Here is a 59,864-nt window from a genome sequence, read left to right on the forward strand (position 1 = left end):
TTTGGGAGGCTCCTCAATAGAGGGTCTTTGCTTAAGTTCATCATTTATCTTAATGCCCTCATATTCTACTTGTCTTGATGAATGGTCAATAGGTTCCTCACCTGTCTCCTCGTCTTGAGCTGGATATGGTTCTGTCGTCTCCTCTTTTACAATCTCCTGGAAAGAGTCTTGAGTAATATGATCAATAGAGTCAATAAAATAACATGAATCATCCTGTTCACTAGAGAATTGCATAGCATCATAAATTTTAAAGATAATCTCCTCTTTACATTCTCTAAGCACCAATTCACAGTCTCCCACGTCGATCACAGCTCTAGCAGTGGCTAGGAATGGGTGCCCTAAAATTAAGGGTACTTCCACATCTTCATCCATGTCAAGCACGACAAAATCAACAGGGAATATAAATTTATCTACTTTTATGAGTACGTCTTCTATAATACCCCTAGAATACTCATCCTAGTAGGTTTAGGTTCCCCAAGACCAAGTTGTTTGAACATTTTATATGACATCAAATTAATGCTAGCGCCTAAATCAACTAGTGTTTTTTCAACATTCAGACTACCAATCAAGCAAGGGATAGTAAAACTTCTTGGATCTTTCAGTTTGGTTGGCAGCTTGTTTTGGAGTATGGCTGAGCACTCCTCGTTGAGTTCTACTGTAGATAAGTCCTCGAACTTCCTTTCATTTGTTAAAAGCTCCTTCAAAAATTTTGCGTAGGTAGGCATCTGCGAGATGGCTTCAACAAAAGGTAAGTTGATATGTAATTGCTTAAAAAGTTCAAGAAACTTACCGAATTATGCATCAATGCGATCTTTTTTTAATTTTACTGGATATGTAACTGGTGGTTTATATTCCTCCGGCTCTGGTTTGTCACTATTTTCGGGTTTTTCTTCCTTCCTTTCGCTTTCCACAGCTTCTTGTGCTAACTTCTTTTCAGATTCCGCTAACACTTTCCCACTCCTTAGTATAACTGCTTTGACATGCTCTCTTGATTTGGTGTTACTATGTAAATTTCTTAGTGGTCTTTCCGAGATCAGTTTGGATAGTTGGCTTATCTGAGTTTCGAGCCCTTGAATCGATGCTTGTTGATTCTTAAGTGTTGTCTCGGTGTTCTGAAAATGGGTTTCTAACACTGAAATAAACTTTGAGAGCATCTCTTCAAGGTTTGGCTTCTTTTCCTATTGGTAGGGTGGTTGTTGATAGCCCGGAGGATGCTGTGGTCTTTGATTTCCTTGACCGCCCCATGAGAAATTTGGGTGGTTCCTCCAACCTGCATTATAAGTGTTACTGTATGGATTGTTTTGAGGTTGATGATTATTACCCATGTAATTTAATTGCTCATTATCCATGTTGTGGCCATAAGGTTGGTATTCCGAATGGTTTGTTCCACCGCTACTTGCTTCGCACTGCATTACTGGGTGAACTTGTAAAGAATTAAGAAAACCATCAATCTTTTTATTTTAGAGTTCTACATGATTAGAGAGTATGGTGACTGAATCGACGTTATAAACGCCGACTGTTTTCGTTGGCTTTGTCCTCATGACTTGCCACTGATAGTTATTCAGTAATATCTCTTCTATAAACTCATAGGCATCTTCCGGTGTTTTATTGTTGATGGTTCCGCTAGCAACTGCGTCAACCATTTACCGAGTCGAAGGATTCAGACCATTGTGAAATGTTTGTACTTGGAGCCAAAGCGGCAACCCATGGTGAGTGCACCTTCTCAAAAGGTCCTTGTATCTCTCCCATGTGTCGTAGAGTGTTTCTAAATCCATCTGCACAAAAGAAGAGATATCATTACGTAATTTAGTCGTTTTAGCCGACAAAAAATATTTTAGTAAAAATTTTTCGGTCATTTGTTCCCAAGTAGTAATTGACCCTCATGGTAACGAGTTCAACCACTGTTTAGCTTTGTTCCTCAATGAAAAAGGGAATAACTGAAGACGAATGGCATCATCAGAAACGCCATTGATTTTAAAAGTGTCGTAAACTCTAAAAAATTCGCCAAGTGAGTGTTGGGATCCTCATCTTGCAAACCATCAAACTAAATAAACTTCTGTATCATCTGAATTGTGTTAGGTTTCAGTTCGAAATTATTCGCAGCAATAGTAGGTCTAACTATACTTGACTTAGTTCCTATTAAAGAAGGTTTAGCATAGTCATACATAATACGTGGAGTAGGATTTTGATTAGCCGCAATTGCAGGAGGTAGCTGATTGCCTTGGTTTTCAGCCATCTCTTCTATTGGGGGTTGAGTATCGTCTTCTTTCTCATTCTCCGTGTATCTTAAGCTTCACCTTATTTCTCTTTGGTTTATACGAACTGTGCGATCGATTTCTTCGTCAAACAGTAATGGTCCCGACGGGTTTCTTCTAGTTATAAACTATGAAAACCTGCCAAGAGAAGAAAAAATAAAGTTAATAAATAATAATAAAATTAAATTAAATTGCAAGAAAGATAAATGGCTAAATTAATAAAAAATTGAGTGTTCCTAATATTTTAGTTTTCCAGGCAACGACGCCAAAAATTTGATCGCGAGGTTTCGTGATAGGTTTTAAATATTTATAATTACTCGTTCTTGGACTAACTATTATCGCGATGTAGGCAAGTGTACCTATCGAACAGTAGTATAGTTTTAGCAGGACAGGATTGTCGAACCCAAAGGAACTAAAAGTACTAGTAATGACTGTCTTTTTATTATCTAGCCTAAGAATAAAGAAGTTTTGTTTTAATTAATTATTTATCTAAACTAAGAACTCACAGATAAAAGAATTGGGGAATTACTTTTGGGAAAATTGATTGAATGAAGACAATACCTAAGGAAAAATCCACCTAGACTTTACTTGCTATTCTGGCTCCGAATCAGACGATTTATTCATTCAACTTGTTTCATAGAGATCCCTAAGTTATGTTATTATCCCTATTCAAGACTAATAACGTCTAATCCCTAGATTGAATAACCGAGACTTTTTCTCTAATTAACACTCTAGGGTTGCATTAACTCGATCTATGGATCCCCTTATTAGGTTTCACCCTAATTCGGCAAAATCTTGTCACCCTATTTCTAGGCGCGCAATCAACTCCGCTTAATTATGACAAAAGTACTCTTAGACAGGGTCTATTCCTCCTTTGAAGAGCATGCCTTAAATTAGTATCCTGGGACATCAAAACAAGAATTAAGAACATATAATTAAGAACAAGTTAAATATTTATCATACGATTCAAAAAATAATAACAAGATCCGTCTTAGGTTTCATTCCCCTTAGGTATTTAGGGGTTTTAGTTCATAACTAAATAAGAAAATATCTCAGAATAATAAAGAATACAAAACATAAATAAAACCCAAAACTCCTGAAGGGGAATTAAGGAGAGATCTTCAGTCTTGATGATGAATTCGGTCTCCGAGATGGATCAATCGGCTTTCTTGGAGTAATTTCTTACCCCATCTTCTCTGTCATTTTTCTTCCTCCTCTAGGGTGTATTTATAGGCTTTGGAATGCCTAGAAGCCCTCAAAATTAGCCTTTTCTGAATTAGACTGAACTTGGGCTCGGCAGGGACACGTCCATGTGCGATTACTTCAGGCCGTGTTCGAGCCTGTTAGAATGGCACGAGCGTATGCTATACCGATGTGAATCGTGCTTCAATTCTTCCAGATTGACACGGTCGTGTGGTCTGCCCATGTGAAGAGGTCCAGGCCGTGATGATTTCTTACTGTGTCCCATTTTCTCTGTTTTTGGCCCGTTTCTCATTTCTTTCACTCTCCTATGCTCTCCTAAGTATAAAACATGAAATTAAAGCATTAGGAGTATCGAATTCACCAATTCTAAGGAGAAATCATCCATAAAATGCATTAAACATTGGGTCAAAATATGTATAATTTACGGTTTATCATAGCTTCGATCTATTCCGCTGGAACTTCAAGAAGATAAGAATTGTGGCTTCGAGCCGCTCCAATGCCATTTCATGGAGAAGAGATTTGTAACTTCGATTTACTCCGCTGGAACTTCAAGGAGATACGCATTGTGGCTTCGAGCCGCTCCAATGTCATTTTAGGGAGAAAAGATATGTAGCTTTGATCTACTCCGTTGGAACTTCAAGGAAATACGAATTGTGGCTTCGAGCCGCTCTAGTGCCATTTCAGGGAGAAAAGATTTGTAGCTTCGATCTACTCCACTGGAACTTCAATGAGATACGAATTGTAGCTTCGAGCCGCTCCAATGCCATTTCAGGGAGAAGAAATTTGTATCTTCGATCTACTCCGCTGAAACTTAAAGGAGATACGAATTGTGGCTTCGAGCCGTTCTAGTGCCATTTCAGAGAGAAAAGATTTGTAACTTCGATCTACTCTATTAGAACTTCAAAGAGATACGAATTGTGGCTTTGAGCCGCTCTAATGGCATTTTAGAGAGAAGAGATTTGTAGCTTTGATCTACTCCGCTAGAGCTTTATGGAGATAAGAATTGTGGTTTCAACCTGCTCTACTACTGCTCAGGGAGACAAGATCTATAATCTTCAGCCTACTCCACTATTGTTTAGTGAGATAGGATAGTGGCTTAAATCTGCTCCACTACTGCTTAGGAGACCAGATCTGTAATCTTCAGCCTACTCCACTACTGCTTAGGGAGATAGGATGGTGGCTTAAATCTACTCCACTACTGCTTAGGGAGATAAGATATGTGAATTTACCGATGTTGTTGCACCGTCCTCTAGGGATATGATCTGTAGCATCGATTTCCTATGTTTATACCAAATAATTAGGATGTCATGATCAGAATGAGTCAAATGCTCCTAACTATGTGTCATGCAGGATATATGAATGCAGAAATGAGAATGATCCTTTTTTAAATGCTTAAGGTATCATCACTCCTTGTTCATCAGGGTATTATTATTGACGAATTACGCAGTCATCTTGTTCGGCTGGTATTCTTGACGAAAAACCCTAAGAAACAATTACATTATGTTCAGCAAGCTTGCCACGCTGTAATTTCAGAATCCCTTCCACTGTACCTTCTCCGACATGAAGTTTGTACCTCCTAGAGATGATCATGGGCTGGGTTCGGGCCGGACTCAACTAAAAATTTAAGCTTATTCATTGGGCTCGGGCCAGGCCAGGACAAAAATATGGGCTTAAAATTTTGCCCAAGCCCAACCCAAATAAAAATACTAAAACTCGAGCCAGGCCCTACCGATCAGTATTTATTTTTATATTATTTTATATAATTTTTAAATATATATAATACATCAAAATACTAAAAAAATCAAAATAAATATTTTTAACAAATTGAAAATAAATTTTAAAAAATATGCAGACTTAAATAACACTAAGATAGATGCAACTTAACAAGCAAATACCTCTAAAATAATAATAAAATTAACAAATACCTTTAAAATAATGAAAAAATTAATAATAAAATAAGTTTTATACAATATCCAAATAATAACAACAAAATAGGAGCAACTAATAGTAATATGGTAGCAAAATAGAGAGAAAACAACAAGAAAATAACATTCAAAAACAAAAGAAAAAACAAAATTTTTTTGTCATTTAATGGATTCGGGCCAGGCCAGGCCAGGCCAGGCCTGGGCCAAAAATACCTTACCAGAAGCTCGACCCATTTTTTAAACGGGCCTCTTTTTTAGTCCAAGCCTATTTTTCGTGCCTATATTTTTGCCCAAATCCTCCCACATTTTGGGCGGGCCTTCGAGCCGGGCCGGGTAGCCTGACCCATGAGCAAGTCTAGTACCTCCCACTGTAATTTCAGGGGAATAACATTTGGTTTCTTCAATCCATCCTGTCGCAACTCAAAGGTATATGATTTGAATCATCTTCAACCAATTTGATTTGTTACACCATTCCCTAGGTACAATGACCAGATGTATATGCCCGATATTTGCATGAATACAGAGTATCATTTTTCTTTTCCCAAGAATGATCCCATTTTACACTTAGGTTGACATTGCTCATTATTTGTCGAGGTTGTATCACTGATGCAATATCTTTTCTTTTTATTCAACTAATATCTTTGACAGAAAGCCTGAATAAATAATCACGATTTGGGCTATTCTTTCTCAAACATTTCCATCCCTGAGGTTTGGTGAGTTCTAAACAATAGTCTTGTTTCAGATTCTTGTATTATTTAGAAGCTTCCAAAGTAATATGCAAAACTCCTTTTATGAAAGTGTTATTAGTCCACTAATCATTATTTCAATGCAAAATGCTTGAAAAATATCATAACAATAGACCAGAAGGAAATTAATTAAAAGCATAGCTCGAAGCAAGTAAGTTAATCAATGATCGCAAATGTAAGGAAATTTATTGAGACATATCTTGAAAAGAATAAGGTAATCAAAGATAGCAAATTCAAAATGGGTAAAATAGAAAGCTGGGTGCCTTAGATATCGCAGCTTGAGCTTCTCTATACCCACTTTTTGAGGATCATTTTGAGCTTAATCTGTGTTTAGGGGATCCGGAGTACTTTGTCAATGCCCCAAGATGTAGCATACTTCTTCATTGTTAATTCAGGCATAGCAAAACTACTGTATGCCCCACTTTGATCCAAATTTGAACAGCCCTTTTTCGGGTTTTCAACTCAAATCTCCTTTGATCTCAAAGCGCTATTTGCGGGTTTTCGCCTTGGCCTCTCCTTTTTCATTTCCTTTTTTTTTTGGCGTCCTTTACAGGTTTTCACCTTGGCCTCTCCCCTTTTAGGTAGAATACTCATTGACTAGATTTGAATTCACTGGATTGGGCAAATCTTTACCACCCATCTTAACGTTCCTCCAGAATAGGCCTTCTTTACTACCTAAGGTCCTTCCCAGTTTGGCATCCACTTTCCTCTGAAGACTTTTTGTATATGAAGAATCCTTTTCAAAACTAAGCCCTTCTCATGAAATTCTCTAGGGCAAGCCTTCTAGCCATAAACTTTTGTCATTCGTTTTTGATACATTTGACCATGATGGGTACTTTTAAACTCTTTCATTTAATCAGGTTCACTTGATCATATTGAAATTGGACCCACTCTGCTTCATCCAATTCTTTACTCAATTGAAGCTTGGAGAGAAGGAATCTTGACTTTAATGGGCAAAACCGTTTCCAATCCATAAACTAGTAAGAAAGGTGTTACCCTCCAAAGGTCTTGGCCGACGTTCAATAAGCATTAAAAGTAAATGGTGACTTCTTATGCCAACATTTACCAGTCGCAGTTATCTTCCACGATTTTTTTTTTGCTGCATTTGCTTCACTGTGATATGGCATCTGATCTTTGAATAGACTGCACTTTTGACATTGTGAGGTTGTGTATTGTTAGACATGATCCTTTTTTGGCATTCTTTGTCGGCACTTGATCTCTTTCCCTCTTTTTTTTTTTATTTTTTTTATTTTTTTTAATTTGATAACTGTCAACCTTGTAACATCGGCACATGAAGCTACCTTCACACTATTAGTAAAGTAATCAACGGCCACAAGGATGAATCGATGTTGGCCAGAAGCTTTTGACGAGATCAGCCCCATAACATTCATGCCCCACACGTAAAAAAATTTGTGAAGAAATGGAGGAGTGACAAAAGTCTTATCTTCCTCAATCCGGCATTTATGGCATAACTGATGCAATCCCCTTCCATGGTGGACCAGCAGTACCTGAACCTAATGATTAACCTGGCCATTATCATGTAGCTTAAGCATATCTTGATGCGATTATGCGAAAACATCTTTGAATTGGGAATAACTCAATGATGTCTCGCTTTATCTTTGTGGTGAGCTAGGCTTTGATCTTCACTTCTTTCCTAGGCTCGCAATGCCATTGATCTTTTTTAGAGTAGGATCTGTTTTTCATCTTGTTCTACCATCCTTGACAAATCAGGAGATAGACTACAATCTCTATCATCTTCAAGGTCCTGAGATCCCTCTAGACATATATCTTGCTCAAAAGGAGACTCGAAGTTAGTGATAGCATCACTTACATCATTGATATCTGGGGACCTGTTATAGGTACGAAGGCAGATTCCAAAGAATAAATGATTCTAAGGATGATTATTTGTATGGTATGATCATGAATGAAAAATATTCAAAAGAATGTCCAAAAAATAAAAAAATCTAAGAATAATTGTTTGTACGGTATGAAACGGAAAGAATAAAAGAATATTTACTCAAAATGATAACAAACATGCATTTTATTGAAATAAAGATTTTGGATATAAGCCTATTTCACAAAAGGATTCTTGTTGCTTCTAGGCTTAAAGCAACAAGCGTGTTTTGAATGTTACTCTAGATTAGCTCTAAAAATATAGGGGTTTCTTTCACAGTCTCATGGTTCAAAACACTCCCAAGTATGTAAAGGCAGATGCTCGAAAAATTCTATTCTCGGGTTCTCTCTTCTGATACGTCGTTAATGTTCAGATTTCCCAATATCAAGTCTTGCATTAGAGTCCTGAGCTCGATGTACCCTTAGATCTCATGCCTCTATCCATCACGGAACTCATAATGTTTACCCCTTTAATAGAAAGGTTGGGTAACGAATTTTCTGCACTAGAGGGATCATCGAATTTCATGATACCCAATTTGATAAGTCTTTTGATTAACTTTTTAAAAGTGGTACAGTTCTCGATGGAATACCCCATGATTCCCGCATGGTATTCACATTAGCCGCTTGCATCGTACCATTTAGGGTATGGAGGCTATATTAGTTCTACGTAAAAAGGGGATACAACATGTATGTCAAACAAAATTTGGTACAATTCCCTATATGTGATTGGGATGGGTGCGAACTGGGGTTTTTCTGAGTTTGATCTTGGATCAAGTTCTTGCCTTGGGGAGACCTGATGGCTGGTAGTTACCGTCCTTGTCTGGCTTACTGTAATCAGCTCCAAATAACCCTTGTTATACCTACTCATACTATTCGCTTCTTTTTCCTTCTTTTTCGGGGCCTTTAAAGTCCACTCTCTCCTTTCCTTTGTTTCTGTTAGAACAACAGGTTGGCTCGATCATCCTTCGAGTTAAAACCTGAACCCATCGAGAAGTTTAACAGTGCTGAGGTATCAGTCTGATATTGGGGTCCGATAATGACGGGTACCTTTTGCGGATGTGTGTCTGGTTGGGTCAGGACACTTATTGGAATAAAACTTGGGGAATAGTTGAGGTCTTCTTTATCATACCCACTGGGCCACTCATTTTCTCAAATTCTCCTGCTAGTACCAGGGTTAACTGGTCCATCATATTTCTTTAGAATTCTAGCATTTGTTCCCGCATATATTGTTGAATCTTAGCCAATTGCTCTTGCATCTGTAGTTGCATTTGCTCTATTCTTTCCAATCTTTGGTCCATATCCTTTGTCGGTTCTGAAATAATTTTACCTAATTAGGGTCCTTTTGGGAAAATCTAATACATATAATAAAATGCAATGCAAATACATGATATGCATGCAAAAAGAAAGAGAGGCGTTGATTCTGAATTCAATTCCATTAGAACAACTTTTCTAGAAAACAAATTTCTTTACATAAAATGGATTACATATGCGGCCTTGCCCTCATATTCCTAACGAAGACACCGATCTTTTTCTTCATATCCGGATGTTATGGTCAAATTCTTGCAAATTTTCTGAATGATATCTCTATTATCTCCTTTCTGCTCGATCCAGACCGCGCCCATTGCTCACTTATCCACACGATGTTCGTCAGCTTCTTTAAGACATGATGGCTCTCAAATAATCTATGTTGGCTTGAATCCTCAGGCAATAAAGCAAAGTCATGTATTCCTTCATGGACTATCAGCCTTCTCTTGTTGTTTACTCGGACCATATTCGAACGGCCGTATTATATTCCACTTTATCAATAAATTCATTCTCCATGACAAGCTTTTCTATTTAGCAATCGAATGTGACTCAACACCTCCTTTCTATGATGAAAATACAATGCAATCCAAAAAAAAAAAACATGTTAGCACAGGAGAAATAAACAAAATAGAGTACCTATCCGGGTGAATACTAGAGGTTCAAAGTGGCTTTACCTAGGGTGGGCTCTTAAGGCTTGCTATATGGGGTTTGGTTCTAAAGAAAAGGTACCTGAACTAGCAGATTTCTCGATCCTCACCTGTTATAGACTCATATGGACTGAGTTCGGTTTAAGGGAATATATTTCCCTACGGCCCTGCAGAGACAAAAATCTCACAAAGACATAGGTACGGATGTATCCCAGAAGCAGTCTACTAGCCCATGCGGAGCTGAAAGCCTCACGAAGGCATAGTTTCCCACTCTCACCTAAAAGGGTAAGATCGACCAATCATGCAATGCCATATGCAGAAATATGCCTAAACTCAAACCAACACAATAATTATAAACCATAATGATGAGGATCATAACAAAGACGGGTGAAATACAAAAAAAGATCTCTAAGAGGAAAATGCAATGCAATCATAAAAGAAACACATCAGTAAAAAAACATAAATGATAAACAGAGCACCTGTTCGGGTGAACCCTAGGGTTTGGAGTGGTTCTACTTAGTGTTGGCTCTTAGGGCTCATTATATGTGGCTCGGTTTTAGAGTAAGGGTACCTGAACCAGCAGATTCCTCGATTCTCACCCATTATAGGCTCATATGGATTAAGTTTGGTTCAGTGGTATACATTTCCTTATGGCTACACGGAGATGAAAATCTCATGAAGACATAGGTACGGATGTATCCCGAAAGCGATCCACTATCCTACACGGAGGTGAAGACCTCACGAAGGAATAGTTTCTTACTCCCACTTAAAAGGGTAGATCAAAAGATCATGCAATGTGATATGCAAAACTATTTAAAGACTCGAACCAACGAAGCAAGTATTATAACATAAACAACAAAGATAACGATGAAATGCAATGAAAGGATCGTATTTTAAATCGGATTTTCAATTTCGATGAAAAGACATAAATTAATCAATTTACGACTTGACTCTCTTATTGTTCCCCAGTAGAGTCTCCAAGCTGTCAAAACCATTTTTTTTGAAAACGAGGTCGACTATGATTTTGAAAATGAAAACGAACATAGGAGTCGCAACCAATCTTTTTTGTTTAGGTGTGATCAAATCACCTAAAAATTTGGTCATTTTAATAAAAAATTTCAATTTACTAAAACAACGATTTTGGTCTACGAAATTTGAGAAAATGAGTTCGGGAGTCGGTTACGTACGAGGAAGGATTAGCACCTTCGTAACGCCCAAAATTGGTACCTAATTGATTAATTAATGTCTTAATGTCAAATTTAAAAAAAAACTCGAAAAGAATTAAAAATACGATCCTCTCTTTTTTAATGTTGATTTTTTACGAAGAATTTGTTTGCGTAAATCGAAACGGATGTTAAAGACCTTCTTGTCTCGAAGTAATAAAATGCCACATCCAGTAAGTTAGGACACAATATTTTAAAACCTCGAGAATAATCTTGTCTTTTGATTTTCAAAATTCATGCGTTTTAATTTCAAAAGGTTATTCGGTCATTTGGATCAAACAAAGAAAATCGAAACCCTGCACGTTAGGGCACGATCTCTAGAATCTCCAAACACGGAATATTGCCTTTATTTTATTAAAAACCTCCTTTTTTGTGTATTTGAGTAAGAATTAATGTAATCTCTAAAATGATATACGTTTAATTGATTCGAGTATAGTATCAAATATGACTGAAACATAAAAATATTCTCATGTTTTACGAACGATGATGTGACATTTATTCACGATAAACTAATAATGCATGAAAATATAATGATAATAGAAAATTATGACAACAATATGCATGAAATAAAATAATAATAATAATAATAATAATAATAATAATAATAAAGTAGATAAATAGTGGAGTAATAATAACAATAATAAAAGGTAAAATAAAATAAAAAGTAGAAAGGCTAAAATGTTAAAATGATGTATAATAATTAAATAAATAAAGGAATACTAATGAAATAATGGGGTTAATTCAAAGGAAAGAAAAACGAAAGATAATGCATGATCATAAAAGAAGCATCACAATAGAATGCCTAAAATAAAAAAGAACAAAACTAATAAATGAACAAGTATATGCTAAAATAAAATAAAATAAGAACAAAATAATAAAAGACAATGATAAATAAAACGTACCCATAATAAATAATTAAATAATTAAATAAACGAATACTCGGTAGAAAACAAAAATGATAAAGGATCGATTCGAAAAGCACGAAATTTCATAGGGACTTATTAGGAAATTGTTCCTTTCGCCCTCTAAACGCACTGTTTCTAGAACCACCGAACAGTTGAAGGACCAGAGTGAAAAAAAGATAAAAGTACATGGGCAGATTTAAAAAGAAAGAAATAATAAAGTAAGGACTGTATTAAAAAACTCTTAAAAAGTGGAAGGACTTGAAGCTCAAAAAACCCAAAACTTGGAGACGCGCGGATCCTGAGAAAGCGGGTCAAGTTGGCCCGTTTTGCGTCAAAACAACACCGTTTAGTGCCCGGAGTTAACGCACAAAATGGTGCCGTTTTACAAGCTATATAAATTTTATTTTTTTTGACAAAAATTCATTCTGTTTTCGGTATTTTTTTTAAATTTAGAAGTTCTCTCGGTCTCTCTCTCTCTCTCTCTCTCTCTCTCTCTCTCTCTCTCTCTCTAGACGAAGCCCCAAAGTCCGGCCGAGGACCATCGGTCGTCCACCGTGCCGTTGACCACCACGCACGGTGGCCGGAGTTCAAAAGGTAAATTTTCTCTTTTTTTTTATATATATCGATATATATATATATAATAGTTTTTTTAAAAAAAGCAAATATAAAAATATAAGTATATGCATATGTATATGCAGTTTCGAAAGAAAAAAAAAATAAAAGGATGATAACCTTGAATCAATCTCCTCTGTTTTTATTTTCCAAAATTCCCCCCCCCATAACTGATTTTTCGAGGCTTTTATAGCCCAATATATTACAATAATTTACTATTTCTTTGTCTTATTTCTCTGCTCTGTTGTCTCTGTTGCGTGTCCTCTTTTCTTGCTTGTTTGCGAGTGTGGCAGAGGAGTTGGTGGGCAGCAACGGAAGGTGCGAAGGTTGTTGATACAGCGCACATGGGCAGCGGCACATAGGGACCTAGGGTTTTTTTGCCTAGTTGATAGTGTTTAGGTTTTGGGCCTTTTGGTCCCCATAGGTTTGGGCGTAGTTGGGTTGTCCGGGATTGGGTTTGCAAGTTGTAAAAGGACTGTTAATAATTGTTTATTGGGCTCGGGCAAATTTGGGCATTTACACATATTATGTCATTTTTTTGTAGTTTTGTTTTTCATTGTGACATTGAAGGTTAAAATAATAAGAAAATATGAAAATTGTTATCTTGGATTTTTAATTTTTCTATTTTATATATTTTCAATTAAAATTAACTAATATTTTTTTAACATTTTAGATGAAAGGGTAAAAACAAAAAAAAAACAAAACTATAAAAAATAGTTAAGATGCAAAATAATAATTCAAACATTAAGATGAAAAATAAGAATTCTAGATCACATAAAATCATGATAAAAAAAGTGTCAAACAATTATATCTCAAATTAAGCGGATACCCAAACATTTAAAAAAAGAAGAAGAAGAAAGAAATGAAACATAAAGGGTATTTTAAAAAAAACAAACCTAGTATAAATAATATATATTCAAATAACTATTATCATAATTAACTATTACAAATTATAATCCAACTGATAACAAAAATATTTAGACAAGACCTATACATAAGAAAATTTAAAAATATAATAAAATCTGAACCAAAAACTAATATATTATTTACAAAGAATAGGGTTGAACTTAAACATTAAAATTATATATGAACTTTGATTTAATATGTAATTTGATACATGAACATTGATTTTGTGCAATAATACACTTTAAACTTTAATTTTGTTCAAATATATGTATAAAACTTTAATTTTAATTCAATTTTACACATTTAAATAAATGAATACATCAATTTATTTTTATATTAGATAAATATAATTATTAGTATATATAATATGTAAATGTAAAATAGAATTATTTCGATAATGTGTTAATTTTTACAAAAATTAAATCAAATTAAAATGTTGTATATATCATTACATATTATACCATTATTTATATATAAATTTAAGATTTACCCTACTTAAAAACTCAAAATTTTCAAAACCTCAACAATTTGTGCGTGAAAGATATAGATATGTTTGTCGTAAAATTTCTAGCTTAAAATAGTGGACAAATTTTATCCTCGATTTCACTGCAAGTATAACATTAATTATACCTGTCTAAGCTTTTATATTTGTGGTCACTCTTGATAAGAAAATGTTGAATGCGGGGTTAAATGTTGCATAGGGTTCTTAAAATTCTAATTGTTTGACGAAATTTTTGACAAAATCACACGACTCATATCATTTACTGTCACTATTTTGTCGGTAATAACTAGAAAATAAAAATTTCGAATTAATTCAATTATAATCGGATTTGTTTCATCTAATCAAGAGCGAAGCTAGAACAAAATTTTAGGGACAAATAAAATTTTAATTTTTTATAGTTTATATCTTTATAATTTGTAAAAAATTAAATCAAATTTTTATAATTTTAAGGGGGCTAAAGTGTAATTTTACCTTTATTAATTTAAAATTTTTAAAAAAATTTAAGTGCCAAAAGAACAATTTTACATTTTAGAGGAGGCCGGGGCCCATGCCAGCCCCCCTGGCATCGCCCCTGCATCTAATGATAGTCAAAAGAAGAAAGAAGGAATTGGGACAATGACCTATCTAGAGGGCTGGTAAGGTTTTTAAAATGAAAAATTATCTATTTAAATTTTTATTAAAAATTTAAAATTTTAAATTAATAAAATAAAATAATATTTTAATTTCTTAAAAATAATAGAAATTTGATTTAATTTTATAAAAATTATAATGATAAAATTATTAAAAATTAAAATTTTAATTTCGGCCGTAAGTGCTTTTTTTTTTTAAGGAGCAAAGGACATTTTCGGATTCCATTGGCTTTCATTAGGACAATTTTAGTATTTGTATATTTACTTATTTAGGGTTTATTTGTTTAAGACTTTTGAAGTAACATTCTTTTCTTCGAATTGACACTCAAAAGCTAAATTTTACTTAGATTTAACCATAGACAAAAATATTATATTGGAACACTTTATTTGATTAGATCATATAGAGATTCAAACATGATAAATTCTTACTTAGATTTTTTAAGGAAAGTTTAATCATGATATTTTAGAGGAATGACTCCATAATTAAATAATATTGTAATTAATAAATAGAGAGTTAGAACTTAATTACAAATTATTTAAGCCTTAATTATACATGTCAAATTAATTCCTCTGCTAGCTTGATATAACTCAAAATAGATTGCATGTAGGACCAATACTTTGAAATGAATGAAAATGATAATTAAAATAAATAGGTTAATGCATTACTATCTACAGTGAATGTATTTTCTCGCTAAGTACTAAAGATAACTTAAAGATTAATTAATTTATGCAAATTATTATTTAATTAATTGAAATTAAATAATTGAAATTTGAAGTAAAAATTAAATTAATTAATCATCGCAATTTTATTGAATATGACATGTAATGGGCCAAAATTGCCCAGCCTAAATACAAACCCAAAACCCAAAATGAAACTAACCCAATTATATGAGACAGGCCCAATACCCATGGCCCAAAATCTAAATCTAATCGGCTAACCTAGGGAAACTTAGGTCACCCACGCCACAATCCCCACGTCGGCACTCCACGCACGATCCCCGTGTGCCCCGCTCCATGCTCGCGCCCGTGCTCCACGCCCCTCGTTCTCCACAACTTCATGGCCTGCGAGTTGGACAAGGAAACAGCAGAAACTGCTTGTATATTGGCTATAAAGCCTTCGATTTTTAATTGTAAAGGGACGGGGTTTTTTTTCAGAGAAATAGAACACAGATTGAAGAAATCATTCTCGCAAATATACAAAAATCAATAAAAGCAGTAGAATACATTTCAAAGGTTTATCACTGTTTTTTTTCCCCATTTTTATTTTTTCATTCAAATTCGCATTATAAATACGAAATATAAGAGTAAGTGGGAGAAGCTCACCGGAGTTGCATCGCGCTCGCACCACTGGAGGGCCCTGCTTCGTTGGTCGCAAGCGATTTTCGAAGAAGTTGAAGGCTTGGCATAAGCCTTTCGACGAGGAGCAGAGGGGAGAGCAAAAGGGGGTTCTCAAAATTTAGGGTTGTTTTTTAAACAAAGGGTAAAATGGTTTAAAAAATGGGTTAAGTAATTGGAATAAAACAGCACCGTTTGGTGTTGGACCCACACAATTTGGCTTAAAGTGAGGGATTTGCTCATTGAGTCCTCCCCTTTTGCGCTGAGTTGTAATTAAAACTTGTTTAGATTTTCCTTGTTTTTTTAAATTGTCCCTGGAACTTGCACGCCATTTCAATTTAGCCCGCGCCTGGGCACAACATTTTGGGATTTGGACCATTTGCGCTTTCGGTCCCCGCGCACTTGCGCGCATTGCTCTTTGGCCCTTATCTCACTTTCCATCTTTTTTTATTTATTAATTGTCTCTTTAGGTTTGCTCTTATTTCAATTAAGTTTTAGTTCATATCTTATTTTATTTTATTTTATATATATTATTTTAATATATACTATTTTGAATTATTTTATTGATTTTGCACTGTTCCAGTTTGCCATTTTATACTTTTTATTTTTGTTTTCTCTCCTAATTGTTTTATTTCACAATTTATTTATTTTAAAGTCTTCTTTTATATTCTTACGTGTTCTAACGATATTTTAATGCTATTGTACATACATTTACATTTTTTAAATTCTAAATATATATCATTGTTCATACTGTTTTATGTAAATATTGTTCTTTTAAATGTATTTATATGTATATATATCTTCTTTCAATTTATTTATGTATATATTATTGACATTAAGTTTTTTTCATGTATATTATGTATTTAGATAGATATATATTATTTTGTATATCATTTTCTTTTTTACATACATTATTCATTTAGAAATTTCATTTATACATTTCTTTTATATATATTATTATCTTTATTTTCTTGTTCTATTTTAAACTTTCATGTAGATTACTTGTTCCAAGTTTTATGTATATTGTTTGCATAATGATAATCCTAAATTGCATTTCCTTTGTATCAGTCATTTCTTTATTTGCTTTAGAAAACTTGTTATATATTATTTGTGTTAATTTACTTGATATGTCTTTAAGTTCGCTTTTAATTCATTAGATGTTAATATTGGTATATGTATAATATATGATATGTTGCCGTTGTACGCTACCAAATTCGTTCCTTTCAAAATTCCATATTATGACTATTCATTTGTATAATATTTTATCCATGTATATAGACTTTGTTTTTCATATATTATCGCATTGTGGCTCAAATTTCAGCATTTTAATCGATATTGGTCGTCTCATTTTTATTCCAAATAAACCAAATAAAAAGCATTTCGAGTCAGTCTTATAATATATCAATTTTAAAAAAACTTCTAAAACAAAGGCAATGTTTGGCTTTTGGAAATTTGGGAAATCGTGCCCTAACGTACTGGTTTTCGATTTTCTGCTTGCCCAAAATAGTCAAATATTCCTTTAAAATTTTATTCATGTTTTCTAAATTTTAAAATAAGGTAATGTTCTATGTTTGGAAATTTGAGAAATCGTGCCCTAACATGCTAGGTTTCGTTTTTTCGTTGGGCCAAATAATTGAATACCCTTTTCGTTGCGTTTTGGAAGTCATGAGGTGATCTCAGTTTTTAGAGGCTTAAAATATCGTGTCCTAACGTGCTAGATGTGATTTTTTTTTTTGGAACGAGTGAATCTTAAAATCCAATTCGAGTTGATCACACATTTTTAGAGGAATCGTATTTTGGCAATTTTTCTTTAAGTTTTCAACGATAGGACATTAAATAATCAATTGGTACCAATTTTGGGCATTACGAGGGTGCTAACCCTTCCTTGTGCGTAACCGACTCCCGAATCATTTCTCTCAATTTTCGTAGACCTAAAATTATTGTTTTAATAAATTAAATGTTTTATTAAAATGATCAATCTCAAGGTGATCCGATTACACTTCAAAAAGATCAGTGGCGACTCTATAATTCGTTTTTAAAGTCGATTTCCATTTTTTTCAAACTTTTAAAAATGGTTTCGACAGCTTGGCGACTCCACTAGGGACCAATAAGAGACTCAAGCCGTAAAATTGATTATTTTTTGTCCTTTTGTCGAAAATTAAAAGTTTAGTTTTTAAATACACGATCCTCATTGCATTTCATTGGTGTTATGGTTTCCATCATTTTATTCATGTTTTTGAGTTTTTATGTCCCCTCACATTGCATATTGCATGACCGTTGTGGTCACACCTCTTAAGTGGGAGTAAAAAGCTATGTCCTCGTGAGGTTTTCACCTCCGCATGGTCATAGGGAAATGTATTCCTCTAAACTAAACTCGATCCATATGAGCCTATAATGGGTGAGATTAAGGAATCTGCTGGTTCAGGTACCCTGTCTTTAGAACTAAATCGCATATAGCGAGTCTTAAGAGCCTACCCTAGGTAGAGCCACTCCAAAACCTAGTCATTACCCAAATAGGTGTTCTATTTGCTATTTATTTCTTCTGTACTAACGTATTTTGTTTGTTTTGTTTATGACTGTATTGTATTGTATTACATCATTATAGAAAGGAGATGTTGATTCATATTTGATTGCTAAATAGAACAGTTTGTCATAAGAAAATGAATTTCTTGATAAAGTGGATTATAATACGGTTGTCTGAATATGGTCCACGTAAACACAACGGAAGAAGGTTGATAGTTCGCGGAGGAAACAAGACTTTACTTGAGGATTCAAGTCGATAGAGATTATTCGAAAGACGTCACGTCTCAACTTTCTTAAAGGATCTAACAAACATTGCGAGGATAAGTGAGTATTAAGTCGCGGCCTGAATCAAGCAAAAGGAGCTAGTGGGAGCATCTATTGGAAGCTTGCGAGATTTAACTTTTACAAAGAAAAGAAATCGGTGTCTTCGCTTGGAACATGAGGGCAATGCCGCATATGTAAATCTGTTTTATGTAAAGGGATTTGTTTTCTAGAAAAGTTGTTCTAATAAAATTGAATTCAGAATCAACACCATTCTTTCTTTTGCATTCATTCTATGCATTTGCGTAGGATTGCATCATTTGCATTAGATTTTCACAAAAAGACCCTAATTAATTGAAATCATTTCAGTTAATCTGGAAACCAATAAAAACTTACCAACCAAGCATCGTTACGGTACCTGTGCTAAGACAAAAGATATGGACCAAAGATTGGAAAGACTTAAACAACTTCAAAGAGAGATGCATGACCAGATACAAATGCAAATGCAAGAGCAACTGATGAGGATACGGCAAGATATGAGAGACCAAGTGCAAGAGTCTCAAAGGAATATGATGAACCAATTGTCCCAATTGCTGACTAAGGGGCTAGAAAAAAGGGAAATTTCCATGATCAATGTTGGGGTGGACAATGAGGAGCCTCTCTATCCTCTGGGTTTCACTTCGTCAAATGCACAAGCATGTTCGTAAGGTGTACCAATTATCAAAACTCAGCAATATCAAGCCAGTACCTCAGCAGCAGTGAATTATTTGATAGGCTCAGGCTCCAATCCGTGGGGCAATCCAACTACTCCTATAGTTCCTGATTTGAACGAAATGGAAAAAGTAAAGATGAAACTGCCAAAACAACTCGAGGATCGGTATAGGTGGTTAGAGGAAAAATTCAAGGCGATGAAATATACTGATGATTATCGTGGAATTGACGCCAGGGATTTGAGCTTGGTTCTAGACTTAATACTTCCCTACAAGTTCAAAATGTCTAAATTTGAAAAATATAATGGGACTATCTGTCCCGAAGCTCACATCACTATGTTTTGCAGACGAATGATTGGGTATGTCAATAATGACCAATTATTGATTCACTATTTCCAATAAAGTCTGGTTGGGGCAGCATCCAAATGGTACAACCAATTGAGCCATACCCAGATCAATTCATGGAAAGATCTAGCACAAGCTTTCATGAAACAGTATAGTCATGTGACAGACATGGCACCAGATAGAATTACCCTACAGAATATGGAAAAGAAGCAGAGTAAGAGCTTCAGGCAATATGCCCAAAGATGGAGAGAGGTAGCAACACAAGTCCAATTGCCTCTCTTGGAAAATGAGACCACAATGCTTTTCACCAATACTCTAAAAGCCCCGTTCATTGACCCTATGTTGGGAAGCACTACTCTGAGCTTTTTAGATATAGTAATGTCCGGTAAGATGACTGAAAATGCGGTAAGAAGTGAGAGGATGATGTGGCAGAAAGCATTAAAAAGTCAACTCCGAGAGACAAAAAGAATGAAGTGAATATCGTGAGCATGCCTTCCAAATTGGTCAGCATAGACCAGTCGAGGGCTGTAACCACTAGCTATCGAGGCTCTTCAAGGAAGGAATTTAACTCGAGGCCAAATACAGAAAAGCTCCGGTTTACACCTATCCCGATGTCATAAAAGGAGCTGTATCAGAACCTTTTTTATGTGCATGTGGTGTCTCCGTTCTACTCAGAACCCATGCAACCTCTATTCCCAAAATGGTATAATGAGAATGCTCAATATGAGTACCATGCGGGAATAGCGGGGCACTCAATCGAAAACTGCACTACGTTTAAAAAGTTGGTTGAAAGGTTAATTGAAATGAGAATTGTGAAGTTTGACAATTCCTCAGAACCTAATCGCTCTGATAATAAAGTAAATGTGACATTTGAAGGTGGGGGCAAAAGGGTTGTGATGCCTTGAACAAGTCAAAAGTGGAAGGAATATCGGGGATTCTGAATGACATATCTGAAGAGAAAATCGGGGAATAAAAGTTTCTAAACCTTTATGTACTTGGGGGGTTTTGAATAATAGAACTGTGGAAAAGATCCCTGTCTTTTTAGAGCTAATCTAGAGTAATATTCAAAACGCGCTTGTTGCTTTAAGCCTAGGGGCAATAAGAATCCTTTTGTGACATAGGCTTGTGTCCAGAATTTTTATTTCAATAAAATGCATCTTTTTGAGCAAATACTCTTTCATTCTTTCCATTTCATAGTATACATTCTTTTATTCTTTGGACTGTCTTTTAAATATTATTTTATTCTTTATGATTATATCATACAAATAATCAGCCTTAGAATTATTTATTCTTTGGAAATATGTCTTTGTACTTACAATAGGTTCCTAGATATCAATGACATGAGCAACGCTGTAACTGACTCTCTTTTAGGGTGAGATATGTGTTTAAGCGGATTTCAAGACTTTGAAGATGATAGAGATTGTAGCCTATGGCCTGATTTTTTCAAGGATGACAGAACAAGATAAAACACAGATCCTACTCTACAAAGGGTCAGTGGACATTGTGAGCAGGAGGCAAAGATCGGAGCCTGAGTCACCGCAAAGACAAAGCGAATCGTCATTTAATTATTCTAAGTATTAAAAGATGTTTTTGCATGACCATATCAAGATATACCTGGAGATGCAAAAAAATTTCTATACGGATGTTAGAAGGACATATGTTAATGGTTTCACAGTAGCCACACTAATCATGAGGTTTGGGTACTATTGAGACAAGATTCATGTACCTTATTCATTTCTTCACAGACTTCTTCTATGTGGGGCACGGATGTTATCAGGACCATTCTAGTCTAATATACATTGATTTATCTTGGTAGTCGTTGATGACTTTATGAAAAGGGTGAGGGTCGTTTCATATGCCAATATTACGATGTCAGTAGTCGTCAAATTTTAAAAAAGGTGCCGACAAGTAATGTGAGAAAAGATCGTGTCTAATACAGCTGCACAATGTCAAAAGTTTGCAGTTTGTTCAAAGATCAGATGCCATATCCTAATACAGCAAAGGCAGCCAAAAAGAAAGAAACAAAAAGTGAAAGAAAAAATAAAAACAAAAACAACAAAAAGAGATTGTGGAATGTGATCGAGACTTGTAAAGATTGTCATGAAGAAGTTACCATTTACCCTCTATATTTTTCAAACGTCGGCTAAGACCTTAATCAGGGCAATGCCTTTCTTATTACTTTGTGGAATGGAAGCGTTTTGTCCATTATTTCTTTTCTCTGAATCAGAACTAAAGTTGGATGAGGTTGAATGGATCCAATCCCGATATAATCAGTCAAGTTTGAAGGATATTCGTCACGGTTAGATGATGTATGCTTACGACAAAAGGGGGTTCATCCTAGAGAATTGGGGACTTGGCATTGAAGAAGATCCTTTCTATACAAAATAACTTTAGAGGAAAGTGGATGCCAAATTAGGAAGGACCTTATGTAGTAAAGAAGGCCTGTTCTAGAGGAGCATTGATATTGTCTGAGATGGATGGCAAGGACCTGCCTAATTTGGTGAACTCGGATTTAGTTACAGTTAACTGTTTAAAAAAAAACACCAAAGAAAAGAAAAAGAAACAGGAGAGGCCAAGGCGAAAACCCACAAAGGGCTCTTTGAGACCAAAGGGGATTTGAGTTGAAAACCGTAAAAGGGCAGCTTAAATTTGGATCAAAGTGGGGCATACAATAGTCTTGCTATGTCTGAATTAACAATGAAGAAGTATGCTACGTCTTGGGGCATCGACGAAATACTCCGAATTCCCTAAACACAAATTGAACTCAAAATGGTCCTCAAGAAGTCAGTACAAAGAAGCTCAGGCTGCGATATCTAGGACATCTAGTTTTCTATTTTGCCAATTTTAAATTTGCTATCTTTGATACATCTTAATAAATTTCCTTCTATTTACGTTTGTTATCTTTTGAGCTATGCTCCCAGTTATTTTCTCTCTTATCTATTGTTATGATCTTTTTCAAGCATTTTGCATTGAAATAATGATTAATGGACTAATAATACCTTCACAAAAGATGTTCTGCGTATTACTCTGGAAGTTTCTAAATGGTGCAGGAACATGAAACTGAACTTTTGTTTAGAACTTGCCCAACTTAAGGGTTGGAAATATTTGAGTCCAAATTGAGATTATCTCTTCGGATTTTCAGTCAAAGATATTGGTTGAATAGGAAGAATATGGCATCAATAATAGAAATAAGCGATGTCAACCTAGACATAAGGATATTCCTCATTCATGCAAATATCAAGTGTACACATCTGGTCATGACACCCAAGGGGTGGTGTAATGGACCGAATTGATGAAAGATTCAGGTCCTATACTCCTGAGTTGTAGAATAGGGTTTGAAGATGATACAAACCTTAGGTCCCAAAAGTACAGTAAAATGGACCCTAAAGTTGCAATAGGGCAAACCAACTGAGCAGAATGGGGGTTTCTACGGGTCTTCTATTGGAAAATACTGGCTGAGCAAGAAAGCAGCATAATACGACAGTGATAAAACTCTGATGAATAACGAGTGATGATATTTTAAGCTTTTAAAAAAGGAATCATTCTCATGACATTTTTACATTCATATCATTCATAGCGTATTTGATTAAGGGCATCTGATTCATTTTGATCATAGCATCTTAATCATTTGGCATAAACATAGGCATAAGAAACCAAGTCTACAGGGCATGTTCCCCAAAGGATAGTGTAGTGACATCGGTGAATTCACAAGTCTTATTTTCTTGAGGTAGCAAAGAAGCAGATTGAAAATTACAAATCTTATCTCCATGTATCGGCTATGGAGCAGATCAGAAATGGCGGGTCTTATCTCCATGTATCAGCTATAGAGCAGATTTTAGTCACCAGCCTTATCTCTGTGAGGTAGCAAGAGAGCAGGTTAAAGATCTAGGTCTTATCTTCCTAAGGTAGCAAGGAAGCAGGCTGAAAATTACAGATCTTATTTCCATGTATCGGCTATAGAGCAGATTTTAGCCACCGGCCTTATCTCTCTGAGGTAGCAAGAGAGCAGGTTGAAGATACGAGCCTTAACCCCCTAAGCAGTAGGGTAACGGGCTGAAATTTACAGACCTTATCTCTATGTATCGGCTATGGAGTAGATTTTAGCCACCGACCTTATCTCTCTGAGGTAGCAAGAGAGTAGGTTGAAGATATGAGCCTTAACCCCCTAAGCAGTAAGGTAACAGGCTATAAAATACAGATCTCCCTTAAACAGTAGCGGAGCAGATCAAAGACAGTGAGCCTTAACCCCCTAAGTAGTAGGGTAACAGGCTGAAAATGTAACAGCTCGATTTTGGGCCTAGTTGGAATAGTGGTTTCGGGACTACTATTCCGAGGCCAGAGAAAATTATTTTAGTATTATTTTATGTGTTATAATATGATTTTATAAGTGCATGTTAATTTTGGTATATTAATTTTAGCGATTTCTAGTCCAATTTCGAAAAAGGACTAAATCGCGTAAAAAGTAAAAGTTGTGTTTTAATACCTAAAGGTGTTAAATTGCCTTGTATCTTAAATTGGGGGTTTTTAAAGTGAAATTAGGCCATTGAAAGTGTGATGGCCGGCCATGAGAGACAAAATAGTTGAAAAGTCAAAATTAGACAAAATAGTTTTATTATTAACAAATAAAAAAGAAGAAGAAAAAGCTATCATTTTTCTATTCCCCTTCACCGAAATATGCAGCAAAGAAAGGGTTTTGAAGCTGGAAAATTTCAGCAACATATTTCCCTTGCTTGTAAGTGATTTTAATGTCTTTGCTTGATGATTTTTGTATTTTTGGAACCTCTAAAGCATAAGCTTTCATATGAGGGGACTTTTGTGCAAGATGATAAAGAGTCTAGGGTTTTGCCATGAATGTATATGTGTTGTTTTCTGTGTTTTTATGGAAGATTATAAGTCCTAGTTGTTTAATAAACAACTTTTGTGAAAGAAATTGCATGAAAATACCTTAAAAAGGGCTAAATTGCTAAGTTGTAAAATGAGTTGTAAATGTGTAAAATAGTTGAAATTATGAGTTGCTATAGTTATGAAAATGGTTCATCTAGACTCAAGGAGTAAAGAAATGTGATAAAAATTAATTTACGAGCATTGGGGAAAAAATGCAAATATGCAAAAGTTTAGGGGTCAAAATGAAAATTTGTAAAAATATGATTTTTAGACCCATATGAATATTGTGACTGATTGGTAGGCTAAATGTGATGTTATAGATGATGAAAATTGAGATTTGGACCTAGAACGGAAAGAAATCGATTTATGGACGAGTATGTCTTTTCACCTTTGTGGTATCGAGATAAGTTCATGTGTAAATAATGTAGCATAATTGTTATTTTTAAGTTATTGATGTTAAATATATGATATGCTGATTTTTATCATGAAATATATGCTTTGTGGTTATTTTCGAATAAAATGCAAGTTATGTGTATTATCTGTTAAATATAAAGTGCTACCGAGTATTGGTTTCGGTATTTTACGGAAGATGGCAAGGATAGGTGTTCGAGGAAAATCCCGTTTGAACCTTAGGAATAGATTAGGATACAAGTGACATGTCACTAGGATGGTTGAGCATCTGAACTCGCTGAGTTGAGTACGAGTTCACTTATGATGCGAATGTTCGAACTCGTTGAGTTGAGTCCGAGTTCGTGAGATGTAACTAGGCATCCGAGCTCGTTGAGTTGAGTCCGAGTTCACTTATGGATGCGAACGCCCGAGCTCGTTGAGTTGAGTCTGAGTTCACTTATGGGCAGGTTACATGGTAGCTTGGCTACATATGTGGCACTTATGTGCAAACTTTCCATGTATCCGAATTATATTCTGATGTGTTCAACGGGTAAAATTCTACTCAAATAGAGGAATACTCGAGATGAAAGGGACGTATTGGTAAATGTTGTGAAATTGATACTTTGAACAGGTATGTACTTAACCCTCGGGTTGAAAACTCGACATAACAACAGTATGGTAAGATGGTAAATGAAAATGTGATATGAATGTCTCGGTGATGATTATACAAACGATGTTGTATTAATTTTGTGAACAATGATCATGAATGAGTAATTTAGCCTTGACAGATTTGAGTTACTGCAGTAGTGTAACTTTGAAAATACACTAAAAATAGTAGAAAATGAATTAGAGGTAGAATAAAATATTGGATTAAAGCTCAATGAGTCTATTTTCACATGAAAGAAATAGGGGAAGAAAAAGAATTCCATATTGTGTGATATTTGAATTCTTGTGAAACAGTGTCTGAATGAATTTGAGATCCCCTGTTCTAACTTTAGAAATTCACCAAAAATTGTAAAAAAATTATTAAGAGTTATACATTAATGCATCGATTCCTTATTGAGTCTATTTTTATGGGAAATAAACGGCATGGTTGTTGGAATTTTTTACAGGGAGAAATTTGGTTTGTAGTGCGCAGGGGTCCGAGTGGTCATACCCTGAAATAGGGAAGATTTTAACTAATAAACTGTACTATTTGGATTAACCAAAAATTCTGGAAATTTTATGGAAGAAATGAAAATAAGTCTAGTTTTAGGGAAAATTAACGGAACTTAATTCGGAGTTTCGTAGCTCCAGATATAAATAATTTAGTGACTGTTGCTTAGGAAGACAGCTTGTAGTGAACTTGAGAATATGTTGTAAACATTGATAAAACAAGTTAATGAGTTGCTTATTGTTTTCATATGAACTTACTAAGCGGCTTACCCCCTTCTTTCCCATGTTTTTAGAGTTTCCAGGTTAACTCGGGTTGGAGGTCGTCGAGATATTATCACCCTATCGAGTTAACGTTATCGAGTAAGTAAACTCAAGTGATTCGAGTCTATGGCATGTATAGGGTTTTAATGTGAGTATGTAATATTATGATTTAGCCAAAGGCATTGGCTTGTTATTAAGGTAGTATTAGTTATGTAAATTGGCCTATGTCGCTAATATCGTTATGGGCCCATATGATTATTCTTATGCATTTATGTTATTATTTCTTGTGATGTGGCTTACAACATGTATGCCTAGAGATTGAATTGAGATTCATTGATGAGCTAGTAACTAATGCAGGATTAAGTGATTGATAAATAGTTAATAATGCTTCATGAATGGTTTGTGATGTAATGATAGTTATGTCTAGTATGTGGTAATGATATGGGCAAATTCTATAATATTTATTGCATAAGAAAATAACTTGAGCATAACATGTTTGTAGATGTTTAAGAGCTCATTTATGTCACGTTGTATGTTATTGGATAAGTATGTATCTATGCATATGGTGTGAGAGTGATAAAAGGCTTAATAATTAGCTTATTTCTGGCCACACGGCCTGAGCACATGGGCGTGTGAAGCCTTAACGCAAGAGATTTTTTTAAGTTTTTCATGAGTTCTCGATTGCGTCCCGAACCACTCCAGATGTATGTTTTGGGCCTCGTAAGCCCGTATATGGGACAAATTTTATGTGAAAAGAAAAGTTTTTAACTATTTGAGATTTCATGGCCCTGTTTAGTATGAAAGTGTTAGTAAAAGTCAGGTAGCACCTCGAACCCCGTCCCGGCGTCGGATGTGGGCGAGGGGTGTTACAGAAAAATACAGATCTCCCCTAAACAGTAGTGGAGCAGATCGAAGACAGCAAGCCTTAACCCCCTAAGAAGTAGGGTAATAGGCTAAAAATTACGAATCTTATCTCCCTAAGTAGTAGTGGAGCAGATCGAAGACGAGTTCCTATACCCCTAGAGATGCAGTGGGTTAAAGCAAAGCTACTTGAAGAAGAGTGGCCAAAAGAAATCAAGACTCGATAGGTCCAGGAAAAATTGGCCCTTTTAAAGTCTTTACTTCGTTCTCGTTACACTATAACGAGCAAAGAGGGGCAGCTGTAATGGGTCAAAATTGCCCGGCCCAAATACAAACCCAAAACCCAAAATCAAACTAATCCAATTACATGAGACAGGCCCAATACCCATATCCCAAAATCTAAATCTAATCGGCTAACCTAGGGAAACTTAGGTCACCCACACCACAACCCCCATGTCAGCACTCCACGCACGATCCCCGTGTGCCCCGCTCCATGTTTGCGCCCGTGCTCCACGCCCCTTGTTCTCCACAACTTCATGGCCTGCGAGCTGGACAAGGAAAAAACAGAAATCGCTTGTATATTGGCTATAAAGCCTTCGATTTTTAATTGTAAAGGGATGGGGTTTTTTTTGTAATACCCCTACCCGTATTCATTGCCGGAATAGGGTACGAGGCATTACCAGAGTTTACGAATTAAATTTTTTTTTTATATTCAATATAGCCCCTTTATAAATATCTAACATTCCCTGCAATATTAAATCGAGACCAATCCACATCAACCAAATCAATTCAACATATTTTCAAGATAGATTCATGCATATTTATAAGATAACGTCATCACATATTTAAAACCAGGTTTGTTAACCATACTAATGGCTAACTTTACATTCATTTCACGTCAACATTTACTTTGTTAGGTTATACATGCCATTGATTTCCAAAATAAAGTTTCTTTATATACCGAAATCCTGAGGTTGACAGTGTGATGTGTCTCTGACCAAATCCGACCTCCGAGCTCTTAACACTACAAAACAGGGAAAAAGGAAACGGGGTAAGCACTTCGTGCTTAGTAAGCTCATGTAACAAGAATTATACTTACCTAATATTTTCAATACAATACAATAAACATCCATATATCCATTCAATGCATTATTACCCTAATATGCACAAACTCAACATTCAAGTTAGTACAATAATTTCCATGTACCAATAATATATACCATGATTGATGAGCTCGTCAATACCATGATTTCTATTTCCTTGTTATTTTTCCATATTTATCCCGTTGAATTTTTCGAAATTTCGATGGATTTTCTGAGGTACACATTTATTGTACAATTCCGGGTCCGTCAATTCATATTCATGTGCGCACATATCCATTTCAGAGAGCACACTCCCGTGAACCTCAACCTTGCAGCGGGATTTCCAGTCCAGGCTAAATCCCCTACAATATAAACTCATAGAGTATTGTCGGGATTACTAGTCCAGGCTAAATCCCCTGCAACGACAATTACTCCAATGAGCTTGGATCTGAAATACCAGTCCAGGCTAAATTCAGACCCTAATTCGGATTACCCGTCTGGGCTAAATCCATTTTACACATATTCTTCGGGAGGGCTATATCAGGATAGGATCACCTGTCCGGGCTAGATCCTTTTTACCATCAATTCCTTTCCAGAGATCCATCGAATTTTTCTTTAATTCAACTGGGATTTCTTCCCATTTTATCAAATATATCAATGTTTCATCAATTTTTATATAATGAACATTCAAATCATATTCATATCAAAAACATGCTTTTCAAGCATTTAAGAATATAATTCAAGTTACATGAACTTACCTTGATACTTGTTTGTAAACAATAAAAATCTACTAATCCCGAACTTTTTCCTTTCCTTGATCTAGCTTCGTATTTGAATCTTCTGGTTCTAAATAAATAAATTTAATTATCAATTTAATACATTTCATGTTCATATGCAACATTCTCTATAATTCAACTATTATTTATAGTTCATTCAAAGCTGTCTACTTGAGTCATAGTCACTAAATTATTTATAAATTTAGCTACAGAACTCCAAATTAAGATCCATTAATTTTCCCTGAATCTAGACTCATATATTTTTACCATAAAATTTTCAGAATTTTGGTTTAGCCAATCAAGATCAGTTTATTCTTCAAAGTCACCCCTGCTCGTTGTTCAACAGTTCGACCCTTCTTCACTAAAATAAATTATCTCTTTATACAGAATTCAAATGATGTTATCGTTTGTTTCTATTAAAATAGACTCATTAATAATTCTATACATATAAATTTAAGTCCCTAATTATTTTTATTCAATTTTTATAATTTTTCAAAGTCAGAACAGGGAACCCGAATTCATTCTGACCTTGTCTCACAAAATTCATTATATCTAAAAATTTACAAATCCATTGCTTACAATATTTCTTCTATGAGAAACTAGGCTCAATAAGCTTTAATTCCATATTTTGTTAATCTTCTAATTCGATTCCTACAATTTTTGGTGATTTTTCAAAATTAGTCTACTGCTGCTGTCCAAACTGTTTTAGTGTAAGCTGTTTATTACCATTTTTCCCCTAAGCTTTTAATAAATGATAATTTCGTCCCTACTCAATTAGCCTCTCAATTGAGCTGATTTTTCTCAATTAACATTTTATTCTATCACCTTAAACTATTTTACAACCTTTAGGAATCAGAATTTCAGCAATAGACTTTAATTCAAAACATTTTCACAATTAGGTCCTAAAAATCAATTTCCATTGAAATTGCCTAATAAAATCATCTCATAAACAAATTAAAGCTTTAATTTCATTCTATTTCATCATAAACTTACAGAAATCAATCATGGTGACTTCCAATTTCATCCATGAAATCAAAAACTAATAAATTTAATAGTAGGACCTAGTTGTAAAAGTCTTAGAAACACAAAAATTACAAGAAAAAGGCAAGGATTAACTCACTTGGTGAAAAAATTATGAAATACCAGCTTATAGAACCCTCCTATGGCATTTTTAGCTGCTGGAATTGAAGAGAAATGAAGAGAAATCTAGATATTTCCTATTTAGTCCTAACTTATTTGCAATATTCCAATTTTACCCTTAATTTATCAATTTTTCTGCTGATTTCATACCCTTTCCGTCCAGCCCAAATAACTTTTGGGTCTAATTTCCTTTTAAATCCTTTCTCATTAGACTTTTAAGCTATTTAATCATTCTAGCAACTTTTACACCTATTACAATTTAGTCCTTTTCATTTAATTGACTACCCAAACATTAAAATTTCCTAACCAAATTTTAATACCACATTAATAACATTTCATAAATATTTATGAAATTATTTTTGACTCGGTTTTACGAGATAGAGGTCTCGATACCTTGTTTTTACCCAATTTCTTCAATAATTTCTTTTTCTATCTAATCACTAAATCGATAAAATTTTCCTATCAATATTTTCATACGATTTTCCTATCATATCAATTTTCAAGCAAAAATATTAAAATAAATTTCTTTTTAAATCGGATCTATGGTTACGAAACTATTGTTCCGATAACCTTGAATTTAGGCCATTACATTTTTTTTTCAAAGAAATAGAACACAGATTGAAGAAATCATTCTCGCAAATATACAAAAATCAATAAAAGCAGTAGAATACATTTCAAAGGTTTATCACTGTTTTTTTCCCCATTTTTATTTTTTCATTCAAATTCGCATTATAAATACGAAATATAAGAGTAAGTGGGAGAAGCTCATCGGAGTTGCGTCGCGCTCGCAACATTGGAGGGCCCTGCTTCATTGGTCGCAAGCGATTTTCGGAGAAGTTGAAGGCTTGGCATTAGCCTTTCGACGAGGAACAGAGGGGAGAGCAAAATGGGGTTCTCAAAATTTAGAGTTGTTTTTTAAACAAAGGGTAAAATGGTTTAAAAAATGGGTTAAGTAATTGGAATAAAACAACACCGTTTGGTGTTGGACCCACACAATTTGGCTTAAAGTGGGAGATTTGCGCATTGAGTCCTCCCCTTTTGCGCTGACTTGTAATTAAAATTTGTTTATATTTTCCTTGTTTTTTAAATTATCCCTGAAACTTGCGCGCCATTTCAATTTAGCCCGCGCCTGGGCACAACATTTTGGGATTTGGACCATTTCCGCTTTTGGTCCCCGCGCACTTGCGTGCATTGTGCTTTGGCCCTTATCTCACTTTCCATCTTTTTTATTTATTAATTGTCTCTTTAGGTTTGCTCTTATTTCAATTAAGTTTTAGTTCATATCTTATTTTATTTTATTTTATATATATTATTTTAATATATATTATTTTGAATTATTTTATTGATTTTGCACTGTTCCAGTTTGCCATTTTATACTTTTTTTTGTTTTCTCTCCTAATTATTTTATTTCACAATTTATTTATTTTAAAGTCTTCTTCTATATTCTTCTTTTTCTAACGATATTTTAATGCTATTGTACATACATTTACATTTTTTTAAATTCTAAATATATATCATTGATTCATACTGTTTTATGTAAATATTGTTCTTTTAAATGTATTTAGATGTATATATATCTTCTTTCAATTTATTTATGTATATATTATTGACATTAAGTTTTTTTTCATGTATATTATGTATTTAGATAGATATATATTATTTTGTATATCATTTGCTTTTTTACTTACATTATTCATTTAGAAATTTCATTTATACATTTCTTTTATATATATTATTATCTTTATTTTCTTGGTCTATTTTAAACTTTCATATAGATTACTTGTTCCAAGTTTTATGTATATTGTTTGCATATTGATAATCCTAAATTACATTTCCTTTGCATCATTCATTTGTTTATTTGTTTTAGAAAACTTGTTATATATTATTTGTGTTAATTTACTTGATATATCTTTAAGTTCGCTTTTAATTCATTAGATGTTAATATTGGTATATGTATAATATATGATATGTTGCCGTTGTATGCTTCAAATTTGTTCCTTTCAAAATTCCATATTATGACTATTCATTTGTATAATATTTTATTCATGTATATAGACTTCGTTTTTCTTATATTATCGTAGTGTCGTTCAAATTTCAGCATTTTAATCAATATTGGTCGTCTCATTTTTATTCCAAATAAAACAAATAAAAAGCATTTTGAGTCGGTCTTATAATCTATCAATTTTAAAAAAACTTCTAAAACAAAGGCAATGTTTGGCATTTGGAAATTTGAGAAATCGTGCCCTAACGTGCTGAGTTTCAATTTTTTGCTTGCCCAAAATAGTCAAACATTCCTTTAAAATTTCATTCATGTTTTCTAAATTTTAAAATAAGGTAATGTTCTATGTTTGGAAATTCGAGAAATCGTGCCCTAACGTGCTGGGTTTCGTTTTTTCATTGGACCAAATAATTGAATACCCTTTTCGTTGCGTTTTGGAAGTCATGAGGTGATCTCAGTTTTTGGAGACTTAAAATATCGTGTCCTAACGTGCTAGATGTGATATTTTATTTCTTTGGAACGAGTGAATCTTAAAATCCAATTCGAGTTGATCACACATTTTTAAAGGAATCGTATTTTGGCAATTTTTCTTTAAGTTTTCAACGATAGGACATTAAATAAGCAATTGGTACCAATTTTGGGCGTTACGAGGGTGCTAACCCTTTCTTGTGCGTAACCGACTCCCGAATCATTTCTCTCAATTTTCGTAGACCTAAAATTATTGTTTTAATAAATCAAATATTTTATTAAAATGATCAATCTCAAGATGATCCGATTACATTTCAAAAAGATCGGTGGCGACTCCATAATTCGTTTTTAAAGTCGATCCCCATTTTTTTCAAACTTTTAAAAATGGTTTCGACAAGACAATTAAATATATTTTCTCATATATTCTAATACGATAGAGTTGACATGACTTTTAATAAATTGAAATTAGGTTGAGAAAATAATTTAACTGGAAAAAATAATTAAATTAATATTTTAGAAAATAAAAAAACGGTTATTATGTTAATTAAAAGTTTAGATAACACATATAATTATACTTAATATTAGAGATAGGCCCAATAAAGCCATTTTGCAACATGATGGGTGATAACCCTAGATCCCAAGCAGGAGTGTTGTCACTCCCTATTCTTAGATACGAGAATTATTGTATTTTTTATTAAAATGTTGTTATTTAATTATCTATTTTAAGTAAAATTTTTCTATCTTTTTCTTATAAATAAAAATGATGGGTTGAGACAATTTTGAGTGTTGTTACTTTGTTAGAAAATAGTGTCAGTTTATTTAAAAAATAAATTTTATTTTCTTGAGAGTTCAAGTTTTGGTTTTCTATAAAGAGAAGTTTGAGCTCGCACTCCATAGTCTAAGTAAGTCGAGATTTAATGATAACAGAGAAAATAATTTGATAAAAAGTCAAGAAACAACCTAGATCACCTCACTCAAAGTACAAATACTAATCCAATTTAAGATTTATTATTTTAAATATAATGAGATTCCAAAAAATAATAATTTTCATTAACATTTCACACTATTTTCTAAATTAATTTTTCCAAATAACTATTACATGCGGTTGTGCTCTTACTCAAGGAACAAAATGCCTACCACTATGCTCTTATTAATAAGGAAAATGAAAAGGAAAGGATTAATTTAATCGTCGGATGATTGAAGCTCACAAATGCAAATGGTCCAAGGGAATGATGATCGCCGGGAGTTATGCAAAGAGATAAACAGATGGGCAAGAGCAATACCGGTCTGCAGACTATACATAACTACATTTTATTTTTATGTTTAAGAGCATAAAAAATCCTCAAATTTTTTAAGAAAAAAGTAATTAAATTCTTCTCTTTTTTTTTCACTCAATTGAGTATTTGAATATTCAAAATACATTAAAAATACCCTCAAACTTCTTCAAAAAGCCATTAAGCCATTCTTTTCCTTTTCACTTAAAATTTCAAAATGTATAAAAAGACCCTCAAAATTTTTCAAAAGGCAATTAAGCCATTGTTCTTATTAAAAATTAGAAAAAAATTATAAAAATAATAAATTTTAGAAAAATTATTAAATTTTGATAAAATATAAAAAAATTAAAATTTATTAAAATTAGAATTTTTTATAAAATTGTAAAAAAATAAAAAATTGTAAAATTTTATAAAAATTATAAAAAATTAATGGCCCTTAGTTTTTTCAATCAAAGTCATCACGTGTTGTAATCTGACATGAAATGTGATTTAAAAATGATAAAAAATAAAAATCAATAAAAGTTACATAAAAGTTATAAAATATTTCTTTTGGTACTATAATCTTTATAATTTTTTTACGAAATTTATATTTCTTTACATTTTGTATAATTTTCTTACAATTTATAAAATTTTAAATTTTTTATATTTCTATATATTATATAATTTTTACTATTTTATAAAATTTAATACTTTTTACTATTTTTAATAAATTTTAACATTTTAATTTTTATTAAAATTCAATAATATTTATAGCTTTTATTTATTTTAATTTTTATAATTTTTTCTAATTTTTAATAAAAGTAGGGGCTTAATTGCTTTTTTTGAAAAAGTTTGAGGGTCTTTTTGATACAATTTGAAAGTTCAAATATCCAATTGAGTGCAAAAAAAGTAGGAGCTTAATTGCTTTTTTTGAAAAGGTCTGAAAACATTTTTAAGCATCTTGAAAATTTAGTTACCCAAATGAGTGTAAAAAAAAAAAGGAGCTTAATTGTTTTTTTTTTTATTTTAGGGTTTTTTGAACCCTTAGGACTTATTTTTATTAATCGGGTAAAAACCCATTACTTTACTTCAACATTACACTATTACTTAAGTTGGCTTATGTATTTAAATGAATTAAATTGTAAATATTCGATAATTTATTCAATTTAAAAATTAAGGCATTTGAAAATGTGGGTAAAAAGATTTATTCAATATTTTTAATTTTGAAATTGAATAAATTGTTTATCTTAAAAAATTGAAGTAATTTAATCTAGTCAATTTTTAAGTGAGCAATTAAAGACAGTTAATCACGACATTAATATTTTTCATCAATTGTATATTATTTTTATCGATATAATAGTAAATTTAACCTCGATATTTACATATTTTATCAATTTATTTTAATTCTAAAAAATAAATTTAATATCAATATTTACACAAATATTTTAAGTTAAATTTATTAAACTGAAATCAAATTAACAAAATGTGTAAACTTAACTAAACTTATTATTATATACTAATAAAAAGATGATTTAATTAATTTTAAAAATTAATTTATTGAATATTAAAATGAAGAGATACGGGAGAGATTATTTTAGGTGTGAACTTATGCAATCAAACATTTTGGGAAAAATGTTTTCCTAATTTACCAGTGTTTGTTTGACTAAAAAGGTTTTAATGTTTTCCTGATTTTCCAGTGTTTGTTTGACTGAAAAGGTTTTACAAATGGAAGACACGGGTAAAATGGCTTTGGATTTTTTTTGTAAGACATTTTCCCAAAAATCTTCCTCCAATCTCACTAATTCATCCGTTCTTCATTTCCTTCTCCTTCTTCATGCAGGTAACTTTTTTATGCTTTGTATTTCATGTTTTTGTCGTCTCTGTCACTCAAATCTTCTTCTTCCTTTTTTTTTTTTTGTTGAAGAATCTGTTTAGATTTTTCGCATCTGTTTGTTCTGTTTGGATTTTGCATCTTTCAACTGCTTCTTTCTTTAATTTCTCCAATTGGAAGAACGAGAAAGATTACCCACTGTCATTCGCTTGACTGGGGTGAAACTTTCCCCCATTTTGTACATTAGTTCTAATGGGGGAACTGGGAGTGAGGTAGCAATTCTAATGGGAAACTTTCCCCCAATTTGCGAGTTCTATTTTAGTGAGATTGTTAACTTTTCTGATTTCATGCATTGGTTCCTCTATCTACTTAACATTGGTAATGAAGTTGTAAAATTCAATGGTAGTTTCAAACCTAGAAGATTCTGTTGATTATTCATGTGAGGCATGGACATAAGAACAACACATTTTAGTTTCTTTGCATGATGGATTTGCTTGCATGTGCTATAGTTCAATGAGCATGGCATAAGAACCAGCTTATTCTATGATTTATAACATTTAAAATGCTCAAGTTTTGGGTGTAAGCCTTTTGACTGTGTTTATGGTGATAACCAATCGAATTAGCTTTATGTCATCAAATTCTGTCATTTGCTATGTATGAGGTGCATGTGTTAGTTATTTGCAACTTTTGGGGCTGAAACATTTTGCATTATGAATATATTAAAGTTGCACAAAGTGGGTTAAAATTTACATACCGAGGCTTTTCATATAAAACAAGTTGCAAATGATTTGATAAAAATATTTACATACAGCTAAATGCACACCTTATCATTACTAGAAGCAGAAATTTAAATATTACCATATTGTAATGTCAAATGTTAAAAGATCCATAAACAGCTCACCATATGTTTACGGAAGTTATTTTTATGTTAAGATGATTTGTTGTAATTCAAGAACTCTGCCACTGGTATTTGCTCAAGTAATTCCCTTAATTCCCCAAACCCTCAGCTTATTCCTTTGTATTTAATCTCCCATATGTGTTTCCCAGGCTGCTACTAGAATTTTAGCTCGCCAACTTGTACGACTGCTTCAACAGATAACTAATTTGTAGGGGAGTCCTGCCCAAATTAGAGGTGTCGCAACTCATACACAGGTTGAGTTTCTAAAATAAATCATTGGTTTTTGGGGTGGTTAAAGTTTGTACGCTAGTATCTCATATTTCATTTTATGTGCTCACAGGCATTATATGCCAACACCTCGATTTCTACTAGAATGAAAGGAGCAACTAAGGCAATGGTTGCAATGAACAAGGTAGGTACTTAAAACCTTGCTTTGGTAAATGTTTTTCAATTTTTTTTTATCAACCGTGAAGTCGTTTTGAAACAAAAAATCGTGTGTAGACTAAAACATAATGGATATGACGATTCTCTCTTCATACAGTCTTTAACCTTGACAACATACCTAGAAAGTGATGCAGTGTAGACTAGCACATAAGAAGTCTTGCGAACATGACGTTGACTGCTAACAATTAATTAAGATCAATTCACTTTGTCCTCAGTGCAAGGATGCTTACATTTTTGGTTCATATAGAAATCTTTACAAGAAAAAATTAGAGCTTGGATCAGCTTGTGCGAGTGTGTTTTATGTTCTAGTAATGTTTGTTTGGATGTATTTTTTACAGATAGAGATGATGTCGGAAGCTATTGATGAAACTTTAGATAAAGATGAGGCCGAAGAGGAAATGGAGGAGCTCACCAACCAGGTGAGATATTTTATTTACTGATATATATTTGTTTTAATTTCTTCTTTTGTTTCATTGCCATTGTTCCCATTAAGTTTTTCCCCTACTACTCTAATTTATAAGCTTTTAACTGATCAGGTGCTTGATGAGATTGGTGTGGATATTGCTTCTCAGGTTGGATTCTTGAAATTGACCTTATAAAGAAATTTTTGTAACATGCTTCGTTTTTCTAATTACAAGAATGTGTCGATAAAGGCTTAACCTTATCCCATTCTTTTAACAGTTATCTTTGGCTCCAAAGGGTCGGATTGCATCAAAGAATGCTGCTCTCCTAGTTAATGTCAAGTATGTATGACTTTTTGTGAGCAAAAGTTTCATAATTCAAAAATTTTTGTTATGCACTATAATATCCTCTAGATAGGTCTGCGTCTGTTAATTGAACTTAAAAAACTTGAGCATTCTTTTCTTTGATCATTCACAAAGTACCCTACAAACAAACCATGTGATGTTTGGTAGAGTACGAGACTCTTTAGTTCAAATGATTAGGGTCTGATCCCTGACAGCTTCATATCACTGTATATTCCACTCCCACTAACCCCCAGCCTACACCCCCAATGCTTTCTTTCCATACCTAGGAGATTATTATTGAACTAAGGGTATTACCTGAAATTGATGTTTCTAAAAATTGTAATTCAAATTTTATGGTCAAATTAGATAGAAGGTACTGTACTATGCATTTTTGTCTGATTTAGTCCTTTTGTTATAATTTGATCATTTCTAGTCCTTCTAGTATGGCATTATCTGAGACTGATGTTTTTAAAATTGTTTTATGAAAATCCAATTAGCATGAAAGATCGACTATTTAAATTTTTAGGTCAAAATATATAGGTCTTATACTGTGCATTTTTGGTGACTTTAGTTCTACGATAATTTGGTCACTTATTTTTTAAAAAACCTATGATATTATCTTTGGCATTTTTGGTACAATTTGATGAATAATTATACATTTTCTCCATTTGATAGTTTTTTCTTTTAATGTGTGAAAAAATTGTGTATACAAAATATTATGTCTCATCATCACAAGAAAAAAATAAGTCATCAAATTATCTGCTCAAGATTGAAAATACATATTTTGGAAAGTAAAGGAACTAGAAATGATCATTATAGTGGAGAGACAGAATTTGACCAAAATTTTATGTTTTACTTTGTTTTTCGAAAGTGTTGTGTATGGTGAGAGTATATTACTCCACCTTCACACAAATCCTCTAGAAACATTTTCACGTTGGGCACACACCAGAGTTTTGACAAATCTTGTTGGTAATTTGGTGCAGGTCCGAGCCTACCACTGATGTTGATGATCTTAAGAAAAGATTGGCATCTCTACGACGACTTTGATGACAAAAAGAAAGGAAATGTGTAAATGATATGAAGTACAAAACAAATTCTATATATTTATATATTATATTCATGAAGGACTTAGCTGAAATTATATATATGTTAGATAATGACTCGAAACTTCCTTAGATTGATGATTTATCTGCTATTTTTATAGTAGTTGTTTTACTTTAAATTTTGCTCCATTTTTGTGCCTATAGATAGCTCAATTTCTATTTGCTTTTCTTTTTCTTTTCTCAATTGGATGCATTTTTATTTGAGTCAATTTGGATTTATATAAAGTTAATATGTAATTTTTGAGTTTGACTTCAATAATTAAATTGGTATTTGAACTATTTTAATTTTATATTTAGAGTGCTTTTCCCAAATATTCATTGTAATGGTTTAACATCAAATTGAATATTGAAATTGAATTAAGATATTAAATTGGGACAAAAATGGTACCAAATTAAACATCAATGTAGACTTAGGTATCAAATTAAACATATAAATATTGATATATATATTTTTACTTTTTGATATTGGTTAGTCATTTAAATTTTTTAGTTTTAAGTACAATTAGGATTACAATTGTAATAATAAATAATATATATTTAAATAACTATTATCATAATTAATCATTACAAAAGATGATCATAATTTAAATATATATAACATAAATTTATTAATATATATAATAAATTCAATTAAATAATAAAAATATAATAAATTTTAAATGTATATTTGTTTAATTTAAAATAACTTTTATGAAATATTTTCAGGAAATCAATTAAACAACTAAAAATATTTTTTACAGATTTATCTAAACCTCCCAAAAAATAAATTATTTTCAAAAAAAATAAATTATTTTTCAAAAAATATTTTATTGGCAAATGAATTAAGCATATTTTTGAGAAGCAACTCTTCCCACGAACACATCCGTAAACTAGTTTAAAAAAAAGAACAAAACTGTAAACGTGTTGGGTGGTCCATTTTCCACTTACCAACCCCATTGATTACCGGTTTATGAGATTTCATGGAATGTCCCTCCTTCACCCAATCACATAATGCCAACTTCATTTTGATCAAAGAAATGGAAAAAAGAAAACGTAATGTTTCATAACCTTGGATTTGATCCATGTGAGCACCAGATCCCAGATCTTTCCTTTTAGTAATGAATCCTATAGATGTTGTTTGTTAGGATCTAATTTTAGCTTTTTTTGTCCCCCTTTGTTTCATTACTAAAAATTCTCGAATCTCCAGAGGAAATTTCTTTTTTTTTTCTTTATTAAGAACAAGAAAGAGAAAGAAAAAAGCCAAAACCATCAGTGTCTTCTTTAATGCTCTCAACATAGTTTTAAGTTAAAAAACTACTTTCAAGGTAAAGTCTTCTTCTTTTTCTTCATTAAGAATTTTTTAGCGATCTGGGGTTTCGTTTTTTGGCTTAGATTTTGTGTTTTGTTTATCTTTATATCAATTTCTATCCACGTTTAAAATTCTGGGTATTTGTGGGTTTTGCTTCTCATCGACATCCTCTTTGCATAGTGGTAAATTTCTTTTATGTTTGATTGTTCATGTAACTATTATATTTAGATGGAAAACTATAATTTGTAACCATTGGTTCAGTGTGTTTTGGGATCTGATTAGGTTCGTCCGGGTCCAGAAGATTCTAAGAAAGTTAATGGTATTTATTGCCTAATTTGGTAATCGGTGTACATTAAGGTGCATTTGGACTTTATATAGGTTGCATGAAAAGCCCTTTTTGTCTTTCTCCATCTCTATGTCTCTTCGCTCTAGTCCTTCTTCACTGAGGTGATTCCCTAAAATGTTCCTTACCATTTAAGGTGGTTAGGGTAGAAAGTTTAGTGTAGTTAGGTTTTCCGTGACCCTGGTGATCATCAATTAGAAATTGTTTAATCAAGTGAGGTACTCGAATAGTTCCTTCTCCTCTTTTCTTGCAGATTTTGCAGAGTGGGAATAGATGGGAAGTTGTTGCCAAAAATGAAATGTAATAGTAAAAGATTCCCAACCTGGGGTAGGAAAAGAAAATATGATGAGGAAAAGAAAATATGATGTAATTGGTATCACCATAAATATTGGTCACCAGTTAAAGATTAGAGATTGTTACTGACTATTGTCATCTTCATTAGTAGCTCTTTTTCCTTCCAATAAAATTACTGATGCAATTGGTTTTTCTCATATGAAGCACATAGATTGTTTCTTATACAGAGGTTCTTTACAGTTCTTGCCCTCAATATGATCAATGATGGTAGTTTAGAAGGAAATGGTTGCTCAACCTAAAGCAAATGGAAACCAATGGTACTAATCACCATTCCCGTGAAAATCGCCCTTCAACGGGTTCAAATAATGCTAACAGAGGTCAATCCACTGAGAAGGAGGTTTTTGTTAACCAGGGTATGCTTCTATTTAAGCCTTTAAGGTTATCAATTTTCTCCTAGGAAGCCTCTTATTCTGTTGAAGCCAGCCTTCCATGCAACTCTTTAATAGTAGAACTGCTTTTTTGATATCTTACTGGAATTAGAAGAAAGTAGTTTAGAACTGAGCGTACTCAAGCTTCATGCCTTAATGTAATTTCCTGCATTATTTTGTAAGAAGCCATTTTAAATCTTATATATTGCTATTATACAGCTAGGATGTCTGCTCACATGCAATGAATCCGTTTTAGTGTTCTTGGTTTATTGTGGTCAGGGTAACTGGGGAATCAAATGTTTTCCAGAAGCTAGTTCTAGATATTGGGCTTGGAAATCCATGTTTTTTAAATGAGTAAATTTAGCTTAAAACCTTTTCCGGGTTTGTGTGTCTTTATCTGAATATGAACTTCAGTAGCAGAAACTTTATCAACATGAGATTGGTGTGAACTTGCTATGGCGTTGCGAACTATCTGGACTTATGGTTGTTGGGGTGTATGAGATTTCTCAATAAAGGGTTTATGCACGAATATGATTTGTGGTCATTGCTTATGGGGACTTTCATTCCGCAAAATTATTGCTTTTATTGAAGTCCAATATGAGATTACTGAAATCCATATTTTAGTGTTATTTTTTTACAACCTTAATGTGAGTGTTTTGTTACTTATTTGTTAAAAGCAATTCAAACCAGAGTTCTATTGGAGGTAACGTGTGGAATCTTAATGTGCAGCTCAAATGACTTGGCATGAGGTTAGAAGACAGTGGGCCGGGGATCAGTCTCAAAAATCAAAAAGAATGCCCCGGGAACCAATAATGAGGTATATGCCTCGAGTTTCTTCCTACTCAAGATATTAAATATCATAGTGATTTTTTGTTCAACTAAACTCTCAAAACCTCGCTTTTATGTTCATGAAACAGCAAGGAATTCAACTTTTAATTCTTAGCATCTTTATAGTGCATTAGCTACGATCTCATGCTGCTTTAACTCGGCTTTTGGGCATTTGCTTTCTTTTCTGCTTTGTTAGAATCTCTACTTGAAAGTAATTGGTACTACTAGTGATATTATTTTATGAACAGTTTGCTGATCACTCTTTATCAGAATATTAGCTCTCCAACTCTCGTGTTGTAGGATGGGCTCGTGAATTCTTGTAACCAAGCAATGGATATCTTTTCGAGATGCTACTTTAAGCCACCTCTTGGACATGACCCTTCCCTTTTGTTATGATCCAAATATGGTGCATGAAGTTTGTCGCTACGATTAAATATGTGTTAACTAGTTAATCTACTTGCAGATGTATTTTGGAAAAAAATAAGATAAAACAGTACGAACCCAAAACCTTTTCTGTTTCTACCCTTATAGTGCAGCCACGTGCTATATTCTTTGGTTCTGGGTTTGCCTTGCATATGTTCAGTCTTTTTCAGAATGTCACGGCTACTTACTATAATATCGGTGTCTAGACATTCAGTTCCTCTCATTATTTAACCTTGGAATCACCTTTTGCAGCTGGACCACAACTTATGAAGATTTGCTTTGTTCGACCGAACGATTTCAACAGGCTATTCCATTAGCTGTAAGTGTGTCTCAGAACATCTTTCAACTTTTGGCTTCTGGCTGACATTGATGTGCCCATTCGCATGGTGAAAATGCAGGAGATGGTGGATTTTTTAGTTGATACCTGGCATGAGGAAGGCCTCTATGACTAGAAACTTGGGAGAAATCATTTTGGTTTGCAGATTGACCAAAATAGGCTGTACCCATTTTCACTTTCAAATTGATCGAATGATAGATTATGTTAGTAGCTTGTTCTTGATGGTGTTGGAGTTGAACAACACATTGTGGGGTTTTAGCTCATGTATTTGACTACTCTCCTCGATTATAATCTCCTCGTTTGATAAAATTTTAGCTGATGGATTGTGAAGGCTATCGGCTTTTTCTGGATCCCTCACTAAACCTAACCTTGCTTAACTATTTATATTGAGTTAATTGCACTAAACATCCCTAAAGTTATGACCCTCATTTTAAATTGGTATTCAAACTTTAAAATATTCTAATTACATCCTCCAGTTATCGATATTATATAAATTATGCCACTCAAGATTTTGTGTTATTTAATGGTTAAATTAATAATTTTATTAGTTTAAGGATGTGATTACAGTATTTGTATATGTTTTTTTTTTTATGAAAAGGAAAACTGAGTAATAAAAAGATTTTTACAGGAAATATTTATTTGGTGGTGGCAGTAGATTTTTCTCAATTCCATGAGTGGTTAAAAAAAAATCATATTTTCATAATAAATATTTAAAAAGTAGGATAAATTATGTTAACGTCTAATGCCATGTTAGCTACCTATTTGTACATGATAGTCAAAGAAAATCTAGTTAATGGAGTTGCTATTTGTATCAAGATTGAAGTTTTAAAATTCAAAAAATATAAAGACTATTAGGGGTAACTGTTCAATCAAATCGAGTGAAAATTCTTTTAGTTAATCGAGTTGACAAGTTTCATTTTATCATCCTAACTCGATTTGAATTTTTTTCAAATCAAGTAGAGCGAAATGAAGTTTAAGTTGGATCGAGTCGAGTGAAATTATTCGAGTTAAATGAAGAAAGTAAACTTGTCAAATTAAAATTTTGTTAAACTAATTCTATGTTAGAGCATATGATTTTGAAAACATATATATTTGAAAACTATTTTAAAGCAAAATAAGAGATAAAGTAAGATTCTTTAGTATAATAAACTTGAATTGTTAATTTACTTATTTAGGTCCTAAAATTATTATTTTAGAAAAAATTAATTTTTATATATTTTTATATATTCTTTAGAAATTTTAATTTTTATAATTTTTAAGAAAATATAAATTTTAGAATTTTAAAATATTTTAAATTAAAAAATATTTTAATTTTTAAAATTATTATTTTGGAAAAAAATTAAATTTTTATATATTCTTTAGAATTTTTAATTTTATAATTTTTAAGAAAATATAAAATTTAAAAATATTTTGAATTTAAAAATATTTTAATATTTTTGAAAAAAAGAACAACTTGCTCATTTTCAAAATTAAAAGGGACCGAAAGAGTATTTACATCAATCTATTACTTTAGTTATTCAAATTATAAAATTCAACTCGACTTGAACTCGAAATACTTATTTGAGTTGATCTGAAAAAATCGAATAACTCAAAATTCGAATTTTTTTAGTTGAATCGAGTTTTACTCACCCTTAAGGACTATGTATGATTCAATTAGAGAATAAGACTAATAACAAAATTTAACCAAACATATTTAACTACTATTGTTTAGGTTAGGAGTGAATTTTAAAATTTAAAAAGTAAAAGAACTAAAATGATCAATTCTAAAAGTATAAGGAGTAAATTGAAGAAATTAATTACAAGAGCTAAGAACTTTTAGAAAATTTCTCATGTAATAAGATTTTTTTTTAACTTTAGTGATAAATTTTACCTTCAAAAGGTTTTTTTTTTTAATCTTTAATGAAGTCATTCAGTTCGCTAATTTTTCGTCGAATTTCTTCGTTTTAGTTCTCTCTTTTTATATACTATATAGACCATTTATTTATAAAACTAATTCACTTTATTAATTAATTAAAAAATCTTAGAAAAATTAAAACCCGTGGTAAGCGGGGTTTAATGGTAGAATAAGAAAAGGACTATTGAAGAAAAGCATTGTAAATTAATGGCCGAAATGGGAGACGGTAATAAGAAAGGGTTGGATCTGCCATCCGATAAGCATGCCAACTTGAAGACTGCTTCAAAGTGATGAAGATCTCAGCCACATTCTTCTTCATATCAAGTCTTCTAAATCTCCTGTAAATGCTTCTCTTTTCAACTTTTACTCCTGGTTTACATTGAAGTTAAAATTTTTAACTCTACATGCTTAATAAAACTCTCTTTTATTTGCAGACGGTTATAAATTACGGAGCCTCATGGTATGCACACAATCTGTTTGGTGTAAAGTTTCTGTGACAAAAGAAAAAATAGGGATACAATTTGATTACTGATTGCTTTAGTAATTTTTGAAATTATCAATGTCTCAGGTGCCGTGTTTGTAGCCAGATTTTTCCTGCGTTTTGCAAATTGAGCAACCAGTTCCCCAAGCTCCCTTTCGTATACGCAGATATTGATGAATGCCCAGAAAGCACGCAGCACATTCGTTACACTCCGACATTTCATTTTTATCGAGATGGAGAAAGGGTGGACGAGATGTTTGGTGCTGGAGAAGAGCGGCTTCATGATCGCTTGTGGTTACATTCCTGAAGCAATATTTTCTGGAAACCAATGCTCTCCTCCAGTCCAAGTCCCCTTTGCTTTTCTATTTGTATCATAAATTTACATTATTGGAAACTCATGTGCATGTTCAAATTTAGATATATATGATTATAATAAATATATGTTAAATAGATTGTTTATGCTGCGATCGTATTATTTTTCATTATCATGATAAAAATTGATGGATCAAGTATACATGATGTAGATGTTTATACACCTCTGATGAAGCAGTTCTATAATAAAAGAAAATATTTTGAATTGAATAAGTAGGCAGGAAAATCTTAAAAGAATATATCCATGACAAACAATAAATGGTTGGGGAAATAAATTACCGCCTGAAAAGTAAAGAATGTAAAATGAAACAAATTGACAGATACGTACCACATGACATTATGGCTATGGTAGTAACTAGTAACTTAGGCCTTGGGCTTAAGAGGCTTAACAATCTCCCAAGTGAAATCAGGATCATCACGGCCGAAATGACCATAAGCAGCAGTCTTTTGGTACCTAAACTTTCCTCCTCTCTTCAAGTCGAGATTGATAGAGATCATTCCCGGCCTGAAGTCAAAAGCTTCCTTGATTAATGCCAAAATATCCTTGTCCGGAATTTTGCCTGTCTTGTAAGTGTCTACGAAAACTGACAAGGGTTCTGGCACACCGATTGCATAGGAGACTTGCACGATACAGCGACGTGCAAGGCCTGAGGCCACCACGCTCTTTGCTGCTTGCCTAACTATGTATGCACCACTGCGATCCACCTTGGTGGGATCCTTCCCTGAGAAAGCACCACCACCATGAGCACCCCAGCCACCATAGGTATCAATGATAATCTTTCGACCAGTGAGTCCTGCATCTCCATGAGGTCCACCAATAACAAACCTACCGGATGGGTTGAGGTGGAAAATAGTTTTGTCATCGAGATACTTTGCTGGAATGACAGGCTTAATGACATGCTCTTTCAAATCAGCTGCAATCTTCTCATTGGTGACAGTCTCATCATGTTGGGTTGAAATAAGAACAGTGTGAACACGAATGGGGACCATGGCTCCACCATCATTGCGATATTCAATAGTCACTTGGGTCTTCCCATCAGGCCTTAACCATGGACATGTCTTGTTCTTTCTCACTTCGGTGAGCCTGGCACCAAGTTTAGTCGCAAGCACATGGGTTAGAGGCATTAACTCAGGGGTTTCGTCTGTGGCATAGCCAAACATGTGACCTTGGTCACCAGCCCCAATTTCCTCAGGTTTCTTGGAGAGGTGACCATGAACTCCTTGTGCAATATCAGGGCTCTGCTGCTCAATGTTAACTAGAACTTTGCAGTTGTCAGCATCAAGGCCGACATCAGCTGAGGTGAACCCTATACCTCTGCAAGTATCCCGAACAATTTTCTCATAGTTAATTTTGGCCTTCGTGGTGATCTCCCCGAAGACCATAACCATGTTAGTCTTCGTGCAAGTCTCACAGGCCACTTTGCTTTCTGGGTCTTGTTCCAGGCAGGCATCAAGGATAGCATCCGAAACCTGGTCACAGATCTTGTCGGGGTGACCTTCATTGACAGACTCGGAAGTAAATAAGAAGGTATCCATATCTGCACTTCACATCATAATGCATTAGATTGACTTCACTAAAGTGAAAAATTAAGTTGACAAACAACAAAAGTGATGCAACACAGCCATAGTAATAAAATCTACAAGAAACAAAAGAAAATTGTAATTATCGTCGTCACATTGAATTCAACTTCAAATTTTCACCTTAAGAGAAACTAATGCTGTATTTCATTGGGGCTTTTGCTTCCTTAAAAGTTCCTAAAAAGGAAAATTCATTTTCAGGCTATTTATTTTCACTAAAATGCACGTGCCCGAACAACATACACGTGTTTATACATAAGATATTGGTCATATGTGTATCAAATATAAGTACGAAAGTATGATAAAAGCCGTGTTGAACATATATCCCTATCTTATTCTCACGTAGTTCCCAAGGGATGCCATGTCAGGTCAGAGGTTGAATTTCTTTACCCAAACCTAGTTTTGGCAAAGCGAGCAAAATAAACTATTTGTTTAATATTAAAAATATAGAGTAAACTATAAAAATAGTCACTTTTGTTTGTCTCATGTTACATTTTAGTCATTTATATTTAAAATGTTACGTTTTAGTCACTTATATTATTATTTTGTTACGAAGTGATCACTCTTCCGTTAAGTTCTGTTATTTCCCTAACGGTAATCCTACGTAGCAGTTCAACTAGATATTACTGAATCTGCTAATACGTACTTCATCCGGATGAAGTATGTATTAACAAATTCACTAATATGATTATATATATATATATATATATATTTATGCATGTATCACATTACAAAAACAAAATTTTAAATACTTATACCTAATAAAACATGTATCTCATTACAATAATAATTATTTTCCAAATAACATATTGTTTTATAATTTTATTTCTTATTTAATATTTTAATTTAATTTTAATAATGCATACTTTATCCGGATGAAGTATGTATTAGTAGATTCAATAATATCTAGTTGAACTGTCACGCAAGATTACCGTTAGGGAGATAATAGAACTTAACGGAAGAGTGATCACTTCGTAACAAAATAATAACATAAGTGACTAAAACGTAACATTTCAAACATAAATGACTATTTTTGTAGTTTACCCTAAAATATAATTGACCTTAAATATATATTTCTTTAATTATAAAGTAACAATCAAGTAAAATAGGATCGACTTAACTCGAGGAGAATGGGTAGCTAAATCCTGGCTACATTCACTAACCAATTAATTAAAAGTTAATGTAGTCGGTAAATATTTTGCTTGGTATAAGAATTATACAAACTCTACATTAATTAATAGAAGATGAGTTTGCCACATGGATTCAAATCCTAGCCAGTACACACAAGTTCATAGCTCGCAGGCAATTCACAGAACTTAAATCATGCAATCTTCTTCTTCACAACCAAACATTTGCAGTTTATTTCAAAAAGACAGCTTGCTTTTGCATTGAACCTACACTTTCCGAGAAAGCGAAAACCACAAAATCATATCACAGAAATTGGAAATGAAACAATTTATCGACCTAGAAACATATTACCATTCGCATTCCAAATCTACAATGTTTATCTAGAAAAACAAAATTTAGAACAAATTCAAATAAAAAATCTGCGAGAATTTAGTAAAATAAATAAATAGAAGAGAAAGAAAAAGAGGGGATAGGAAGAGACTACCTTGATTGAGATCTGAAAGAAGAGAAAATTAGATTGAAATGATAGGAGGAAGTGAAATATAGGGAAAAAATGGGATTTTATTTATAGACCCGAATAACGAGTCGTTTGATTAGCTCTCGATTCCCCGCTCTTTTCGGTGCTTGGCTCTTTTAATTTTCTGTATAATTTATCATCGCCGCACAAAATATCATCTCCTGCTTCTCATCACTGATTTTTGGAGACGGCATCCACCGTTGATATTTAAGGCTACAGAGATGCAACGGTAATGCGTAGGGTTTAGTGTTCGAATAAAATTCGTATTAATTGAGATGATGATTTTATTTTATTATTTTAATTTGATTAAAATTTTTTGAATAATTTTTAAGTTGAAATGAAAAGTTAAAAATAATAGAAAAAAAAAGATAATTAATATGATAATTTTGATTTGAAAATTTATTTATTTAATGATACTTAAACTTATCATTATGATTTTTTTAAAAGATAAATATTTTAATATATTTAAGATTTTATATATACTTATAAAATATAACATTTTAAAATTTTAAATTATTTTGTAAATTATTTTCAGAGACACAAGAGGTATTTACACTAATTTATTATTCGAACTATTTGAATGATTAAATTCAATTCGATTCAAAAAATCAAATTATTATCTTAATTTATTCAAAAAATTGAATAACTCAAATAACTTAATTTGATTAATTTTAATACAATTTTTTTTTTCAATCAAATTGAATTGAGTTTGCTCGTTTTCTAAGATGGATAAACTTCCGGGCTTAGCATTTTTATGGGGTTTGTGAGAAATGGGTCCGACCTGCACCCACATTTGACGGTTCCGTACTTGTCTGGCTCAGATCCATTTTTCTGTTGTTGTTACGACGTCAATGTTATGGGTTGGGCTTCGCCTGTTTCTTTGATTTGTTTTACCACAACTTATGTCCCATTCTCAATCTCAAATACTTTCTAAAAAAAGAAATTGTTTCTCAATCAAGTCACAAAGTAAGCCATATATATTTTGTTAATAAACAAATTAGTTGAAAGGAGTTGAGGATTTATATTATAAAAATTTCATATTGATTTGTAAGCAGGTGTAAAGATTTAAATTATGATTTTTCATGTCATATTTATCGTGATTATGAATGTAACAAATGTTATCATAATCAATTATAATAAATATTTATATGTTCGCAACAAGAAAGCTTATTACTTTTTTATGAACTATCTACAAGTACACAAAGATGAACTGACCTTCAACTGCTAGAAAAAATTGAGTGCAGTTTCAGTTAAGTCGCACAAGGAAATGTGCAAGGTAATGCCAAATGAAATCACAGATTTAATCCTTGTCAAACTATATTAAAATATGAATCCTGATGAAACTGAAAACACCCCTTATCCATTGTAGAGATAAAAAGGGAAGAGAAAAACCAGACGAGCGTAGGGTGACGGTGGTGTGGGGTGGGGCTAGGTCGGTTATTTTGGTAGATATTCAGGCCATTTCCTTGCCCTAAAAAGATATTGTATTATTTATTGGTAGTTTGAAACCTACAAATTGTAGCTCAACTTCGAGACTATATATGCTTTTCACATTTGCAACCAAAATAGAATCAAACCCACAGCATGCAACCATATCTAATTATTCATACAACCCATTTTTTCTTGTTCCAAAAAAAAAAAAAAAAAAAACCTCATTTCATGTAAATGATCATTTTCTTCTAGAAAACTCATTCTTTGGGAAAAGATATTGACATTGGCAATTTGCTTTTAAATATTGTTGTAAGCCAGGTTGGAAAGGGAGAGCAACATGTTTGATCATAGAGCATAGAAATTAGTGCTTAAAAAGTCATTGGAATGAATTTATTAGGGGGAAAGGAAAAACTCAATTTGAAGAGACAGAAGTTTAAGACTTCCTACACACACACTTATATAACGTTTAGGAAGGGAAGGTAATGAAAAGATGGCACCAACCACATTTTCAATAACTTATAATATGAAAACCTTCATATATTATATACTTATATTAAATATTTAATTCAATCGACCACACTTTTATAAAATAGAAAATATATTTTATCTTTTCTAATTCTAATAAAATAATACTATAATAAAGCTTCAACTTATGTCATATGATTTTTAATTTTTAACCTAATCATTTCAGTCAAAGTATCATTTGGTATTAAAATAATCTTTTTATAAATATCTTTTTCATAGTTTTTTTTCACCACCTTGTGAGTGCAGTCTAATATGAGTTAATTAAAAATTAATTTATTTGAGAAATTATTAAAATAAATTTTTATACACAAAATAATAAATATTAATATAAGAGTGTTTTCGTCTTCATCTTTTCATTTTTTGATAAAATAATATTATATAAGATTTACACTTGACCTTTTATAAATTTTAAATTTCTAACTTAATTATTTCAATCAAGAACTCAATTGTTTTTAGTATAAAATTTTTATAAATATAATGTTTAAATGAATATATTATAATTTAATGTTATATAAATAAATTTGCTTTTAATACCCAAAATTAAAAATTTTAATGGTTCAAATTAACTAGAATAAAATATAGCCACATAGTTTATTTATTTATTTGTTTATCGCAATCTGATTATAAAATTTAAAATTATAGTGATGGTGAATATATAGATTTAACATTATGGTCGGCCCACAAGTTTATCAAATTATTAAGGTGGAGAAGAAAAATTATAGGAATCAATCAAGGTCAGATTTTGTTTTAAGTGAGTAATATTTAAAGGAAATGGGCCATATATTAGAGTTATAAATCTTGGTGATAAAGTCTTTCCCCAATCAACATCAAAGTACAATAAATGACAATTACATGTAATGCATTGTATGAAGACTAAAATAAATGAGGTTACCTCTTAAATTACATTATTACCGCGTGGTTTTAAGTGTCATAATCCAATAAAAATAAAAATTAAAAAAACTTTTTAGAGTTAATTGCATCACACATCTCTAAATTATAATCTTCTTTTAAATTGGTCACTAAATTTTAAAGTGTTCTAATTACGTCTTTAAATTAATTACGTTTTTAAATTATCAATGTTATATCGATAAGGTCCATTTGTTCATGTCATATTTCATGTAGTTAATTTAAAATGAATTTTTTAAATAAATAGAATGTTGGTGCATAATGTTTAAAAGTAAAACTAAAAATAAAATAAAACTAAAAAAGACTAAAAGATAAAGCTTCTATGAAAACTCCAAAAACTTCAAAATTAATATTTTGAAACATCTAATTTACAATATCTATTTAAAATTCTCATTTTAAGTTATGTCACAGAAGATCTTATATGTCATTGTAGCGACGTAAAAATTTTAGTTTGGGGTCGCTAATTGTGGCGATTAAAAACTTGGAAATTGAAATTTGATTTAAAATAAACCGAGTCGCCACGATCTTTTTATAGGTGTGATCGGACACCTTATAAATTTAATTTTGAAATGAAAAGGATGAATTTAAGTCCACGTTAAAATCCGAAAAAAATAGGGTTCGAGTCGATCACGCTTGAGGAAGGTATTAGCACCTCATGACGCCCAAAATTGGTATCTCATAAACAAGTGTTGTCTTGATTTTCAAAATATGAGTTCAAAGTAATATTCAATTGTGATCCAATTCAAAAGACGAAAACTTTCAATTTTTTATTTTGAGAAGGATATACCGTGTTAACACGGGCCTAAAAATTCCATCCAACATAGCGATGAAACTTACGGCCTAATGTCACATCGATATATTGCCTCACTTATTTAAAAACAAGAATAAGATTTTCGAAATAATGCTAAGCAAATTGATGCGAAATAAAGATAACTAAAGGATCTAGAAATATATTGAGGCGAATAACGAGTGTGACAGTAATATAAGAAAACAACAATAATACATGCAAGATTAAATGTAATAATAGTATAAGATACGAGAAAACAATAAATATACGTATATATAAAAAATGATATTAAAAGTATGTACGTAACGTACGTGAGAAATATACATATATACATAATATATTTAATATGAACATATACAATATACATATATAATAATATACATGAAATAGTAAAGAATACATAACTAATAATATAAAAGATATATACACATACATACAAATGTATGAATAGTAAAGAAGTATACAATAAAGAACATTAAAAAATATATATGTATAATATAAATATAGAAATATACACATACATTAGAAATAATAATATGAAAGAGAAAACCATTAGTATATTTCATAAGTACATACATGCATATATATAAATAACAGTATTAGAAATATATAATATAATATTAGAAACACACATAAAAATAGGATATAAAAATATAACTAATAATATTAAAAAAATATGTATAACATATAATATAGGAAACTTATATACATAACATGTATAAAAATATATATAGTATGATATTAAGACATTTACGTAATATACATATTAGGAATAAATAACATCTAATAATATTAATAATAACATAAAAATAATAATGAAATATATAAAACAAATACGATATAACAATAATATTAAAATAAAGTAATTGAAATAGTACCATATAAATGTATGAATATATACATATATAATATACATATATTAATATTGATAATGATGCTAAAACTAGAAACAACAACCATTAATAATAATGATACTTAAAAAAAACAATTAATATATTAATAAAAATAATAGTAACAATATTAGTAATATGTAAAAAAGGAAAATAAACGAAAAAGGATTAAATCGGAATAAGAACAGAATTTCAGGGCGAATTTAAAAAGGGATAAAGAAATAAAGGACTAAAATGGACACGCGTGAAAACAACGAGGACCAAAAATGCAATATTCTCTATTACCAAAACGCGGCGCAGCACGGAGGGACTAAATTGATGAACGGGCAAAAACTTTGGGGCCAAATTAAAATATTAAAAACCTGATCGTAAAATAGCAAAAATGCGGAAGGGCCGATCGCGCAATTAGCCCTTCCGCTTCAAAAACACGCGGACCCTGGCCGGACGGGTCGGGTCGACTCGACCCGCATCAAAACGGCGTCGTTCTTTTGTTTAAATCTGGGTACCAAAACGGTACCGTTTTACTGGGCTATAAATAGCCTAAAAACCTGAAAAAAAAATCATTTAAAGGGAAGAAAGAAAAAAAGAAGAGAGAAAGGAGGGAGAAAGGAGAGAGGAGAGGGAGAGGAGAGGGCTCGGCCGTGGGGGCAGGTCATCGGACGGCCGCGGACCACCGTCCGTCGTTGCGTGCTGCCACCACCACTGCATGGCGGGAAGGTAAAAATCTAATTTTTTTATTTTTTTATTATTTTATATATTTTAGTATGTATGTACATGGGAAAATAGAAGAAATCAAAACACGAATAGATTCACAATCACCTTAGGTTTAGGTTCGATTTTCGTGTTTTGGTGCCTCTATTTGATATTATTCTTGCTTCTTTTGACTTCCTTATCTCACTACTTGTATTTTTGTAAAAATCTATCTTTGTATTTATTTAAAAAATGGCCGACCCTTTTACATCGGTTTGAATGGCCTTTTATAGCCGAATGTTCAAAACTATTGTTTCTTCTATTGGCTACTGCTCTATTGCTGTTGTTGTTTTATTCTCTTCTTGCAGTCTGAGCATGCCGAGCATGCGCACGAGTGTGGCGTCACGAGGACCTGTGGCGGTATGGGGTTGTTGCGGTGGGGTATGGGGCTTGTTGTAGTGGGGTATGGGGTGGTTGTAGTGGTTGCGGCACAGAACCAAATAGGGGGGACTTAGGGTTTTTTTTTTTTTTATATTATTTGGGTCTTTTAGTTTTAGGTTTGGGCCTGGGGTAGTTGGGCTTCGGGTTTAGGGGTTTTTAAGGGGTTTAGTATTTTGTAAATGGGGTTTTAAATTGTAAATGGGATTGGGCTGAAATTGGCCTAGTACAGTCATTTTACAACTGAATTAAGATTTTAGTAAAAAAATGATCTAACAGATATAACATCGATAGTTTAGGAACGTACTTAGAACAATGTAAAATTCAAAAATCAATTTAAAATGAAGGTCATAGTACAATTTAGTCAAACTTTTAATTTCTAATCCCTCGTACCAAAGCAGTGCATAACATGAAACTCTTTTTAACTTTTTAAGTATGGATCAAACCTTAATAAACTTAAAAATTTTGATCTATTATTTAAAATAATAAATATTTTTAAGTATAATATGTCAAATGATACTTGAATTTGGTTTCAAAATTTAATTTACCAATTAAGTATTAACTTTAGATTCTATTACTCAAATAGATACTTAAGGTTATTAGTGTTAAATTCTTAAATTTAAACCAATGGAAATAAAGCAAGTGTCTCATTTTACTTAACTTCAACCTTTCTTTTAAATGTATTTTTTAAAAAAATTAAATATATATTATTCTTTAAAATCATAAAATTCAAAAATAATATTTAAAATCTCAAAATTTTATAATATATTTAAAAATAAAATAGATAATATTTCAAAAATAAAAATAATTTTTTAAAAATATATAAAATTTCACATGTTATACCTTTTGTAATTTTTACAATATCTTTTTTTTATAATATACATTTTCTTTAAATTTTAATTTTAAAAGGATCTTCTTTACATAACATTAATAGTTTGAATATGTAGTTAAAATGTTTTGAAATTTAATAATCAATTTAAAATGAGGATAATAATTTGGAGATGTTTGATGCAATTAACTTTTATATATATATATATATATATATATATATTCTATAATTAAATTTAAATAAAATTTTTCATCATTAAATATGAATTTAGATTGAGTCCATAAAATTTTTATTCAATATTTGATTTTTACGAATAGAACGTATTTATTTTTGTTGAAATTGAAAGAAAAAGTGTAGATTACCCTCCCTAGTTGATACATACAAACAGTTGGTCAATTATGGTAGCTTACAAGAGCAGCTTGAGTGTTGAGTTTTAGATGTAAAATTGCCTTTCCCCTTGAAAATAAACCCCAAGCTATAATTGTACTTGTGGAAGTTCCTCACCTTAACTAATAACTTCAGTCTTTAATAAATTTAATTGGATATTCAATACCCAGATTTACCTTAAACTTCAAAGAATTATTAAGGATTAATGGGCAATATTCAATGTACTGGGTTCAATTCAGTATACAAATTTAGTTATATTTGCAACACTGTAGCAATAAATGTGGTACAAATTTTGGTGATGCATATATATATTTAATGTATTATTAACTAATTAAAATAATGATTACTTATTATATAATAATAATTTTAGTCACAATAAATGTAACTTGAGAACTAACATGATCGACACCATGAATTTTATTTCTAATTAAAGTTTTAATATATTTAACAATTTTAAAAAAACTAAATAATATAATTTATCTGATAAAATAAGGGTAATATAATTAATATTTTCTTTAACAATTTCATTTGTTCGTCAAGATTTTGCCCTTATAATAACATGCTGTCAATGAGAGATAATTGTTGTAAACATACTATAAAATTTATATCACGAATTCTCCTCAAATAAAAAAAAGAGAATTATATTAAAAAATAAAGAAAATGGTAGTTTTAGAATAAATATATATATATATATATATATATATATAAAATAATTAAAATTATCAAAGTAAATTCAGCCGAATCTATCGTTGAAAAAGATATCTGAATAGAATTTAATGAGAATGAGAAAAAAAATCTTCAAGTAGACCTCAATTACGCAACTAATAAATTATTAATTTTGAACTGTTGAATCATAAAATTTCATAAATTTAGGACACAAGATTACCTTAGGCAATAACGTCAGTCACACAGTTCATAAAAATCAAATCAAGGGTTTAGTATTAAATCGGTTTACAAGTGACCAAATTCTATAAAATTTTGATGATTGTTTGAAAATTGTGAAGTTTGGCTCAAGGGATTGAAAATATTATTATGTTAACCACAATATGAATAAATTTATTAAGTAATATCAATATGGAATGGATGGACAAAACTGAAACACGCAATTTCAATAAAATTAAATTTGAAAAGTTGTGAATTAATAGTCTAAACATTTAAAATTATAAAGTCATTAGGGTAATAAACGAGCAATTTTGCCAAAAAAGAAACAAGAAAAAATGAAGTTTTTCATTTTAAGTTCTACATTGAAAAGTTATTCTTTATTATGGATGCAATAATCTTTAGATATTTTCGAAATCATTTTTTGAAAAACGGGAATCGACTTTATTTGAAAGTGAAAAATAGAACGAGAGTCACCACCGATCTTTATTAGGTGTGATCGGATCACTTTTATTTTAATGAAACATTTTAATTTACAAAAAAAAACGACAATTTTGGTCTACGAAACTTGAGAAAACAGGTTCGGGAGTCGGTTACGTGCGAGGAAGGATTAGCACCCTCGTTACGCCCGAAATTGGTACCGAATTGATTACTTAGAGCCCTAATGTCAAAAGTTGAAAATCGAGAATAGATTCAAGATATGATCCCTTTTTGTCAATGTCGATTTTGAAAACGCTTGAATTAGCACAAAATGATTGCTAAAGATTTCCTTGTGTCGAGATATCGGAGTATCACATCCCGTAAGTTAGGACATGATACCATGAACTCCCGAACGCAAGTTTTAACTTTAATTAGAATTTCGTGTGTTTTAAAACTCGAAAGGATATTTGGCTATTTAGAATCAACGAGAAAATCGAAACCCCGTAAGTTAGGGCACAATTTTTCGATGTTCCAAAACGCAAAACATTGCCTTATTTAAAAAATTTTGTTTTTAAACTATAGCAAGTACGATACTTAAACGACGTGTATTATTTGTTTGGATTAAAACGGTCCATGTTTGGACAAATGCATTTGAGGTCGATGCGCGATATGATTCAAACGAAATAAAATAAAAGCGAGTATAGAGCACGAAATAATAATACAAGAATAACATCACAAATGTACAACAAATATAAAGATGCGAGTGAATGAATTAAGATACGCATAATGACAATAATCACTCAACATGCATTATTTAAATGTTAGCATTAGTAATCAAGAAACAATGAAAAATAAATAAATAAATAACATATATGACGATCTAAAAAAATAGTATAAAACAAATTAAAACGAATAAAGCATAAAAGCTATTTAACATGATAATAACTAAGTTTTAAGAGTAAATAAAGTGAAAATGAATCTCAATAATATATAAAATAATTTAAGAAAAGATAATGCATTTATTTACAAAAATTTTAAATCAAATAATGCGTACACATATATATGTATATATAAGTATAAAATAGGTAATAATATGAGGAAATAACTTATAATGAGTAATAAATACAATATTTAAAATAAATAAATTGAGTTCTAAAAGGGACATAAAACAATTTAAAACAATAAAACAGTTTTAAATAAATAATACGTAAAATGATTTTAAAATGAAAGGACAATTTAAAGTAAAGAATATAAAACAATTTATAATAATTAACATATAAAATATTTTTGGTGTAAAATAAAATAGCATATATAAAGCAAACTTCAAATAAACAACATGTTAAATGAATCAATATGAATAATACACAAAGATAATATACATAGGCAAGATACTATACAAATAGGTGACAATAAAACGAGCAAATCAAGATAAATACAATAGTGATAAACTCACATCATATACTATGCGAATACTATCGTTAATGTTTGAGGATTAATGAATTAAAAGACAATCTTAAAAGAAATACCAAACAAATTAATATGAATAAAATTTAACAAATTAAAAAAAAAATAATAATAATAAAGAATGAGTGATATGAGAACAAGGAAATTCGGCATCATCAATGTCGACAACAAATTTCATATGGGGATTTTGAAGGGAAGCGATAAATGTGAACATTTAAAATAGATAAAAGAAGAAATAAAAAATTAAATAGTAATATGTGAATGAATTTTAAAATAAACGTTGGGTAAGTGGAAAATCAAAATACTTAATACACGAAATAGCTTAGAGATAAATGACGTAGAACAATTTAAACTAAATAATAAAACTGTTTTAAAATGAATAATATACATAAAAATTTAAGATAAGCAAATATAAGTATAAAGCAATAGCATGAGCAAATTAAATAACACGTAATAAAATAGTTTGCGATAAATCATATAAGTGCAATTTGGAATAAACATACATGGGACAATTTAATATATAATACATGAAATAAATTAAAATGAATAGGCAAATTTTTTTTAAAAAAAAATGTAGAAGAAAATGAAACCAAAAGATTAAGGATGGAATTGCAAATGAAAATAAACTTTGGGTATGTATTAGAAGGTGAAAAATATTAAAGTATCGATCGGGACCTAAATGAATACGCGAAGAAACGACAGAGGACTGACTCGAAAATTAATCCCGACCCTCATACGCAGCGTTTCACTTGGTCAGCGACGGACTAGATTAAAAATCGAAATTGAATTAAAAGGGTAAATCTGCGAAAACAAAAAAGGGTAAAAAGGACTCGATTGAAAATGGCCTCAAAAGTGGAAGGACTGAGGGCGCAAATAGACCCTCGCCCAAAAAGCGCGAATCCTAGGCAGGTTTCGGGTCGGGTCTCGGGCATGGTCCCTAAACGGCACCGTTTTAAGACCCTTGATCTAGGCCTTAAATGACGTCGTTTAACCACTTTATAAAAGCAAATTTTTTTAAAAAAAAAATCATTCTCTCCATGCTTTTAAGAAAAAGAGGGAAGAAGGGGGGTTTTCCCCTCTGGGTTTTAACC

General features: G+C 32.0%; 2 protein-coding genes, 1 long non-coding RNA gene, 1 other non-coding gene and 2 pseudogenes across 9 annotated transcripts; 4 read left to right on the forward strand and 2 right to left on the reverse strand.

The window, feature by feature from the left end:
• The first annotated feature begins 1,701 nt into the window (after positions 1-1,701).
• LOC128281289 (small nucleolar RNA R71) lies at positions 1,702-1,808 on the forward strand. The gene has a single exon (XR_008271502.1). It is a non-coding gene; the product is annotated as a small nucleolar RNA R71 (small nucleolar RNA).
• Positions 1,809-15,520: 13,712 nt separating this feature from the next.
• On the reverse strand, positions 15,521-16,344 carry LOC108451901 (uncharacterized). The gene is made up of 2 exons (XR_001866312.2): positions 16,075-16,344; positions 15,521-15,813 (listed from the first exon to the last, which is right to left on the reverse strand). It is a non-coding gene; the product is annotated as an uncharacterized LOC108451901 (long non-coding RNA).
• Positions 16,345-35,937: 19,593 nt separating this feature from the next.
• LOC128280481 (vacuolar protein sorting-associated protein 2 homolog 2-like) lies at positions 35,938-39,335 on the forward strand (annotated as a pseudogene).
• Positions 39,336-40,074: 739 nt separating this feature from the next.
• LOC108450529 (uncharacterized) lies at positions 40,075-43,466 on the forward strand. Of its 4 annotated transcripts, none has more exons than XM_017748201.2 (5): positions 40,075-40,686; positions 41,382-41,554; positions 42,299-42,386; positions 43,073-43,139; positions 43,219-43,466. In XM_017748201.2, the coding sequence occupies exons 2-5, from the start codon at positions 41,446-41,448 to the stop codon at positions 43,270-43,272; spliced, it is 318 nt and encodes a 105-aa protein (XP_017603690.1). In that variant the 5' UTR covers positions 40,075-40,686; positions 41,382-41,445; the 3' UTR covers positions 43,273-43,466. The 4 variants fall into 4 exon arrangements, with proteins under 4 accessions (XP_017603690.1, XP_017603686.1, XP_017603688.1 ...); XM_017748197.2 differs by having other exon boundaries at positions 40,075-40,520; positions 41,346-41,554; XM_017748199.2 differs by having other exon boundaries at positions 40,075-40,520; positions 41,369-41,554.
• Positions 43,467-45,061: 1,595 nt separating this feature from the next.
• LOC108452597 (thioredoxin-like 3-3) lies at positions 45,062-45,991 on the forward strand (annotated as a pseudogene).
• Positions 45,992-46,082: 91 nt separating this feature from the next.
• On the reverse strand, positions 46,083-49,384 carry LOC108471143 (S-adenosylmethionine synthase 1). Of its 3 annotated transcripts, none has more exons than XM_017748237.2 (2): positions 49,095-49,384; positions 46,083-47,442 (listed from the first exon to the last, which is right to left on the reverse strand). In XM_017748237.2, the coding sequence occupies exon 2, from the start codon at positions 47,438-47,440 to the stop codon at positions 46,268-46,270; it is 1,173 nt and encodes a 390-aa protein (XP_017603726.1). In that variant the 5' UTR covers positions 47,441-47,442; positions 49,095-49,384; the 3' UTR covers positions 46,083-46,267. The 3 variants fall into 3 exon arrangements, with proteins under 3 accessions (XP_017603726.1, XP_052875377.1, XP_052875378.1); XM_053019417.1 differs by lacking the exon at positions 49,095-49,384 and adding an exon at positions 48,962-49,018; XM_053019418.1 differs by lacking the exon at positions 49,095-49,384 and adding an exon at positions 48,881-48,979.
• Between the last annotated feature and the right edge of the window lie 10,480 nt (positions 49,385-59,864).

This window comes from Gossypium arboreum, chromosome 9, assembly GCF_025698485.1.
Source record: "Gossypium arboreum isolate Shixiya-1 chromosome 9, ASM2569848v2, whole genome shotgun sequence".
In the NCBI taxonomy this organism is placed as follows: Eukaryota; Viridiplantae; Streptophyta; class Magnoliopsida; order Malvales; family Malvaceae; genus Gossypium; species Gossypium arboreum.

Excerpts from the sequence above, each read along its gene's own strand:
- LOC108471143 (XM_017748237.2), bottom strand. The coding sequence starts at position 47,440 with ATGGATACCTTCTTATTTACTTCCGAGTCTGTCAATGAAGGTCACCCC.
- LOC108450529 (XM_017748201.2), top strand. The coding sequence starts at position 41,446 with ATGGAAACCAATGGTACTAATCACCATTCCCGTGAAAATCGCCCTTCA. Across the intron at positions 42,387-43,072 it reads CCCCGGGAACCAATAATGAG|CTGGACCACAACTTATGAAG; the intron begins GTATATGCCTCG and ends CACCTTTTGCAG. Across the intron at positions 43,140-43,218 it reads AACAGGCTATTCCATTAGCT|GAGATGGTGGATTTTTTAGT; the intron begins GTAAGTGTGTCT and ends GTGAAAATGCAG.